This window comes from Sander lucioperca, chromosome 12, assembly GCF_008315115.2.
Source record: "Sander lucioperca isolate FBNREF2018 chromosome 12, SLUC_FBN_1.2, whole genome shotgun sequence".
Taxonomy (NCBI): domain Eukaryota; kingdom Metazoa; phylum Chordata; class Actinopteri; order Perciformes; family Percidae; genus Sander; species Sander lucioperca.
In genome coordinates, this window is record NC_050184.1 from 37895565 (window position 1) to 37967299 (window position 71735).

General features: G+C 41.5%; 4 protein-coding genes across 4 annotated transcripts; 2 read left to right on the forward strand and 2 right to left on the reverse strand.

Annotated features, from left to right (window-relative positions):
- Positions 1-3816: 3816 nt before the first annotated feature.
- b4galnt1a (beta-1,4-N-acetyl-galactosaminyl transferase 1a) lies at positions 3817-20949 on the reverse strand. Its single transcript, XM_031283760.2, has 11 exons — positions 20842-20949; positions 12077-12288; positions 11800-11982; positions 8972-9078; positions 8778-8815; positions 8482-8662; positions 7996-8088; positions 7700-7887; positions 7452-7592; positions 4394-4631; positions 3817-4212 (listed from the first exon to the last, which is right to left on the reverse strand). The coding sequence occupies exons 2-11, from the start codon at positions 12286-12288 to the stop codon at positions 4001-4003; spliced, it is 1593 nt and encodes a 530-aa protein (XP_031139620.1). The 5' UTR covers positions 20842-20949; the 3' UTR covers positions 3817-4000.
- Positions 20950-22440: 1491 nt separating this feature from the next.
- Positions 22441-29598, forward strand: c1galt1a (core 1 synthase, glycoprotein-N-acetylgalactosamine 3-beta-galactosyltransferase, 1a). Its single transcript, XM_031283771.2, has 4 exons — positions 22441-22684; positions 24555-24809; positions 25434-26098; positions 28281-29598. The coding sequence occupies exons 2-4, from the start codon at positions 24566-24568 to the stop codon at positions 28629-28631; spliced, it is 1260 nt and encodes a 419-aa protein (XP_031139631.1). The 5' UTR covers positions 22441-22684; positions 24555-24565; the 3' UTR covers positions 28632-29598.
- Positions 29572-31699, reverse strand: tac3a (tachykinin precursor 3a). The gene is made up of 7 exons (XM_031283782.2): positions 31483-31699; positions 30987-31102; positions 30801-30900; positions 30546-30575; positions 30393-30446; positions 30202-30268; positions 29572-29868 (listed from the first exon to the last, which is right to left on the reverse strand). Exons 2-7 carry the CDS (start codon positions 31086-31088, stop codon positions 29850-29852), a joined length of 372 nt encoding a protein of 123 aa, XP_031139642.1. The 5' UTR covers positions 31089-31102; positions 31483-31699; the 3' UTR covers positions 29572-29849.
- A 19650-nt stretch (positions 31700-51349) lies between these two features.
- On the forward strand, positions 51350-53452 carry LOC118496498. The gene is made up of 2 exons (XM_036008390.1): positions 51350-52343; positions 52386-53452. Exons 1-2 carry the CDS (start codon positions 51350-51352, stop codon positions 53450-53452), a joined length of 2061 nt encoding a protein of 686 aa, XP_035864283.1.
- Positions 53453-71735: the final 18283 nt, after the last annotated feature.

Below are 71735 nucleotides of genomic sequence, written 5' to 3' on the forward strand. Positions count from 1 at the left end.
CAGTGAGAAACGTGAAAAGTTGTATTAAAAATAAATACAAACAAACACTCCACAGATCTCTCGAAGCAAGAATCCAACAAAAGACTAAATACACAGGGTAACGAACACTAACAAGGGACAGCTGACACAACAGGTGAAACACATCAGGGCGGGGCAGAACAATCAAAACAGGCGGGGAAAACAAGACAGGAAGTAAAACAAGACAAGACAGGGAGCAAAACAGACTACTACAAAATAAAACAGGAAACAGACACTAACAAACGTGACATCCGTGGTATACAGTGTTCAGTGCATGTAAACTTTGAGATGAAGCATGCATGTATCATCTATTACAATATGTTCAAAACATGTAAACATAAATGTTACCTGGGCCATGTTTGTTTATGGGGACAACAGAGTTTGAATTTGATTAGAGTAATAAATCTCAATCGAGGAGAATTAGGATTAAGCAGTACAATTTAACAACAGTGCCACCTCAACTCTGAGGATTACAGCCTTTCCAATGAGTATTTAAAGCTGCAGTGGGTAGAATGCAAACAATCCCGTCACGGAAGATCTATCATTCTAAAGCCTGGAAACTGAGCCAAAAGGGGGTGCTGAAGTCTAATTTTCTCTCAATCAAGATCACTTAAATAACAATATGCTGAAAGATGATTATGGTACTTTTGCCCAATGATGCCAAAAATAAACGTAACTGTATACCAAATATGAGCTTTCTCTAACCTTCAATGGAAACAAATGTATTACTGGCACCGTAAACACATGCGTACCTAAACCATGAACCCAAACACCTCAGCATAGATTGAAAACATTGTCGGCCTGACCATACTGCAGGAGAGCCTATCCTTACTGTAGGTGTGTGCGTTTATTAAACTGTCTTCCCTGTGTGTGGGGAGCGTTATCTAATTCTGGGAACCTTGGGAGACGGAGACACACAATCAAGCCTTTATTATACAGCTGGACTTTAACCTGTGACTTGACCTAGAGTACTACTAATCTCAATTTAGAGTGTGTAAGTTGGAAATTCTTACACCACTTATGTATATATATATATATATAGTTTTTTTTATTGCTGCTTTTAAATGTCTATGTATCCCTGTACGGTGTCCTTGAGTGCCGAGAAAGGTGCCTTTAAATAAAATGTATTATTATTATTATATATATATATATGTCAAAGGAAATAAGTCATTGAACTACCAGTTGCTTATGAAAATAAGTATAATACCAAAATAAATTAAAGCTGCAAGCAGCGATGGACGGGCCCTCGCTCCTCTGCGTGTGTTGGGGTTACCGGCGGTCGCCGCTCTTTGCGACCGTGCATTTGCGCGGCACTCAGACACCGCAAATCGTCACCAATGAAAAGGGAACTCCATGCTGAGTTCAATGATACCTCACACAAGATGCTACGTCATACAGTTTATTAGCTGTTAAAGGGGGCGTGGCTAAAGCATGGGGGTCAGGGCAAACCTTTACCAATAAAAAAGGAAGTCTCTGCTGAGTTCATTGATACCTCCATACCATAAGACTCGACCATAAACGGGTCACCATGTATGAAAGGGGGCGTGGCTAAGCACAGAGGGGCGGGCCAAACAATCACCAATGAATAAGGAACTCTCTGCTGAGTTCAATGATACCTCACACAAGGGTATACCTTAAACGGTGTAAATGCTATGAAAGGGGGCGTGGCTTGAACATAGGGGGCGGGCCAAACCATCACCAATGAAGAAGGAACTCTCTGCTGAGTTCATTGATACCTCACACAATGGTCAACCTTAAATCGTTCAAATTGTATGAAAGGGGGCGTGGCTTAAGCATAGGGGGCGGGCCAAACCATCACCAATGAAGAAGCAACTCTCTGCTGAGTTCAATGACACCTCACACAAGACTCTACGCCATACAGTTCATTAGCTGTGAAAGGGGGCGTGGCTTACGCATAGGGGGCGGGCCAAACCATCACCAATGAAGAAGCAACTCTCTGCTGAGTTCAATGACACCTCACACAAGACCCTACCTTAAACGGTTCAAATGTTATGAAAGGGGGCGTGGCTTAAGCATAGGGGGCGGGCCAAACGATCACCAATGAAGAAGGAACTCTCTGCTGAGTTCAATGACACCTCACACAAGACTCTACCTTAGATGGATCAGCATTCATTAAAGGGGGCGTGGCTTAAGCATAGGGGGCGGGCCAAACCATCACCAATGAAGAAGCAACTCTCTGCTGAGTTCAATGACACCTCACACAAGACTCTACCTTAAACAGTACAAATGTTATGAAAGGGGCGTGGCCTGAGTAAGTGGGCGTGGTTATATTATAGGGGCCGGCTCATTATCACATGTAGACCACACATTCTAAGTTTCATGTAAATCGGATGATGTTTGTCATATAAGGCGCATTTCCTGTTGCCAGCGGGGGGCGCTATGACCAAAAGTCAAATATGGCCTGTAGGTGTCCTCAGGCCTGGACCCTTGTCAATCTTGAGAATTTTCGGGCAGATACGACAACGTACACTCAAGTTACAACAATTTATTTGTTCATCGCTCAACACTCAAAATGGCCGCCACGCCACGCCCACACCATCAGACGAAAAGTTTTTCTTTTAATAACTTTTCATCTTTAAGGTGTTGGGATGATAGAGACCAAGTTTGAAGTACATCGGATGAAATCTCTAGGAGGAGTTCGTTAAAGTATAGCACCTTGACTTTTAGGCCTACTTCCTGTTGCCACTAGGGGGCGCTATGACTTTAAGTAAATATTGGCCTTTATTTGTCCTCAGGGTTGGACTCTTATGAATCCTGAAAAGTTTCGAGCCAATCGGACAATGTACACTCGAGTTACACCCACTTCCTGTTTCGGCGGCGAAAAGCACAAAATGGCCGCCCCGCCACGACCATGCCTATGACGAAAAGTTTTTCTTTTAACAACTTTTCATCTTTAATGTCTTAAGATGGCACAGACCGAATTTGAAGTTGATCGGATGAAATCTCTAGGAGGAGTTCGTTAAAGTACGACATGTGGAAATGGCCAAAATCGCACAAATTTCGAACTTTGAAATCAAAATGGCGGACTTCCTGTTGGGCTTAGGGTATGGCTTCAATGACGTTTTTTGTACATCTTGACATAATACATATGTGTACCAAGTTTCGTGAGTCTACGTTAAACGCACTGCAGGGGCTCAATTTTTTTTAACTTTGTAGGGGGCGCTAGCGAGCCATTTTTGCGCGCCTATTCCCGAAACCTTTAAAATACGTAAATTTTCACCAGACTTGATGCGACCGCCAAATTTGGTGAGTTTTTGAATATGTTAAGCCCCTCAAGAAAGCCAATTCATTTGCCGGGAAAAGAAAAATAATAATTCCTTCAGTTTCAATAGGGCCTTCGCCGCTGTCGGTGCTCGGGCCCTAATAAATACATTTTAATGTAACACTATGTTTGTCATTTAATGTTGCAACAAGGACTACAGATGCAACTGTAATTGGACTTTCTATTATCTGTTGTTTTATTATAAGGCGTTGGCGGGGTTTGATTTAATGTTTTAGATAAGATTATGGATTTACAGTACTTCAGCCCATCTGGTAGGGCTGTGGGTGTGTGTCCGATACAATATAAATTGTATTTAATTTATATAACATCATACTATGCTGGATTACTTTATTGTTAACTTTTAATCGTAAACGTTAATCTTGAATCTTGAATTAGTGAACGCTCTCTCTGAAGCATTTTCCTGTATACAAATCAAATCTTTTTAAAGTTACAGTACATATGGAAATCAGCAGTGCATACAAAAATGTCTGCTAGAGAAAAGAGGATAGCATACATTTGTCTGTAGTAAAGAACGTAATCTGTTCATAGAACAAAATATGTCCAAGCAATTTCTGTTTAACAGCAAGTGCTAAGGTAGTAAAAGCAAACATAAAAAAATGAATGAATAAATACAATCAGTTCCTATTGTTCCTCACATTAGGGCAGCAGACAGACATTTGGGAGCACATGTTACAAGTTTCAGTGACTGGTCATGCACTTGAACCTGTTCTTGAAGTAGAAGACTTCTTTATGAATGTCATTCTCAGCAGTGGAAGATGAATAGCGGAATTTGTCATAGGCCTTTTGTGAGTCTGTTTTACTCCAGGGTAGTTTGATCTTTGATGCATGGTTTACAATGACGTCACTACAGGAGCCAATGTGGAGGGAGCCCAGACCGTCGATGAAAAACTCTGCAGTGCCAAAAGAAAATTTTGTTTTGAACATCTTTGCTACAATTTCCCGTTTCTTTTTTTATTTATTATTTTTTACATCTTTCCAATCTGAAATAACTCAATAGTGTTATTACAGCTGTACTGCATAGAGAAAATAGCTAATATAAACTGCTATGTTAATATATCATAGTGGACTCACCCAGATGACCGTGCCGTGCCAAGCGAGGGTTAAAGCCCACCTCCTGGACCTTGTCTGTCCTCCCCATGAAGAAGTTGATGACGGCATCAGCTACCACACAGTTGGGAAATCCCTCGATGACATGGTAGTAGCCATTTCTAATATGTAAACAGTCGCCCTCCTCTCCCCCTTCTTCCACTGAAATGGTGTGACGATATGTTGCAGTGTAACCTGTGACCTCTCTCACTGCGCCACCGACCTGAAGTCATTAAGACAGACACTGTGTAACTGACTCAGAAAGGACGTTGATGATCCTTACAATACAGTCTGTGGGGGATTGTATGTTAAAATGGTAAACATTTTGATGAACTTATTATTTATATTGCACAACTTCCTGCTACTTAGGAAGTGTACTGAATACAATGCTGTCCATACGTAGCGGGATTCATTAATATTTCATTATTTGCCTCTATACTCCAGCACATGGGTTTGAAATGAAGAAATAAGATATACATTCTAACTTTCAGCATTAAGTATGTTGGAGCATGTTCTCAACATACTCTGTCATGAGGACTGTCTCATCTCTTTGTTGTTTTACCTGGTCTGGCTCTTTGCCCCTGTCTCCAGCTCCTGCTCACTGACTTCCCCCCTGGCCATGTTCACTCCTCTTACTCCCCAGATCTGCCATCCTCGAACCATCCACCAGATGCCCTTGGACTCTCTTGCCAGCCCCGCTCATCTAAAATCCCTTCCTGAATTCCCTACCTGCATACCTGGGGCACGTTTAATCTCAAAAGGGTGTGCACCGTTTTGCTGCGGTTTCCATGTAGAACTGCTCTCCTAACCCTGACACTAATGCTCCGTCATAACACTCTGACCTCTTGATAATTCCTGATATGCAGCTTGCGCTCGTTTATACAGGGCAGACACAACGGACTAATTCACCAGACCATAGTCTCGCATTGCCAGACCTTCCTTCAAAGCGCTGCAGAGGACGGTCTGGCTAGTCCACACAGCATTCTGGGATTGGAAAAAACATGCTCTGGTTTATTGGCATTTCTTTAAACCAATCACAATTGTCTTGGGCGGCACTAAGCGCCCGACGGAGCCGCTGCAAAATAGCCTCGGGAAGGAACTTGTTTTGGTGGAAAAGTTGTTTTTGTTGTGCAACAGAAAACTCAGATTGCACAGATTGTCTAGCTAGCTGTCTCGATTTACCCTGCAGAGATCTGAGGAGCAGTTGACCATAGTACTCATAAATCGACCGGAGTTTAAAATGCCAACACAAATAGAAGCGGAAGGTAACAGACACTCGGGCGAAAAGCCGCAGTATCGGAGCAATCCCGGACGTGGAACATTGTGGATATAGACTAACCAGACCATGACACCAAGGGGCCCTGACCAAGCGGGATAAGTTGGGAATGAGAATTGGTTAAATGCATACGTGAAAGTACATTGTAGCGGGGCTCAAGCACTTTGACGATGCTTTCATTTTTCTACAACAACCCATTAGCATTAGTTATTACTTTGGCATGATTCCTGCATCAATTATGACTTTTCTGCATCGAGACATAATCTTTCAAGAGAGAATCGCGATGCATCTAACAATTGACTTTTTCCACTACCTCTACTGTATAGCAGAAGTTCATTTTAGGTGAGACGTCAGCACAGATGAGTTCATTTGTAATTTAATCTTGTTGTTTATTTGTACATTAAAAATCATCCTATCAGCTCCTACATTCTTCCCTTCCTGCTATCAAGTTACAGAGTAAATAAATAACTACTTTCCTCTATGGGAAAGAAACCATCTCCTAATGCTCCATTTATTAATGGTGTTTGCATTATATGTTCATTATGTGTATTAGTACTGTAAGTGTCTCTTTTCAAATAAATTCCCATTAGTGGGTTAGTGTGGGCAAGAAAGCGCTTGTTAATGCATGGGTCAACATTGAATGAATACTGGAGAATAAAAAAAGAAAAGAATTCAGCACTTAGAATTCAGAAAGCGCCGATGATGGAAGTCTAATATCAACATGAACGTTGGGGACTTGATGTTTGAATTATTGAACAGGTTAGAAGGATTTAAAAGCCAAATCCACACATAGGAAGAAACAATGAAACAAAAGTTTGATGATGCCTTCACGAATATCGAACAGTTAATACAGCTAAGTACAGAGAAAACTACAAGCTACCAAAATAAGAAATATGTATATATTAATTAAGAGTTGTTTATTATTAAGCTCAGGCCAGAAAAAGATTTAGTATGTCCCAGTATAACAAATGCAGTATTCCAGGATGAAAAATGCCAGGATTTCCTGCTCCATCTGGCCGGATTTTGCAGTGTGCAAGCCAGCATGCTTTTCTGGCTATTCATACAATCCTTTGCAGCACATATGAGCAAGAGGGTCAACATTCAAAGGCACAATGTTATGAAGAAATAGTAGTGAAAGGAAAAAAAAAAACTACGTGATTTGGAACACAGCCACAGCCTCTCAGCTGAGTACACACACACACACACACACACACACACACACACACACACACACACACACACACATATACATATATATGTCTGAAAATGTATAAGGCTTGTTTCTATTTATCATGCTTGCATTGTTTTAAAGCAGAGGCTAGTTGTTGTAAAATGTACATGCATAGCGAATCGCAATTTTTTTAATCAAATATATATTTTTTCGAATAAAGAATGATTATGATAAAGTAGCCGGCTGGACTGCTAATGAGTAGTCAGCAGTTTGGCTGGCAGACAATGCTTATGGAAAGCTATGCTAATATAAATTATGAAACCTTAATAAAAAGTGCATGTGCACATGAGGAAATATGAAAGACTGAAATGAAAGTCAGACAAATTTAGGCACCACTTCTTTAAAAAAAGAAGTTTGGTGTAGTAAAGGGATGCTGTTGTACTCTTACTTCCAACATCTGGTTGGGAGAGAGTAGAGCTGAATAATTGTTTACTTTTAAGTTAGCCAAGTATTTGTAGGTAAAATAATATGCAGTCACTATTATTGCAGCAGATATTTGCCACACACATTGTACTGTCTCTGGGCATACAACTCACGAGATCCAGAGTGGTCTTTTCTAAGATGTCCACCATCCTCTCCAGCTTGGTGTTTGCAGTGAAGATGAAATCATCATCCACCCAGAGCACATACTTGGTGGTCACTTGAGACACTGCCAGGTTTCTTCCTGCAAACCAACCCTATATACAGTACAGTAGATGAAGGTTGATCAACACATACATTCATAAACTGTGCTGGTTAATAATCACAATGCATGATACTTCATAGAGACATAACACTTATTTACCTTTCCAAATGGCATGATGTAATGATCAATGTGAGGCCCGGTCACTGGCTGAGGGTGTTCATTATCATCAGCTATCACTATTGTAACGGTGGGATAATATTGCCGTATGCTGTCAATGAGATCTTTGAGTTTGTCATAGCGTAGAAAGGTCTTGGTGGCGATGGTAACAAGTGCACTAATATTGTACTCTAAGTAGAAACAAAAAAGAAAAACCACATAAACAACTAAAACATTCCGATGTGGTATTCAAACACTTTGTAACAAAATAAATAATAATGTTATAACTGCTCACGAACCTCTTTGATATCCAGAGTTGTAAAGTTTAGGTATGGTTCCATGTCCAACTTTAATGGTGAAAAATGATTTGTGACCTTCAGTTCCAAACTGAACTGCAGAACAAAATTGTGATAAAGAGATGAAGCAGTTCATACTCATGCCAAGCTGTAATTGCTTATGCACTGCAGTCTTTGTCAATTCTTTAGGTAATTATGTTTTGGTATTTATCAACCATCAAATAGTAATTATGAGATTGTATCTGCCTGTATTTTACAGATAGAAATAACCCTGTACTGTTTAACCCCAGAGATGCTCACAAGTCTCTGAGCTAGAGTCCAAGTCAAGTGTGACTTAAGAGTGACTCGAGTCCGAGTCCAAGTCATTACTTATTGATCCAAATTTGTGTGTATTACCTCTGAGCATTAAGATGAATCTCTATAAGGTTGAATAGGTAAACATGACATTCTACTTTTAGTATCAAGATAGTATCCACATGATAACTTTACCTATATCTGCTGTCATGGGATGGAAAACAGTGTTTGTATAGGTGACAAACTGCAGCTGCTTGTTCAGAGTGGAGAGAAGAGGACTAGACAGTATAATGTGCTTCTCTCCCTCTCCTTTAACAGAGACCCCATCCACTGTAGCAGCAACATCAAAAGTCCCCAGTGATGCTGTCAAATATACCTGTTACACCATTGCATGGTGGTTTTGGTGAAAAAAATTAACAAAAAAGTTTAACATTTAGACAGAAAAAAGTGGGTATGTCACCACAACGAAAAGCACAAAATGAAGAAATTACCATATGGCTGGATCTTGTTTCTTCTTTAAGACCCAAACCTATGGAAAGTAAACAAATACTACTGGGGATATCAAGATGGGATGATGGTGAAGCATTTAAACTAACAGACTTCATTAGCAATTAAAGCAACTAGGTAATGACATAATGTTCAAGCATTGATATCATGTGTAGTTTATGGTTAGATATGCTGTTACCAGGAATGATGATCGTTTTGAGGGGTCGCACCTCCACGCCCTGGGTAGGATACTGAAGAGGACTGTTGGCCTCAGCTACAATAGGCACATCTGCAGGATTGTAGGTCCTTTACATACAGAACATATTATTAAATAATACAAGCAGCAGTCAAGGAGGGATGCTGTTTGGCTGCGGTGAGTGCAAAGACGATGGCAGGCTAATAACAATCAAGTGTCTGATAATGAGCTGTAGATGCTTCTCTTTTGAAAGATTATGTCTTGATGCTGAAAAATCCCCACTCCCCCCAAACAAAAACAGACTGCAAGGCGAGTCCTCCCCACTGCGTTCAGGCAGCCTCTAGCTGCAGATTCAGACCTTGCCAAAAGTGTTTATCGCTGCATACCGCAAATGGAACCACACTTGCATATTATTTAATACCGTTACACCATGGAGAATACCAAATTAAAGCATATGGTCAAAGTGCTTAAAGTGAAATGCCAGTGCCTGGAGCTCCTCACTCACCTGAAAAAAGTCCACCGGATGACGGTTAAAGTTAAAGTTTCACTTTAAGCCCTGCTACAACGTGCCTTTACATGTGCATTTTAATGAGTCTGTTGTCCAGTGCTTATTATTTATTTTTTTGTTTATATATATATATATATATATATATATATATATATATATATATATATATATATATTACACACACATGTTTATTTTCTGCATGTAGATCCCTAATGCAAGTTGTGTCTAACTAAACTAAAAGATAATGGAAGTAAATTATGAATGATTACAAATATGCTATGAACAAGTAGTCCCACAGTGAGAGAAAAATGAATCATGTATAGCAGGGGTTCTCAACCTTTTGCAAGCTGGGCCCCCCCAAAGCTGGTTCATTGCAGTTGGGCCCCCCCTTCCCGGCGCCACCCCCACTACACCACCTTGCATAGATAGATAGATAGATAGCCCTAGGCTAGGCTATTATTTTTAGGCCCACACTATTATTATTATTATTATTATTATTATTATTATTATTGTCATCAGTAGCAGTAGATATTGTTATAATTGGCAGTAGCACCAGACTTCTAATGTGAGCTTGCAGGCATTATTATTATTATTATTATTATTATTATTATTATTATTATTATCATCATCATCAGTAGGCCTATTATCATTACTAGGCTATTGCTATAATTGGGAATTGGCACCAGACCTCTGATATGAATTCATGCTTTATTACTGTTATTATTACTAGGCCTAACAGTAGGCATATCATCTGCATTTTTGACAGAAGCTTGCAGGTAGGCGATGTTAATGTGAGACCTGAGCCAGGTATGCTTCAGTGTACCTTCAAAGCTTTTTTGCAGCTGGTGGTGTGTCGGTTGCCTTGTTGGTCCTCACTAGAAATCTCTCCATTTGTTTGGTTTTGAAATAATTTGGATGTGGATTAGTTATGTTTTCAATAAGTTGAGGCTATGATGTAACGATGTGTGCGTGTGTGCAGCCTGGACGCGGAGTGGTGTGTGTCTCCTCTCTGCAGGCTGGGACTGCTGCGTGAGGCTACTGAGAGACTGACCGGCTGTGAGGGCTTTTGGACAGGGGAGGGGCTCACGGCAGCACCCGCTGCTCGTTAAGCACATAACTGCAGAGTGATACGTGTTTTCGAGTCTCCAAACACCACAAAAGTCTCCAATAACACCAGTAAAAGTCGCTAGATTTGTTGCTAGTCACTTTTGACAAAAAAAGTCGCCAGGAGGATGACTTGTTTTACAGTTGTGCGGAGGCTCCACACAGAGCTTTCTCCGTAGCCTACGTAAGTGGCCTGATGTTTATACTTGTGCACTGGTATGTGCGTGAGCCGGCATATGTGTGTGTGTGTGTGTGTGGTAGAGGGAGAAGTGAGAGAGTGACGGTGTTTAGCTTTAGAGCGAGTATCGACTCTAGAGTCATAGTGAGAGAAACAAAGTGTCTCCTCTGTTCTTTCTGACCACGGTGTGAAATCTGGAGCAGGAAAAGTTAATTATCTCCTTGAGTTCATGTTGTTTATGGAGAAGGAGAACCAGGAAATGAGTCGGGGAGGAAATGCAACGCTACCTAGCCACGACCGAGGACGTGTAGTTACATTACATTACGTGATTTTTATTTATTTTTTTCCTCCCATCCTGTAGCCTACTCGCGCCCCCCCAGGAGAGTGTCCGCGCCCCCCCAGGGGGGCGGGCCCCACCGGTTGAGAACCACTGAGTATAGAAATCAAACATTTTGATGCATAATAATCATTTTATCATCACATTGTAGCCTTTTGAATCTGAATCAAATCAAATCATGAGGTGCCTAGAGTTTCCCACATCTGATATATAATCTAATATATACTGTATGTCCAAAAAGTGAAGCCCACTCATTATGCTAACTCCCACAGTTTATAATACCCCTGACCATGCAATTCCCGGACACACACACACACACACACACACATATATATATATATATATGACAACCCCTTAGTACAAATTAACTTACAAATATAGACCACCAAAGGTGCAGGCAAACAGAGCTAAAGTAAGTGGAGACTGGGGTGAAGGCCAGTAACAACAGCCAAGCATATTTCAGTGTACAGCCAGGATGTGAGCAAGGCCTTTAAATAGTCTGTAATGCCAGTGTACTGAGATGTTAACGGTGTGGTAGGTTAGCTGTCAACTGATCCATTACAGCATGACTCAAAGGTCTTATCTTACAAAGTAGTTATTGTCTTTGCAATAAATTTGAATCATTTACATAGCCATATCTAAGAGATATGAGTAGACAAGGGTGTGTTCACTGACAGTCATATGGGTCATCAGTTGAACTTTACCTCTTCTGAAAGTTGCTGTACTCCTCAGCTCTGTGACGCTTCATGCCCTCGGGGTCAGGATGGGACTCTAAGAACGCAAGATCCAAATTGTGGGCCCACACGCGTGGGAACAGCAGTTTGGAGAATGGCAGTTGAAAGGCCCCTTCATCAGCCAGACAAACACATGTATTTTGAGCCAAATGACTGTGTCAGAAAAATAAAATGGCACTGAGTCAGTTAATACGGAAACAAATAAAAATTCAAAGCAGAATTTAGACTTGCTGACTGATTAACACACCATGCCACATCATCCTTTATATGGTAGGCAATGTCATCATTGCCACTGATGGGATCTCGAAATTTCCCTTCGAGGAGTTCCTTTATTAGACCTTCCTGTCTTGGCCTTATGTCAACTCCTGAGCTGGATCCAGGGCCCCAAGCATAAAACAGGGCTAGCAGTAGTCCACTGACCAAAATCACTCCCACACACTTCTTATAGTTGGCATGCATCTAGAATGAAGATTAAAAGGATGTCAAAAGGGTATGCATGTACAGTAGAATAAAGAAAACAAAGGGGGCATGTAAAAGACAGATGTTCTATGTTTCACTTTGGAATAATTGACTTTGATTGGACTGTGGGAAATTTTGACATGAGCCTGGATTTTTCAGTTCTTCAAAGCTGGCTTCAAATTTATCTGGAGCTGTTGTCAAAGCAACAAGTCCTTAAAACTGCTGAGGCAACAGGCTCGTTCCAAGTTAGCTAGATCGTGTATTGTACAATATAAACATCACTCAACTATAAAATTTGATTTTAATCTTTTGACAACCGCAGAAATTTATACTTGGACGTGTGGCTTACAAAGTAGTAAGTAAGCAAATATTTCTGTTAACCACAACGCTTGGATTTTCACATTCAAATAGTGCTACTACTACTACTACTTGGCAGTACAGATCTATGGTGGGGGTTAATGAAGTATAGGCACTGAGAGGAAGTCCTTCCACTTCTTGGGCTCCATCATCACCCAGGATCTCAGTTGGGAGCTAAACATAAAAAAGCCCAGCAGAGGATGTACTTCCTGTCACGGCTGGTGCGAAGGCAGGCAAGGTTGGGACCCAAATGCAGTTTAAAGAGCTTTATTCAAAGAAAAGCAAAACTTACTTGGAGCAATAATCCAATACATAAAGGAAATCCACGACAGGGAATGCAGAAACAAAACAGAACGCACAGCAAACAAGACGAGACGATCCGACAAGGGACAAGGGAAAACAGAGAGGCTAAATACACAAGGTAACGAGGGAACGAGAGGCAGGTGACACAACAGGTGGAACAAATCAAAAAAGGCGGGAAACAAACAAAGACAGGAAGAAAGCTAGACAAGACAAGGGAGACAAGACAGACTACAAAATAAAACAGGAAACAAGCACAATACAGAACAGAAACCGACTACAAAAATAATACACACCACAAAATACCAAAACCCTGACAGTACCCCAAGGGACAGATCCCAGATGGCCCAAAAACAGAACAAAAAGACAACCCAGGGAGGGCGGAGGGGGACCGGAGGAGGGCCAAACAGGTCAGCAAACAAGTCAAGTGGGGCCAGGAAATGGAGAGACCACTCGGGACAGGGAACAGGAAGGCCCCGGGACAGGGACAGAGAGGCCTCGGCAACAGGGAACAGAGAGGCCTCGGCAACAAGGAGCAGAGAGGCCTCGGCAACAAGGAGCAGAGAGGCCTCGGCAACAAGGAGCAGAGAGTCACTGGCAACAGGGGGCAGAGAGGCCTCGGCAACAAGGAGCAGAGAGGCCTCGGCAACAAGGAGCAGAGTCACTGGCAACAGGGGGCAGAGAGGCCTCGGCAACAGGGGGCAGAGAGGCCTCGGCAACAGGGGACTGGGAGCAGAATCGAAGGCAGAAACCTTCAGGCGGCCTGTGACGAAGGCAGAACCCTTCTGGCACCGGCGACGAAGGCAGAATCTCTCTGGTGGCCGTACAGGATGTCGAGGGCACCGAGATGACTGGCGGCGAAGGCGAAGCCTCTCTGAAGGACGGCGACAAAGGCGAAACCCCTCTGGAGGGCGACAGCGAAAGCAGAATCCTTCTGGAGGCCGGCGGCGAAGGCGAAACCCCTCAGGAGGCCGTCTGCGGGGGCGAATCCCTTCTGAAGACCGGCGACGAAGGCGAAACCCCTCTGGAGGGCGACAGCGAAAGCAGAATCCTTCTGGAGGCCGTCTGCGAGGGCAAATTCCTTCTGAAGACCGGCGGCGAAGGCGAATCCCCTCTGGTGGCCAGACAGGCTCAGCAGATGAAGGGGCAGCTGGGCTGGAGACAGGCGACGGGTCAGCTGGGCTGGAGACAGGCGACGGGTCAGCGTCTGCCAACAAGGTAACAGGATCAGTAACAGACAACAAGGTCAGGAGTCGGCAACTCCGCCGACAGGGTAACTGGCGCATTAGTCGGCCGGACCACCGACAACACACGGGGAGCAGGAGTCGGCCGAACCGCCGACAACACACGGGGAGCAGGAGTCGGCCTGCCCGCCGAGAGGACACGAGGGGCAGGAGTCGGCCTGACCGCCGACAGGACACGAGGGGCAGGAGTCGGCCTGACCGCCGACAGGACACGAGGGGCAGGAGTCGGCCTGACCGCCGACAGGACACGAGGGGCAGGAGTCGGCCTGACCGCCGACAGGACACGAGGGGCAGGAGTCGGCCTGACCGCCGACAGGACACGAGGGGCAGGAGTCGACCTGACCGCCACAGGCAAAGTCTCATGGGGGCAGAACAAAGGCAAAGTCACTAGGGAGGTCTCTGGGACTCCAGAGACCAACAAAGTCTCAGGGGCAGTCTCTTGGACGCCGGAGACCGGCAAGGCCTCTGGCTTGCCCGTAGACGTGGACTCTGGGAGAGCTGTCGACATGGACTCTGGAAGAGCTGTCGACGTAGACTCTGGGAGAGTGGTCATCGAAGACTCTGGACGACTGGAAGACTCTAGCAGAGCGGTCATCGAAGAGTCTGGACGACTGGAAGACTCTAGCAGAGCGGTCATCGGAGACTCTGGACGACTGGAAGACTCTAGCAGAGCGGTCATCAAAGACTCTAGACGACTGGAAGACTCTAGCAGAGCGGTCATCGTAGATTCTTGAAGAGCGGTCATCGACGACTCTTGAAGACTGCACGTCAGCGGCGGTTCTGGGCGGCTGCACGTCAGCGGAGGTTCTGGAAGGCTGCACGTCAGCGGCGGTTCTGGAAGGCTGCGCAGTGCTGGGAAACTGGGCAGCTTGGGGACACTAGGAAACTCGGAAACATTAGGAAACTCGGGAACTCTAGGAAACTCGGGAACACTAGGAAGCTCGGGAACACTAGGAAGGCTGCTAGCAAGCCTGGGATCTGGGAGAGTGCTAACTAGCCTGGACTCAGGAGGGCTGCTAGCTAGCTTGGGCTTAAGGGGGCTGCTAGCCAGCCGGGGCTCAAGAAGGCTGCTAGCTAGCCTGGATTCAGAAGAGCTGCCAACTAGCCTGGGCTCAGGAAGGCTACTAGCTAGCCGGGGCTCAGAGAGGCTGCTAGCTAGCCTTGTTTCAGGGGGGTTGCTAGCTAGCCTGAATTTAGGGGGCCTGCTAGCTAGCCTGGGCTCAGGAAGGCTACTAGCTAGCCGGGACTCAAGAAAGTTGCTAGTTAGCCTGGATTCAGGGGGTTTGCTAGCTAGCCTGGATTTAGGAAGGTTACTAGCTAGCCGGGGCTCAGGGAGGTTGCTAGCTAGCTTGAATTCAGGAGAGCTGCACGTCAGCCCGGAGTCAGGAGAGCTGCACGTCCACCCGGAATCAGGAGAGCTGCACGTCAACCCAGGGTCAGGAGAGCTGCACGCCAGCCCGGAGTCAGGAGAGCTGCACGTCCACCCGGAATCAGGAGAGCTGCACGTCAACCCAGGGTCAGGAGAGCTGCACGTCAGCTCGGGAACAGAAACACAGGTCAACTCAGGCTCAGGTACACAGGTCAGCTCAGGCTCAGGTACACAGGTCAGCTCAGGCTCAGGTACACAGGTCAGCTCAGGCTCAGGTACACAGGTCAGCTCAGGCTCAGGTACACAGGTCAGCTCAGGCTCAGGTACACAGGTCAGCTCAGGCATACAGGTCAGCTCAGGCTCAGGAACACAGGTCAGCTCAGGCTCAGGAACACAGGTCAGCTCAGGCTCAGGAACACAGGTCAGCTCAGGCTCAGGAACACAGGTCAGCTCAGGCTCAGGAACACAGGTCAGCTCAGGCACACAGGTCAGCTCAGGCTCAGGAAGACAGGTCAGCTCAGGCTCTGGGTTGCTGGACAGCACGGGCTCGAGGCCGCTGGACAGCGAGGACTCTGAGCTGAAGAGAGGGTGAAGCAGGGCATGGCGTCGGGAACCATGTTGTCTTCTACCCCGTCTCCGGCCTCCACGGTTCCCAGGGAATATGGCTAGGCGAGTTCCCTCAAAGGATTGCTTGCAGTTGAGGGTGCCCGCAGAGTGGGTTGCCGTAGAGCCGATAGTAAAGCTTTCAGGGGAGCTGCTAGTAGGTGAACTGGACTGTTGTCTTTCAGCTTGAAGGCTGGCAGCTTTGGCCTCCTCAGTCTTTTTAACAGACATGGCAAAATATTGAAGCAAAGTCATATGAATTTCTGGCTCTCCTCCAGGTAGGGAGACAGGACTGGGCGAAGTGGGCAAAGGAGCAAGCGGGGTCAAAAACAGAGACCCTGTAGCCAGGATTCTAGCAGACCGAGAAGCAGGCAGGCTCGTCGGTGCTAGCTGGCTCGGAATCTGATGAGGCGCAGGTACTTGAGTGAGTGAAGCCTTTGTGGAGCTAACTGGCTTAGCTGAACACAATTTTTCAGTAAGCAGAGGAGCTGGAGCAAAAATGAAGCTGCTAATCCAGTTTGGAACAGAGTCCTTTAACCAAGGTTTTTCCGAAACTTTCACACGTGCTGCTGCCAAAATTGCCTCCTTTAAGCAATTACTGCTAGCTTCCTTCCACCTGGCTTTGAGCTCCACCAGGTCACACATAAGGTCACACAGTTCATCAGAAATCTCTGCTGGGTCCATTATTATGGTCGGATCGTACTGTCACGGCTGGTGCGAAGGCAGGCAAGGTTGGGACCCAAATGCAGTTTAAAGAGCTTTATTCAAAGAAAAGCAAAACTTACTTGGAGCAATAATCCAATACATAAAGGAAATCCACGACAGGGAATGCAGAAACAAAACAGAACGCACAGCAAACAAGACGAGACGATCCGACAAGGGACAAGGGAAAACAGAGAGGCTAAATACACAAGGTAACGAGGGAACGAGAGGCAGGTGACACAACAGGTGGAACAAATCAAAAAAGGCGGGAAACAAACAAAGACAGGAAGAAAGCTAGACAAGACAAGGGAGACAAGACAGACTACAAAATAAAACAGGAAACAAGCACAATACAGAACAGAAACCGACTACAAAAATAATACACACCACAAAATACCAAAACCCTGACACTTCCTGCAGCAGCTGAACTTGCCCAGGACAATGATAGGGCACTTTATATGGAGCTAAAAGAGTCTCAATAAAGATCAGTGCACACACTACATTCACATATGCACACACAGGATTCATACATGCACACACAGGATACACAAATGCGCACAAAATTCACAAATACACACACAAAATTTAAAAAGCACAGAAGATTCACAAATGCATACAAAATTCAGAAATGCACACACAATTCATAAATGCACACAAAATTCAGAAATGCAAACAACATTTACAAATGCACACAAGATTCAGAAATGCACAGGACAAGATTCAGAAATGTTTTTCTGATGCACACACAAATATATCTTGATTTACAAATTGCTTGCGGTCTGTGAACTTCACTGCATTTGTGTGTGAATTTTGAGACTCCCCTGATTTGGCTCAACACACAAATGCCTTTTTTTAAACAGGGAATGTTCTGCAACCAATCAGATATCTCCCTTGTTTTAGCCAATCACAAGAACGCACCCCACGTGGGGGATTCAGAGTGATAGAGAAAAACTAGTCTGTCAAGGTGTACTTGATTGGTCGAACTTATAAGTCACGCCCACTGCCAACTCGGAACTTGCAGACGGAGCAACAACCAACAACGGGACATTTTTAACAATTTTCACCATCTTATTCATTATTAAATTCACTTCTGACAACATTTTAGGCGAGAAATCAACTATGTAGAGGTCAAATATGGGCCGTTTTACGAAAATTGATGGCTACTTGCAAATTTTGTCCGACTGTGTGTCGGGAGTTCAGCGGCCGGTGCTGCCTGTGTTGCTGCCTCGCCGCCCGGCCTGCCTTCCTTCACAGACCCCGGCCTGCTGGGAGGTATATGGAGCTCCGTCACGGCTGGCAGCCCACGGTACTCCATACCCGCGCAAAGTCACCATTTCTTGGGTTAATGGACTACCAAACGCCGCTGCCCTGACAGAGCTCCAGGGCCTGCAGCTCCCCTCTTCCTGCTAAATGGCCGCTGTGTGTGAGTGAGAGCGCGGTCAGCGAGCTTGTTACGCCCGCAATCTCTTACCACAGGTTCCAGTTAATCTTATAATGGATATGTGTGTTGAGTTATTTAAACAAACGATCATGGAAATACACGCCTCTTGTCCGCGATTCTCATTGATAGAGCCTGCGGCTGGATGGAGCTCTATCAATGAGAGCTAGCTAGCCTCCTCTTAGACCTCTGAAACGAAACCCCTAATGTTCACAAAAAAAGCATTACATTGAAATCGGACACCATAGTTAACTTTATAAGACATTGGGGTAGATGTTCTATAAGTGGCATAACGACATTCAAACTGTAAATATACGAAAATTATGCCGAAAGTGTAGCAACGATCTTTCCCATAGGATTAAATGGGACACATAGCTAGACTAGCTAGCAGCTCTTCCTAAGGAGACCCCGAATGTTCACAAAAATGCATTAAATTGAAATTGGACACCATAGTTAGCTTTATAAGACTTAGGGGTAGCTATTTTATAAATGACGTGACGAAATTCAAACTGTAAATATACGAAAGTTATGCCGGCAGCTGGCAGGCAGCCAGCCAGCTCCGGAGCTCCGCGGAGCCCTGAGCCTCGTTCGTCCAATAACTGAAACTATAACAGTGACTTTCACTGGGTATGGAGTTTGCCGCTTTCTCGTCAGGCTGTGTGGAGCTCCTAAAGTTGAGCAAAACATTACGTGAATAACTACGAGAATGAATGACTCCACCCACATTCATATAGCGCTGTGTGAACGCGTTCATGTGATTGGCTTATAAGTAAACAATCCCCCACGTGGGGTGCGTTCTTGTGATTGGCTAAAACAAGGGAGATATCTGATTGGTTGCAGAACATTCCCTGTTTAAAAAAAGGCATTTGTGTGTCGAGCCAAGTCAGGGGAGTCTCAAAATTCACACACAAATGCAGTGAAGTTCACAGACCGCAAGCAATTTGTAAATCAAGATATATTTGTGTGTGCGTCAAAAAAACATTTCTGAATCTTGTCCTGTGCATTTCTGAATCTTGTGTGCATTTGTAAATGTTGTTTGCATTTCTGAATTTTGTGTGCATTTATGAATTGTGTGTGCATTTCTGAATTTTGTATGCATTTGTGAATCTTCTGTGCTTTTTAAATTTGTATTTGTATGTAGTGTATGCATTTGTGAATTTTGTGCGCATTTGTGTATCCTGTGTGTGTATTTATGAATCATGTGTGTGCATGTATGAATCCTGTGTGTGCATATGTGAATGTAGTGTGTGCATTTATCTTTATTAAGACTCTTTTAGCTCCATACTTTTACACTGCCATCACTGAGTCAATCCCCACCTCCTCCATCACCATCTGGTACGATGCTGCCACTGCCAAGGACAAGGCAGACTGCATTGTATCATTTGCTCTGTGGAGAAGGCGATTGGCTGCAACCTGCTGTCCCTCCAGAACCTGTATACCTCCAGGACCCTGAGATGGGCAGGGGAGATTCTAGCCGACCCCTCCGACCCTGGACACAAACTTCTTGAATCACTCCTCTCTGGCAGAAGGCTGCTTAGTTGAGAGGGTGGCACTCTCTGAGAGGATTTCTACAGACTCTGCAATGCTGATTTACATCATAGAGCAAGATAGGTGCTTTCCTTTACAAATATGCAGATGTGGCAAGGCTTCTTTAAATAAAAATAAATAAAAAAAATAGCATTTCTGATTGTTGTGGTGCTCAACCCATTTTTATGTGAAGTTAAGTTGCTGATAAGTGACGTTGTTGCTAAGTTCCTGTTAAAGAGTTCCTGTTAACTGGTGCAATTGCTATTTTCCTGTCTACACACTCTGCTCCAATGAAAAATAAGATTTAATCTCACCACAAGCTTTGGAATGTTTACCAGAGAGTAACAGCCAAAATATGTTATAACCACTCAAATGTAGAAGCCTTATCACTCTCCCTATATATTACATAAGTACATAACTGAGGTCATCAAAGGCACATGTTTAACATGAATTTAAATCAAAGTATATGCAAAAATACTGTACAAGTATGTGATTCCCAGATCGAGAAATAGTCACAAGGAGTAGCTTTTAGCATACTGTACTTCTAAAGTTTTAAACAAGTATTCAAGTTCATTATCATTTTTAAGAAACAGGTTACACAACTTGCAGCAGGCAGGCAGCAGCATGGCTGTGAGCATTTATGAACGTGTAGCCTATGCATGAAACAAAACAATGGTAGGCTACTTTTATTTATTTTGACTAAATAAATATTTTGACTCATAAACTCATTGCCTGACTTATGAAACCCCAAACGTTAGCCCTTAACTTTTTAAGGAAAACTTGCTTGAGTGTTATCCTATTTTAAAGCTGTGAAATGTAGGTTATACACTTCAAGCCCTTGACCTTCTTCCAAAATATCAGACGTTAGCCAATTTGTCAAGAATATTAGGACAAAAAAGCGAACCAGTCTATTTCAACGCGATATGCAAAACAGTCCCAACATGTATTTTCATAGTAGCCTAACGTTAGCCAGACAAAAACACAGAAAGAAGAGAAATGGACATATTTCTTACTGTTGGTGTTTCCGTGGGATAAATTATTCCTTCGGGATCACGTCTGTCAAATTTGAGAATCTGGGTTCTGCGACCGGTGACCTGCGGCGGACGGCGACTCGCTCGGAGCCACTCCCCTGGTGCTTCGCGTTAGTCACTCTGAGCCAACCAAATGATTTGCATTGGCGGCATACAGGTACAGTATATAACAATAGTATATTGTGCATTAAGTTACTTCCTTGAAATTCCAAACTGTCAAATGACCACACCTATGAGCCAGTTTGTGAAACACAGCCATCATGTGTGCAAACACAGTGTTATGCACACTACTGTAGTAGCATGACAACTGGGACATGTTTTGTTATGATTCTCCATGTTGACATGTTGACTGATTCGGGTATATGGAGAGAAATATATTATATTTTCCTCAGTCTGCAGCATTGGTCTTGTGTAGTGTTTGGTGAATGTATTGTATATTTGCACTTTCTCTGTGTAGTTAATTTACAGTACTCTAATCACTGAGAAGTAGAATTGCTAAAAGTGTTTTAGGTTAGCAACAGCAGTGTGTAACTGGTTCAAACTGAATTAAGTCGTACGTTTCGTGTGTGTTTCATATGGTAACAAAATATGTTTTTTATAAATTAGTGTACAGTTTTTGCAAGACATCATTTTGCAAAGGGTCTGAGGTGTTCTGCTAACTGTGTGTGTTGCGCTAATTGTGTGTAGTGTTTTGAAAAAACGGTCCCTGTTTTCAAAATAGTGCTTAAGCAATCGAAAAAACATTTTGAAATTCACCTGCTCTTCTTTGCTCAACTGTCAAACTGCCACACATGATTTTGTGCTATCACAACTAGTTTGAACGCTACGATCATATGCAACTCAAAGTGATTGTGAAACCCCCAGTGCAGATACACTTAGGATGCACTTTTTTAATGAAGAGTAGCTGTTTTAACCTATGTGTATGTAGCCTACATAATAGTAAATGTTTAATAATGTTTATTATAATGCTTATCTTTACCTATGTTTGTTCACCTTTATTGTTTTATCTCAAGTCTATTTCTATCTGCCTGTAAATTGTTCTTGGATCTGTGCTTTGTAGCAAGTTAAAACCTGAGTTAAATCCCTTGCGTGTGTGTACACCTTCTATATTTATTATACATCCATGAGTACATATCTGATTGGTGCGTTGTGTTTGCTTAGTGCCTTACAGCTGCTCAGACAGAGCAGATGCTTCAAATTAACTCTGCAGTCTATGATTGCCTTACGCCTCCTCATGTGCATGCATGTAAAATCTATATAACTGTAGGAGTGAGTGAGGATGTGTAAGTGTATAGGTTGCATTCATTTGGTAGGCTTTGTTAGGGTGACCGATAGACATAAAACTAGGGTGACACCTAGTGGACAAGATTAACAAATCAACAGCTTTATTACTATTACTATTACTATTATTATTACTATTAAAAATAAAATTGTTTCGCTCTATATCTCAGCATCTTCAAATTATACATTTCAACAATAATTGATAGGTTACATGTAGTAAAAATCAGTTAATTGCCATTAATGCATTTCTGGACGTGAAATGCGGCTTCCTCAACACGTCACCGGCAGCCAGCCAATGAGAGGCCGTATTTTCAGAAGACTGTAAATCTGATCAGTGGCTTTGCACTCTAATCGTCTTATTTGGCGATGCAAAACAGGGACGACTTGAATCAAAAACAATACATCAGATGAATGTGACCAGCATGCGACTATATGACTGACAGGTGTAGCAGGCTGGTGCCTTTTTTTCAGAAACAGGAAATATTTCGCTGCCTTAGGGGTTGCAAGCAGATCGTGCCCACAAATGGCTGATGTCCCAGCAAAGGTAAATAATACACACACACGGGTGTATATCTTAGACATACGTGTGCTTACTGGAAATATAAACACAGCTGCTGTATAATGGTGACAACATTTAAGCAGATTTATAGTCAACATCTGGATTCCACATGCTCCTTATTCGCTGTCGCAGCAGTCATGTATTTTTGGTATATAAACCAGTGGCGTCTCTAGGACTTGATGAGGTTCGGGGCTTAGCCCGGACCCATTAAATAAACTGAACAGTGCACACAGAACAGATCACAAAAACGCCATTTGGCTTGCCCAGTTTGTTAATAACCGTGTATCTTCATTTCAGCATCCCAGTTTGTGGATGTTAAACACTTAATTTCCTCCATTTGATGACCTTTTGAATTTTATGCACCTATTTCTACCTTTTCGGCTATGCTGGGAAACATAGGTGACAATTCAAAATATAAAATTATAGTTGTATATAATGCAGTGAGGCTCTTAGGCAATATGTATTGGTTCAACTATTTATTCTCCTGTAGGCATAATGTACTCTTTCCTCCTCTTTTGCATCTTTTGTTGGAGAAGTAACCCTCAAACAAAATGTAGCAATATTATTGCGCACCTAAACTTAAACTAAAGTTACATCCGGGGCTAAAGTCAAAACTTCCAGGGCTTCAGACCTGGTGAGGACGATGGTATTGTAATGTCTCGATTAGAGGGACTGAATCGTCCCCTCTTTAATCTATCATCAGGATAATGAAGGGAAACATGTGAAACATATGTGGAGAGTACATTTTTGCCCAAAACAACTCTTCACATGCTAATCGTTAACATCTGTACCAGGTTTGGGGTCTTTAACCTCATCTGTGAGACAAGAGATGACATGTGGCAGTGACACACTGACACTGTAGCTGCATTTCATGACGCTTAAATTGCATTCCCGACACCTCCACTTGCCTCTCTTGCGTCTAAAGGCCCTGGCACACCAAGCCGACGATCGGTAGTTCCTACCACCGAGGAAGCACAGAAGAGACACAAGGAAATCATGGGAGGGGAGAGAAAACGAGCACATGTGTTTTAGAGGGATGAGACGTCCTTTCCTCTGATGTGTCACATGAATTTGTCAGCTGTTTGGGGGAGTTAGCAACCCTTTCAGCTGCACGGCTTCCAAATAAGGGACATGGGATCTACCCTGTGTAAAGTGTAAAGTCCATGTTCACAAAGGACTTTTCAAGTCATCATGCCAAAATGACTACTGACACTAGTTATATTATAACTTATTTTAATTGTATCTACTTAAATCAGTTTGCCTTAAATATGATAATTATAAGGGGGACAAATCACTGTGACAGCACCATTCTACTGGAGCCGGTTTCTGATTTACTGTAGGTTCTACACTCAAGTTAAAATAATTTAGATTGGAAACAAAAATTCTACATGTTCACAGTCAGTCACTAGTTCAATGTCTGTGTACAAACTCCAATAACTCTCAAGTGAGATGCTTTTCCAGCTTAGACAGACAGTTGTCTGTGGTTTTAGATTTTCCTGTTCAAATGTATTGCAAAAACACACACCTTTTTAAAGTTTGTTTTAAGGCAACATCCCTGTGAATGTGAGAGGGGGAGATTAGGCTCCAGGGGGGCAATACTTAAAATGTGTTGTAGTCTGGGTCTGAAAAGTGCATCCAATATGATATAAAGCTATCAGAGTGTACTCAAACCACATCATATCTTTTTATTTTTAATGCACACATCACAAACCTGTCTTGCATTGCAAATACCATTCGAGTGTATTGCGTTTTCTGATACAATGATTTGCAAAATAATATTGAAGTTACTTGAGGAGACACATGTCAGGTTTGTCAGTCCATCAAATCAATCCTGGTGTGTTGTGTTCCCATGTAGACTTGCTGTAAATGGGACATTACGGTGCTGGGGAGGGTCTCACCATGAAGGGCTCCAGCTACAGATGGGCCTTCTCCCTGGGCTTCTTGGTGGGGGCCTGCAGCATCTACTTCTTCCTGCACCAGGTGTGGTTTGAGAGGAGCTACCCTGTGCTGTCAGAGGCTCAGGAAAGAGCCACAGCGGTGTCGGAGAAACCAATCAGCTGGAGGAAGGAGGGAGCAGCTCTCATCAACCTGCTCCATCCTCACCATGCAGGTGCTTTACACTCTTTTGCACTGGTCCTTTATACTACAGAAAAAATAATTTCACGTATGGGTTAACAAAGAGTTTAGTATTTCTATATATTTCTATATACTGTATATACATGATTCTATATATAGCCATTTCTAAGATAGATAGATAGATAGATAGATATATTATGGCACAATTATAGACACTGACAGAGCAGATAGGGTGTATAATATTTGGCATGGATGCTTTGATGGATTTGGAAGTAGTCTTGGTAAAAGATGAATGAACACGGAGGCCAAAATAAAAAAAAAACTGACTGATCCTGTCCACCCTTACTCTTTAACTGTTAACTGTCTTCGATGACTTTCTTCTCTGATGAGGCATTTAGACTTGTAGGAACTACTGCATGAACGTTGTCCAAGGTTATCTTAGTTCTTACTCAAAGGTCGTTTACGTAAGAAAATGCAATGAAAGGAGCATAAAAAACACAGAAGGAATGTGGAGTACACTGATTAGATATTGAGAAGTTATGCTCATGTGTGGAGTGCCAGAGTAGTGGGGCATTCCTGATATAACTATGCATACAATTGCTCCACTGCACACTAGTTAACATTGTTATGTGTTGTATTGTTTGCCGTTTCCCTCTAGATGAAGACAGCCGGGTGGCAGATGTGTTGTACCAGAAGGTACGTGTTCTATGTTGGGTGATGACGGGGCCGTATAACCTGCAGAGCAGGGCCCGCCATGTCAGGGCCACCTGGAGTCGCCACTGCAACGTGGTGGTGTTCATGAGCTCTGAAGAGGACCCAGACTTCCCCACTGTGGGCCTGGGCACCAAGGAGGGCCGTGACCAGCTGTACTGGAAGACCATTCGAGCCTTCCATTACGTCTACGAGCACCATGCAAGTGAAGCCGATTGGTTCTTAAAAGCAGATGATGACACCTATGTGGTGGTGGACAACCTACGCTGGATTCTGTCCAACCACACCCCTGAAGAGCCCATCTACTTCGGCAAACGCTTCAAGCCTTACACCAAGCAAGGCTACATGAGCGGAGGGGCAGGCTATGTTCTAAGCAAAGAGGCCCTCAAGAGATTTGTGGAAGGTTTTCGGACCAAAGTTTGCTCACACACCACACCTGTAGAGGACTTGGCGCTGGGGCAGTGTTTGGAGAAGATGGGCGTGCTGGCGGGGGACTCCAGAGATACTTTGCATCGTGAAACTTTCCACCCGTTTGTGCCAGAGCACCATCTAACTGGCAAGTTCTCCAAGAGCTTCTGGTACTGGAGCTATTGCTACTACCCAATTGTTGAGGCAAGTCACCACTCATGTTTTATTTGTGATATAGTGCTGTAAAATGGTACTACAGTATTTGTTGGTAGAGATGGTAAAAACAAACAAATATAAAATCATACCTCTGCTTAAAATGCTTTAGAATGGGACATCCAGTGGATTAATGGTTAAGATGCATACCATATAACCCCAACATTCCCAGTTTGGTTCTAGTCAATAATCTTTGCTGCATGTCATACCACCCTCTCGCACCATATTTCTTGTCTATATCTACTATGTAAGCTGTCCAAAAGTGCCTAAAATGGCACCATTAAAGCACAAGTTAGATAGCTCTGTGATAAGCGAGACATCCTGTGGAGTGATTCACTGTAACCTTATTAGAAAGGGGCAACTCGGGGCAGAAAGACATGCTATTGAGGGGGTGTACCAATATCATTAGTGTACATCTGCGCTTCAAGTGATAGAATTATTCTTTTATTTTGAAATGTACAGTAGGGATTTTTTCTCTAACTGAAAGTGAGTAGTGTGCATATTAGTTTATTTTTTCTTTCTTTCTGTTGCTATAAATGACTCAGAGAGATAAATAAATAAATATGTGATTATCTGGCATATTTGAATGCCGTACCTGACTCCTGCATAGAACCCCTGCATTTTTTTTAATCAGACTGTACAAATGGAAATGTATGGTTTCAGAACTGTCACCGTTAACACTAAGGCTGGTGATAGTCTATATTCTTATTGTGATCAAAAACAAAAAGACCAAAACCAAGAATTGTTCCCACTAATAACAATTTGGTTTGTAACCAAACCTTGATAGGTTATAACTCTGTGCTAAAAAGAAAAACACAAAAATGAGTTACACTGTAGCACTGGGTAGCAGCCTTCATCAAGATGAACGTGGGAACTTTACCTTGAGTCAAACTTAGGCTACATATTGTACATGGTCATGCTTCTGCCATGTGTCATGACCTGGCTCAGATGGTCATAACAAAGAGGGAGACAACACCATGTTGAATGTTTAAACAATACTTAAAACAAATGGAACCAAATTAGACCAAATTAACAATATACAGAATAAGATGTAGAAGTCAGTGGACACAGTGGTGTAGGGTGTGCATGAGTGAGTGGGTGTTGGTGTTGTCAAGTGTAAACTCAGCAAAAGGCAAACCTAGGAGAACATAACCTAACCAAGCCAAACCTGAGTGTGTCTGTGGAGACAGAGGATACTGCAGCTTAAGAGGCCTCAGCACACCAGACCCAGGTGAGCTGAGTTACTCTAATTAGTAACCTGCAAACAGGAGACACAAGTCAAAACACACTTCAATGTAGACAGCAAAAACACTCAAATGACACCAAAGAGCGTCACACATGTGTATTCATCTGAAAATGAAAATAGAAAATAACAAATGCGCGATTTACTCCTCTTTGCGTAACGTTTGCTAACACCATCAGTGCCCAGCTGCTGAAATTATTATTATTATTTTTTTTTTAAGAAAATAAAACTATATATTTGTTAAACATACTGCAGATGTACTGAAGCATTGGGGCTCAGTGCTACAGACCACATATGGTTGGTTTCAGCCTATTCATGGGATTTGTAGGATAATACCAGCCTTATCCTTTAAACAGATTATAATGACAAATGCAAAGCTTGATGGTGTTTTAAGCCCCCAACGTCACCGCAAACACATGAGAGGTGCTGCATGTCGCATTTTTATACAAGAATGGATAGATAGAATTGTCAGTTAGTAGTTCACAAAATGGAGACCATATTTTATTACTCATAATCCTGTTTGCATACAAAATGTTCCTACTTAAATACATCCCTGACATCACAAGTAAAAGAAAATCTCTTTATTTATTAGATAAAGTTGTTGGAAGAAAGTGAGTATTTTAAAGACTTTTTATAGTTGTGTAATTAGTAGTCAATTTCTCTTTTGTGCTGTAAAGGGATGTCACAGTAAAATCTGTGAAATATGATTGCAGTTTGATGGATGATAGAGACTGACACTTTTTGACAATTGGTTTTGCTTTTTTATACACCTCATAATTTTAAATGCTAAAATGCCACATGTACAGTATTTCAAGTGTGTTCTGTTGTTGAAATATATGTTTTTTAAATCTTTGTTCTAACTTTTGGTATGTTTTTGTGCAACACTTTGTGCTGCTAACATGTATATTTGTGTGTGTTATTCTTCCCCAGGGTCCGCAGTGCTGCTCTGACCTGGCAGTATCTTTCCATTATGTAGAAGCAGAGCTGATGTACACACTGGAGTACTACACCTATCACCTGAGAGCGTATGGCTACAGGCCACGCTACCGACCCTCCTTACGCCTGGGTCTGAGCCATGGCCCACTCTCACAGACAGCCGGGACGGCGGGACTTAAAGGGGTTCAGGAGGTGACAGATGGAAGGAGTCACACAACGTCAGCCTTCCTTGCTAGTGTAAACCAAACTAAAGCAGAGACAGAGCCAGAGAAAAGGAAGGAAGACAATCTAATCTCTCGCGCTACTGAGAACAAGACTGCAGTCGCTCAAGGCAGGCACCTCTGATTCTGTGTTTCAGCTGGGGTTGATTTCCCTGCGCCGTATATCGACTAATATTTTCTTGTGAGATGTCTTCCTTGATCCGATCGCAGTATAATTCCAGCCAGTATGTCACTATAAACACCCACGGTGAGAGTGATTAAAATTTGAATGTGATTTTGTAGTGGCAGCTCTGTATGGCTTGGCTATTTTTAACCAAGATAAACCTTTGGTTTAATTACGTTCAACATGATCAGCATTTCAATTTATGTACTTATAACGCTACACAGTCAGTTACGTGCTTGGGGTGCTGCAGGAAGAGGCACATAGAATATTATTTTGATGTATATTACAACCTGATCTGAGCCAATAATACAGCAGCAGATGTATTGCAGTATGTGTGTGTTCAGGCCATTGATGTGTTACAACTTATTATTTTGCCTCTTTTCTGGTATTAAATCTGATGTTCTGACTTTACTTTTCTGAAGTTAAATTTAAATAATTTAAAATATGTTAGTTTTTTGGCTTTCTGAAACAACATGCAATATTTAAAATTACAAAAATAACATTAGCTTAATGTGTTTGCATTTTTCCATTTTGATTTCCTTTTGAACCCTCTTTGATAAGTTAGCAGACGCCTAATCCACAGCCACAGTGTTTCAGTAAGAAAAGCAACAACTGTGCTGTTAAAAATGTATTTTCTTGATATCTATAAGTGATATAAGATGCTCTGAAAAGTGTGTACTTGAAACCCGCTGTACTTCTTTCTGAGAACACTGTAGCTTCTGATAAACAGTATTATAAAAAGAAATCCAATAAATCCCTCTTGTCAAGTCATTTTATATAACCCAACAATAAACATTGTAGCAGGTGTGATTGAACATTACTTTCTGCACTGGAGACAAGCTTGAAGAATCACTTATGAACAGCTGCAGGAAAATGCACAGACGTTTTGAATTAATAAATGATGTGTACAAAATGATTTTTATTTTGAGCTTTTGAAGAAAAAGGTATAACGTGATAAAGGAATAGAATGTATTGGCTGGTACTACTAATCATGTTTTGTCTTCAGATACAACAAATGCAATCTATGTAGTTTATGGTCCCTTTCATAAGCCAGCTGGCAGGTCTACAGTGTGAATCACGCCATTTAGTTGTTTCCATCAGACAGTTAGTTCATTGGTTGTGTTCTCTGTGATCTTCTGTCATTGTTGCCAGATTAGAGAGTTGCTTCGGAATGAATGTCTACAGGCCCTGAAGAAACCTGCAACAAAACACATAATATATAAGTATTATTCCTACCCTCATGCATTTAAAATGTGCAAAATAAATTATTTAATACACCACAAAAATAAGGTAAACTAGCGGTTTACTTTTTAGAAAAATGGAAAGCATACAGAGGAAATATAAAAAAAAAAAAAAGTAATTTGAGTCAGCAGTGCTTTTGACTTTAAAGTTTGATCAGCATAAATCTTCAAAACCTCCTCTGTTCCATAATGTTTTATACTTGTATTAGCCAGGTTAAGTGTTAACTTTATTTTTCCAAGTGGAGATGTTTCATGTTCCATCTACTGAGTGAAAAAGAAGAGGCACTCACCTCAGCCTGCACTTGTTGAGAAAAATGCCTTTCCTCTCTGGATACTCTCTCCTCCAGGGACCATTATCTGTGAGGGCAGACATCACAATATAGTCCCCATGTATATTATATTCTCTGCATGATCAACACCAAAAAACAAAAGCCAACAGGGCTATTGTGGATATGTGACACATGTGAAGTGCCACACTCACCAGGCTCTGAGTTTCTCCTTCCCATAAGACCAACAAAAATGTCATTCATTTCCCCTAAAAAAAGAAGAATGAGAAGCATTACATTTTGTGTTTCATGAAATAATTTAAAGAAAGAAAACACTTTATATCATTACTAACTCACAATGATCTTACTTTTTTGTGGTGCCTGTACAGCGTTAGCATCTGATAAAATAAAAGGAAATTTAAAAGGAAAAAAACGTCTTTGTGAAATAGAAGTGAGCATATGAGAAAATAAAATCCAGATCAAATGATCATACATAAATTACCAAATCTCAGAAAGGGACACCATTTACAACACATATTGCCATTTTTTTTTAATGTTTTTTCACTTTATCATTAACAATAGTATTATTATAAACTTATGAATGTAATCAGCGGGAGACTCACCAGCATTTCTTCTCCCCATCAGACCCACAAAGCTGTCATAATCCAAATCGCTATACCTCTTCAGAATGTTCCGCTTGAGGTTGTCCAAGCCTGTGGTCTGCTGCAGTTATGAGGAAAAAAAAATTAAGTTTAACATTTTCTGTTTAAAGATGGTCTGTAAATCAGCTTACGCGCCAGGAAACCTACATCTGAAGTTGATGTGCGCGATCCGGGCTCCTCGCATCTGGACTGGCTGTATCGAAGTTTCATGATAAGGAACAGAGTCGCTAGCAGCAAGCCTCTCCTCATTTTCTCAGCACCGCCTGTGCGAAAAAATGTTACAGTTATCCCGTTGTTTCCTTATAGGTAAAACTATCGCTGAATATCAGGAACCATTTGTTGCGCATACCCCGCTGCGTAATTGGTGCGTAAAAGCGCGCGGTGTCAGATTTACAAATATATAGCCAAGTTCATGAAACGTATTTTTTTTTATGAATCTAATTAGTAATTTTGTGGTTTTGTTTCTCTTGGAAATGTCCATCCAATACAGAATAAGACATGACGACAGTAATGACACGCAGTCCCCTTTTGTTTCCTTTCCAAAAGTTCCACTTTTTCATGACAGAAAAAGGCAACTGTTGAAAATAGAATAAATATGTTAACATTTTACTTTAAACATTTGAAAGTAATCTTTTTTCTTTACCTGTTTTCTGTCGAGCAGATAGTTTGTTCAAAGAGTCAGCTGCGTGCGCACTGGTGCAAAGTGGGAACAGATAGATCGTGCAGTGAGATCCGGTCAAGATAAATGAGACGTCCAAGCTGTGGGCTAATAAATAATAGCTGGATACCTGCGTAACGCCAATCAGCAACTGGAGCGTAGGAGGAGTATTCTATTACGTTGTGCTGAAGGCTACGTAGAATACTCATTGATGGCCATGATGCTGCTGAGAGCTGCTGCCCCCCCATCAAACACGCACGCACACATATCATTTTAAAATAACGTGTAGGCAACGTCACGAGGACAAAGATGTGTGAACTGAAGCCCATCGATGAACATACTGTGTAAGAAGAGAACAAATAAACATAACACAGTTTAATTGCAGCTGATCATATTGTTGGAGATAAAACTGAACGTGTGTGTTTAAAGTGCAGCAGTCTCATTTATCCACCTCTTTGCCACCATCCTCACATGCTCCTCTAGGAGCGAACAGTGGACATCACTGTCAAGACACTAATTTTTTAGGAAGTCATTATATAGACAGCAGCTGCCTCTGCATGTCACTAGAGAAGATAGTGATGTATGTGACTTGATAGGCTACACAGCTGTGTGTTTGTAATTGACTGCCCAATACCCATTCATACAGAAAATGTGAAATGAAAACAAACATTTTTGTCCATCCATCTGGGTGGGTTTTGGTTAGTTAATGGAATGACAGGTTAATTTCCAACCATACTATATGAACTTAAATATTACCTAAAATATATAGTTTGACAATGTTCAAGAGCACAACTTAATATGTGATGTATTTTTAAATTTCAAACTTCAATATGAGCTAAGAACACACATCAAGAAGGGAATATTATCAGTACAGACAGACAGGCTGAGTTGTCATAACTAAAATCCCACCGTGTTGATCTGGAAAGACACATCATCATCATGCTAGCATTGACACAAGTAACAGAGGTCACTTAGAATTCTTTTCATGGCTGCTAAAGTCTCTCTTAAACGGCTCTGACAGGTGGTGAGATGAAATGTTTGTCTTGTATAAGCACCGACTGTGTGACATTTTTGTTTTTATACATTTACCTCCAAGCAGCACTGCATGATTTAGTTGCTCTGGCGTTGTAGACCCTGTATCATTTCCTATAAAATAAACATAGGCTGGAGAATAACATAGTATTCATATAAATCCTGAAAAGATATGTGAATCATGAAAAAAGGTATTTTTATAATTAGCTGCTGAAAACAACTCCAATTAATGCTCATTCCAAACCTATCATTTTTCTTGCAATTAAACAGGCAATTACATTTGTGTTGGTGTTCAGGAACACATTCAGAATGCAACGAAGCATGAATATTTCAGCAAAGCAAAGTTTGAGATCATAGCTATAAAAGGTATCAATGGCTGTGGGCTCTGGAGACTGAGGGCTGATAGAAGAGGTTATGACAACAACAACAAAGCGTCAGGCAAGAATCTAAATAGTGCATTTCACAAAAGGTTAACACTGCTATGTTTTAGTTATGACTTCCCATTTCCATATTTGTCCTGTTCCTGTATTGTGGGGGATTGCAGCAGCACAGGAGTTCGGGATGGGAGATCTGACAGAGGTGGGGAAGTCATTAATTGCATTTTTAAATTATTGATGAGTGTTCTTTTATCCCCCTTGGTAATCAAAGCAAACCTGTTTTTGGGCCACCAGAGAGCACAGGGAAAGAGTGCCAGGGGCTGTTTATCCACAACATGCCATGGCAGGGGAAGCTTCTCTTCTAACTGAAAGGCAGATGGATATTGGGGCAGATGTGCTGCAGGGCTAGATGGACATCCTGCAATATATTACAGGTAGCCACATGCCCTGCGTACTGCTGAACAATATGACATGCACCATTTATTGCATTTGGATGTCGTTTTTTACCGACACACGTCACAAAGAAAACTCTCACTTAGTATGGGCTCCCCTCAGAGCTGCAGACAGCGGTGTAGGTGCTGACAGGTCAGCAGGACGTTCACAGTTGGCCTATTACTCACAGCAGGTAGCCAATAGTAGCTATAGGTTAGCCAGTATAAGAGAAGACAAAAATAAAAAAGACACAGCTCAGCTTCATGCTAACATCATTCAATATGCGTATGGAGTGTGTCTCTTTGCAGGCAGAATTTGTCTTGTGGTCTAATACTCATCAGTGAGACGAGCAGTCAGTTGGTTACTTGAAAACATTAAAATCTTTCTTTGCAATGGTTAAATGTTGTCAAAAGCTCATTAATGTTGTCTGGCTTCCTCATTCTCCTATTCAGATGTATCTTAAACATGTATCTGCATGTGTGTAAAGAGCAGGCTGTCTGAATGTCAGCATCATATAACATTTCCTCTGGTCCCCTAGCTACTAGTTTCATTGTAATCATTTTGCCCATTGATCTGCTTTTCCTGTACTTGTTTATTGAATTAACAGGCTGAATAGATTGAGATAACCTTGTCATGGTAGAACACATATGAATAGACATATAAAGAGGGAAAATATTTTTAAATGATTCAGACTGAGACAGAAGAATATATTTTCTGTGTGTGTGTGTGTGTGTGTGTGTGTCTTTGTGGACACATCATATGTTTTGTTATCTAACATTATATAATCAACTCCAACATGGCTATAACTGTAGAAGGCCGCAAAAGAATTGGCAGTGCCGGACAGAAAACACAGTCTGGCAATTCAGTTTGTTTGGAGGTTTATGTAAGTACATGAGAATCCAGATTCAGATACAGATCCATTATTGCGTGTAGTTGTGTGTCCAGTTGGAGGAGAGCAGCACATAGAGCCAAGGGTACAGTCACACTGTTATTCCTCTCATGTCTAATGGAGCTGCTAATCATCCATTTGTGCAGGCTTTCATGGCCTGAGAGGGAGAAGATAAAGTAAGTTCGAACCTGAAGTTGAGAGGGGACAGTGACGTGACAGCCCTTATATGGGAGAAATGTTATGAAAGAACAAACGCCCAGAGGGAGACAGAAAAGAAGAGTGTGCGAGAGTGAGAAGATATAGTGAGAGTGCAATGATGTGTGAGAAATTACAGGGTGCAGATTTGGCTATATTTGTATACAGGCTGGGGTTTGGATGCACAGCTTGCAATCTCTGGCCAATAAGTCCAAAGGGGATTCTGCATGTGTAAACACAGTAACAGGAAAAGAGTCACACACTCAGCAGCCATCCTTGCTCGCTCTTGCTTGTGGCGACATGAAGACTAAAATAATCAGATCTAGACAATTCCAGGCCTCTTCACAGTAGATCATAAGATGCACCTGTCAATAATTGAGTTAATAGGGGAATTTAACTCAGAGTCCACTTTGTACTTCTCCTTGGGGCATGCAAAATGACTTTGATGGATGCAGTTTTTTTATTCCACCCACTCCTCCCTGATCTCTGACTCGCAAGGTCTGAAGTGTCACTTCCATCTAAATGTTAATTTGAAGACTGTTTCTTTAAGACATGCTTTTAAAGTCTGTTTGTATTAGACCACATTGAGTATGTGAAACTGTGAGCTCTGGTGTCGCTAAACCAAAACAGATTCGTTTTTTTCCTTCAGTGATTTTCAAAGAGCTCCAGTGTTTTTCTGCTCCCTCCTTGTCAAAAGCTTTTTGTCCCCTTTAATCTTCTCCCGGGGACAATGATTGGCACTGAGGCCTATGGTAGAAAATAAGACTGATGCTGTTTAGGCTTTTGAATCTCTGTTCTGTTCTGTCTTGTTACAGTATTGCCTATTTTTTACTAAACATGCAGTAAGAATACTTTAGAAGATACATAGCAACCTGTTCATCACAATGGCAATCAGAGTACATATTTCTTTGCACTGTAGTTGATAAAAATGGGTGCAATCAGATGCTGTTCAACCCTAGACATGTGTTTCTCTATCCTAAAGAGGTGCCATTGGAAGCTTGTTAAAGATTGTTTGTTTGTGGCTAAAGAGTTTTGCTTTTTATTTTGACAATTTATCATGTTATTGTCAAAGATTTTCTTTTGCAGACAGGTGTTGAATGCTGCCATTTTTCTGCTGTGGTAAGATGTGACGGCCGTTTTGTGCTAAATTTATTTCCTCTGCCACTAAGAGATTTGTTTTTTGCATACAGTTTGAATATTGTATTTAACCCACTGTATTCCTGCAGAAACTCAATGAATATGTAATATTTGCGTACATATTGTTTGATTGCGGACACAAATGAGTGAACAAAATGCAGATGCATTTTTAAAGTGGCAGTGGTGCCAAGGAGTGAAGCAGCATTCACTTTTATAACATCTGAATCCAACACTAACAATCAATGCTTAATATTCAGTTCTCCCACTTACTTGTGTTTCATAGCCAACAAAATAAATATTTGTTTGTAGAGGCGTTCAGTACATGTACGAACAAATCTTTTACACAGAATCTTCAAACTGATCTGACTCTACTAAACCACCATTGTCACTCAAAAAATCAGTAGCTCTTAGTCATCACGCTCCCCTCACTGGTGACATTTGTTTATTGAATGTACCTTCTGAAGTGTATTTTCAACGGTGATGCTATTGCTTAGCTTGAAAGAAAAGTGAACCAATTACATAATCAGTTGAAAACAAGTCTTTGAGCTGAACCAAACAAAACAATTTCAAACAAAAGTGGATTGTAATTTCCATCTCTGTTTTGTTGGTCTGTTTTGCAATAGCTGCAAACTTGTAACTTGACCATCTGTGTGTTCACTGAGCTGCCTAACCAATCAGAAGCTTTGTTTTCACATTTGAGAAGTTGCAGTAGAAGTCATTGAAAATATGTGCTGCTTGAGGAGTCATAACTGTCTTGAGAGCAGGAGACCAGGCTCTTATTAATTGATATTTTGGGTTGAGTCCATTAGAGGCTTCTGTTTTTTGGAGCTCTGGACGGATGATGGAGATGTAACATGGGGTTTATAGCTCATTACTGTGGTGTCAATGAGAGCTGGCAATATTGCAATTGAGCTTCCATCACACCTGGATATTGCACTGACTAACTGTGCCTGGATCTGACCTCTCTCTGCTGCTTATGACATTCTGTCCAGCCTGCTCATAAAATTGTGTCAAGGGAAATTATGGAATCATGAGATCAAAGTGTGCAACATAGGGAGTAAGAAATTGGAAAACACAAAACACTTCACCGTCTTCACAGTCTAATTGAATATGAGCATTCGATATTAGGAATTTTGTGATTTGTCTCTTCCTGCTGTGTAAGTGTTTTTCTGTTTCTGCATGAGTATGTATCCATGAGAGCATACTATACCTTTATAGATGCAGTAATGAGAACATGAAAATTTAAAGAGAGAGCACAGACACACATAAACACACAGACCAAACCAACAAATTGCACATGATTAATTTAGCTGTGATAGATACCCATGAGACAATGTGGAACATTTCCCATGACAGTGCTGAAAATACCATGGGCCACATTGATCTTAGCTCTTTTCAATTTTAATAGTGTCAGTCATTTCCAGAGGGGGTTGGATTAGTCCTTTTTTATTTGCTTCTTATTTATTTTATCTTATTTGCTAATATGGTCAGTAAGACACGATACATAATGAGCTTTTATAGGTCTAAGTGTATGATCCACCACTGGCTGATGCACACTCTACGCTCGTGATTGCCATATTCCAAAACAGAATACATATTATAAATTGCCGAAATGATAACACTGGAGCAAAGGTGAGTCCTGCTTAAAGGATATTTCGAAAACAATAAAATGACCGCTGGCATTTGTGTGCTCCACTTTATCTTTTTTCACAGGAGACCAAGTCGATAAAACACATTATTCATGGAGCGATCACCTAATTTACTGGTCACAGTACCTTCAAGAAACAGCTGTTATTGCTTTCATGGTATGAGGGGTAAACTATTGATACACTCTGACACATTAAGACATATGTGTTTATTCTTCAGAGGTTGCTCCTGTGGTGTAAAATTGTGTTTTATATTTTACATATAGGAAACATTGTTCCACCTCCATGTTGGCTTAATCACTCAACTGTGATGGTTTCTTCTTGGTTTTGACTTGTGTTTGGCATAACCATACTATGTCACTGTTGTTACCTACCGACAGATCCTTTTTGAAACGCTGTTGTTTTATGCTTTGCAAACTCACACATCAAATTTCTTTATAGTTGTCAAATTCTGCTAACTAATATTCATATATGACCCATACTTTTACAAGTGTTGGTGATTGTGATTAAGTTATTCAACAATCTTTTTTTATGAGGTGTTTACATTATTTTGTAATGACCCTGTATCTGTCGTGGTGTACATGTATAAGTGGTGATGTCCGGCCTGTGAATTCATATTCAAATGAACAGCAATGAGATCACAGTTGTGTGTAAAATTGAGTATTTTACAGTAGGTTTGAAAGTGCTGCAGCCAGTCATAACTGAGTTTTGTGTATGTTTCGTATATAATCGACCATTCATGTGCTTGTCTGTGTAATTGTGCGTGCTCCCATTACAGCATTTTTTCAGTTCAGTGATTATCCTATACAGTATGTGAGGAGCTTTTACTGTGTTGTCTTACATGGAGCCTAAGACAGATAAAAGCCTCACCAACCCCACACCCCCAACATAAAGATGACTGATGGCCCGGGGCTCTCCTCTGTAAATGACAAGTGCCATCCATAACAGGCAGGCAGGGGCTGGTAAAGTGATTATGTTCATAACACACGGTGTCTTGGTAAACACAACTGGCACCCATGCAGAATTATGGATTGTGTTTTAGGTCTAGCAGACGGTTGTCATTGACATGACAGATGGATGGACTACCCCTTTATTCCACCTCACTTACTGTAGAAACTGTGAAAGTCTGAGCCAGAGGATGTCAGAGACGGCCAAGCATGATAAAACTGATAAGATACTAGGAGGAGGACTATTATGAGCATAGGGAGCACATTATAAACTCGTTATACAGCACTATCTGATATGCATGATAATTCATTATAAATCTGGAATGACTCTATAATGAGATTCTTATCTGACAGTGCCATGTCCTGATTATACAGAATGTTGATTTGCTTATAATAATCCAGTATCTAGAAATATAGAGTCAAAGGCAACTGCACTCTCTGTTTAAAACTGATGAATCATTTTGGATGACTGGCAAATATATATATTTAACTTATCGCAGTAGGAAAATTGCAATTAATAACATATTAGCTACTTCTTTGCCTTCCTGCTGTCACAGGTCAAAATGTCTGCTGTGAGAAAGGTCCTTTGTCTTTAACATTATAAACCTCTACACACCCATGGTACACCCACACAGGTGATTTCACTAATTTTGCCTGTTTAGACCTCTTCTCAGGATTGTGTCCTTAATCTTTTAAAATTTACAAGAAATTATGCAATATGTCAGCCAACTTTGATACGTCACAGCCAATTCAATATCACAAGGAGAAAGTAAAATGTTTTTCCAGAGATTTTGTTTTACAAGATTTTTTCTCAGCTGTTTTAGCACTGTCTTAAACCTGTATTCTTTGTAATGGCCAACAGGGGGCCTGGTTGCGAAAGAAGTACAGAAGCTTAAAGGGGTGATAGAATGCAAAACCGATTTTACCTTGTCATAGTTGAATAACGACAGTTTGGTGGGTAAATAGGACATACATAGAACCTCAAAATCCCATTGACATCCCTTTCCTCTGCATATCTCACAATTTGAAACTGCCTCTGAAAATGGGAAAATCTCAACGAAGCTAATAGTTGACGTCAACTCGGTGGCTCCTTATTTGGCTCTAGTCTATCTTTGTCACGCCCTAACATTTACATAGGTTACACCACTGATCTCAGATCAGGTAGTCTTCTGAATAGGTCGCGCAGATCTCAGAAATTGTATACATTGTTCATCTGCTATTTTATCACTAAATTCACTTCTGAGACTTTTTTATGCGAGAAATCAACTATGTAGAGGTCAAATATGTGCCGTTTTAGGAAAATTGATGGCTAATTGCAAATTTAGTCCGACTGTGTGTCGTAATTCAGCGGCCGGTGCTGCCTGGGTTGCTGCCTCGCCGCCGGCCTGTCCTCCTTCACAGACCCCGGCCCGCTGCCTCGGTGCTCCATACCCGCGCAAAGTCGCCGTTTCTGGGTTACTGGACTATCAAACGCTGCTGCCCTGACAGAGCTCCAGGGCCTGCAGCTCCCCTCTTCCTACTAAATGGCCGGTGTGCGTGAGTGAGAGCGCGGTCAGCGAGCTTGTTACGCCCGCAATCTCTTACCACAGGTTCCAGTTAATCTTATAATGGATATGTGTGTTGAGTTATTTAAACAAACGATTGGGGAAATACACGCCTCTTGTCCGTGAGTGAGCTGGGGAGCTCTATCAATGAGAGCTAGCTTGCCTCCTCCTAACGAGACCTCTGAAATTCACAAAAATGCATTAAATTGAAATCCGATAAAAGTGTTAGCTAAGCTTTTTAAGACCTTAGGGTAGCTGTGATATACATGCCATGATGAAATTCAAAGTGTAAATATACTATAGTTATGCCGAAAGTGTAGCGGCAATCTTTTCCCATAGGAATGAATGGGACACATAGCCTACCTAGCAGCTCTTCCTAATGAGACCCCTCAAATTCACAAAAATGCCTTAAATTGAAATCAGACAAAAGTGTTAGCTTTGTAAGACCTTAGGGTAGCTGTGATACACATGCTGTGATGAAATTCAAACTGCTGGCAGCTGGCAGCCAGTCAGCTCCAAGCCCCAGTAGTAGTAACACAGAAACGGTGTCTTTGTCCTGGGTATGGAGCCCAGCAGGCTGCCGCTTTCTCGTCAGACTGTGTGGAGCTCCTGTAATCCGACACATCTTACCAAATTTGCAATTAGCCATCAATTTTCGTAAAACGGCCCATATTTTAGCTTTATTTAGTTGATTTCTCGCATAAAAAAGTCTCATAAGTGAATTTAATAACGAAATAGCAGACAAACAATGTATAACGTTGCAGTGTCTGAAATATGAGACCTGCTGTTTCGTTTCTAATGTATGTGTATGTGGGTCGCTCAACCAATCAGCGCGCAGCTCATCTAAATATTCATGAGCATACCATATTTGGAAGAAAAGCTCTTGTTCCAAATAGAGCCATATTCACAGAGTAGTTAAGGGCCCATAGAATAGCACTTGGGCCATTTTCAGCCCAACCAATGTTACATACCCTATTAGGAGACCTTAAGGAACAGTGTGAAATACCCTATATAATCATTCCATCACCCCTTTAACAACGCCTATCAATGGCACTGTGTACATTTAAATAGCCGTGAACGTGTCTTTTGGTGTTGTCTATGTTTTCATCTTAGGACTTTTCACTTCTGAATGTAACATTTTGGTCACCTAAAATGTCTTGTTCAGTGCTCAGGTATACAAAAATACACTCTAAAGAGCTGGCTGTTAATTTTTTTAATTTTGTTTTGAGCCTGTTTTTCGCCAAAATTAGCATCCCTATTAATATCCCAGTTAACATGAATTATGGATGCACGATCACCTAATTTACTGGTCACAGTACCTTCAAGAAACAGCTGTTATTGCTTTCATGATATGAGGGGTAAACTATTGATACACTCTGACACATTAAGACATATGTGTTTATTTTTTAGAGGTTGCTCCTGTGGTGTAAAATTGTGTTTTATATATTACATGCAGGAAACATTGTTCCACCTCCATGTTGGCTTAATCCAGGGGTGGCCAACCAGTTAGGTATAAAGAGCCACAAAAAAAAAACGCACCATAGCAAAAAGCCACACAACACATGCACGTCCACACTACAACAGCAACAGTGTCTTCCAGATCTGATGACAGTCATAATACATAGCAGTTTTCATAGTTTTTTTTCTCACTTAGATTGACTCAGTGAGAAACCTGACAGTCTTTGTTATCCACAGTCCTTTTCAGGTCTTGCTTGAACTCGGTTGTGGCCACTCGAAGCAACTCTCTCACTCATTTGTCACTAAAGGGGCTTTCAAACAATCGGATTCAGCAGTGAAAGGGTTAACGAGGAAGGTGATCTGTGGCCGCTGTTTTTCCTCAGGTTGCAGAATCTGTCCTCAAAACTCTGCTGCATTATTTTCCATTTTAAAATTATTGGCAAATGTATTGGCAGTATTGGCAGATGTATTCAAATGTGTTTTTTTTTTTTTACTTATCTGAAATACTGTATGTTTCAGAAAAGTTAAAAACAACAATCAACCAATGACACAGCCCCCAGCCACACAGTAAGAGCCTCACAGGAGCAGGCAAAGAGCCGCATACGGCTCAAGAGCCACAGGTTCGCCACCCATGGTTTAATCACTCAACTGTGATGGTTTCTTCTTGGTTTTGACTTGTGTTTGGCATAACCATACTATGTCACTGTTGTTACCTACCGACAGATCCTTTTTGAAACGCTGTTGTTTTATGCTTTGCAAACTCACACATCAAATTTCTTTATAGTTGTCAAATTCTGCTAACTAATATTCATATATGACCCATACTTTTACAAGTGTTGGTGATTGTGATTAAGTTATTCAACAATCTTTTTTTATGAGGTGTTTACATTATTTTGTAATGACCCTGTATCTGTCGTGGTGTACATGTATAAGTGGTGATGTCCGGCCTGTGAATTCATATTCAAATGAACAGCAATGAGATCACAGTTGTGTGTAAAATTGAGTATTTTACAGTAGGTTTGAAAGTGCTGCAGCCAGTCATAACTGAGTTTTGTGTATGTTTCGTATATAATCGACCATTCATGTGCTTGTCTGTGTATTTGTGCATGCTCCCATTACAGCATTTTTTAATTTTTTTCTGTTCAGTGATTATCCTATATCTGAGGAGCTCTTACTGTGTTGTCTTACATGGAGTGACCAATGGGTGACGTCACTGTGGCTACGTCCACATACAGTCTATGATGCTGATATGCATACTGAGTTAGTATATGATGTGTAATAAGACACAACATTCAAGGCGCCCATTTTGATCTAAAAGCACAAAAACAGGTGCAATTAATAACGTTAAATTCAGGGATTTGGTGTAGTGCATGCTGGTCTACTAGAATAAGTAATGGAATGTTCATCATAATGATAGCTCAGTTCCATTAAGTGTAATTTTCCTTCCATGACAAGACAAAATTGCTGTGAAAAAGGTCTATTCCCAACATAGCTCTGCCCACCTTCAGCCTGCGCAGAGTTCTAATCAGCCAGAATAACTGAAAACACCTGTGTGAGTGTGTTAATTGAACAGAATGGAAAATATAAGACATTCACAAAGACACAGCTGTGATGATTATATCAAAAACTCTGAAAAGTTAAACACTGATTAGGTAGAATTTGTTTTAGCTGGGAGTAACATGTCTGATACTATGAATACAAAGGAAGTGACTTTGAGGAATCTATATATATCAACAAAATATTATTCTTCTCTCTCACATTTTGTTTCCTCTTGCATTTTTAGGCACTTCCTGTTAACCTTCTTGTCCTTGATCTCTTAAACACTTGTTCATAAAAGTCTGTATTTTGAGTCTTCATCAAGATTACATTATTTACCTCAAGTAGGATATTTAGTATTACATTTGATTACAGAGTGTGAAAGTGAAATATTACTTAAGAGGGGGAGACTCAGGCATCAGAGGGAAGACAGATTTGTGAGTGGCTGTCACAACAGGACACTATTGAATGACAATGTTGTTTCCTTCCGCCAATAACTCATCGTCTAATTAAAGGTGGCATCCTATCTTTCACATTACATCCAGTGTCGGACTAGCAAGTCTCAGTGACACTGTTTCCTGAAATGCTCCAGGGTTTACATTGCATGTATTGTGGATTTAAATAGAACATTCTTGGGAGGACATCTGTGACTCACTGTGCCTTTTGGGTAACAACATTAGCAAGGAGCTGTACAGTAGGGACAGAATTCGATCAGCTGGGCAGGAGCCAGAGGATTGGTGTGTTAAAGTGATACTTTGTTTTTTGTTAAATGTAGATAAGAATGATTTACCTATCAATATTACAATATTATAACATTGTTGAACTATAAGAGGTAGTTTAATCCTCAAGTTTACTCAATTTGCCCTACAGTCTGTGTTGCATTCATGTCAAATCTGCCACTCAAATCATCCAGTCTGAAGATTGCTAAAAACATCTGACTGCTGCTTATCACCTGATCTGGCACTTTGCCCCATACCTGATCTCTATTTGTCATTAGTATCTGTGTATATTCAGCATTCCAGTATAGCCCAGGGTATTTGTTTGCTTTATCTAATTACCTTCAGGTTACTGATTTTAGGTCTGCTGGAAAGCCTTTCTTACAGAACAGGTTACATTTTAATATGTCACAGAAAGCACAAGTGTAAATAATAAATGTAATGATGTCTGAATTCCATTTAGCTGCCTCATCTGTCAAGGTTCTGGTATTGTGCATGCTGTCATGGCTTTCTGGGACACTTAAATAGAACAGAAGCATTGTTAATGTTATAACATGTTAATAATTAACACCTGTGCAAGTCAAACTGTTAAAAAGTAATTGGCCCAACAAAGACAGTTTCATACCCACACTGTAAAACCTGATGCAGGAATTTAGTGGAACTAATTAATCTTTTGTTAAACGTTAACAGACATTATCAGCACATAGTTTAATCAGACTTTCCAGCATGCACTATTTGATCCTTCTTTTTTTGCAGTTCGAAGAAAACACACAATTGACAAATCTGCTGAGTGGCTTTAATGTAGAATTTGTAATGCCTCCACCATGGCATCTTATTGTGTCAGATATCTATAGGGTTAGGGTATTTTATCAGAACAAGATGAAAGAAGACAGAAAGAGCACTCACACTGCTTAGTCTGCTATTTAGCACGTCAGTGTGTTTTTTCTCCATTTCTAGGCCTACGTCACGATTGCTGAAAGCAAAAACATAATGGCATGGACTAAGTTTTGCACTATACAGCAGCTCTCTTGAGAGCTCCATGCATTGTGATGTGGCAATAACAGTGAGATGGTCAGATAGGGATCTTCAAATGAAATCTGAAGAGGTAGAGATACGTACCTGCACTTTTCTCTAAATGGAATTCTGCACCTGAGAGGACCGGAGAGGAGAAGACATGTGCTGTGACCTCCTTTTCTATCTTCCCCACTGGCTCCGTCTCACTTTACAGAGTTTTGCTCGCACATGTTGTGTGCAAAGGGAAAGATATGAGACCAATTTTTGATGTGAAGGCAAGAATCTTTCTTTTTGGTAAAATATGATAAGCTTTCTACAGTGTTGCCAACTGAATCTGGGCAAATTCATTCTGTAGCCACAAAGGAAAAAAAAAAAATTAAACAAAATGTTATAATTGTTGCGGACACATTTCAAATCTAAATTTGGATAACACATTGTTTTCAGGATGGGATAAGCTCAGAAAATATGAGATCTGAGACATTCATTCTCTTCGTGTTTACCACACATTCACATTGACGTACTAACTGTTAAAGAATATTTAATATAAAACATCTGAATATTAACTGAATATTCCATTGTAGGTGTTTAACTAAAAAAAGAGATTGACTCTGACAACACAAAACCTTGTTTGCAAGAAGAATGAATCCTCTACAGGATAACAGCCTATAATCTGAATGCAGAAAATGACAGAAGGGTAAGTGTTAAAATGGAAGAGGTGAGTTGTACTCTTCAAAGACTCTTCATTTAAATAGAAACTGTCAGGGATCTCTCACGGAAATAACGAGGCTTGGACACAAATGCAGATAGAAGGAATTTATTAAAGGTAGGCAGAAACTTACTCGGAAAATTATCCACACGGCAAGAATACCAGGAAGCAAGACAACTGGGGCAAGACAAGGAAGACAAGCCACGGCACGAAAGTACACGACAGGGAACATACAGAGAAACTAACAAACCACAATCCAAGACAGCATAGAACAGAACAATGATCCTACAAGACACAAAGAAAACACAGAGACTAAATACACAGGATAACGAGGTAAAACAAGGGCAGGAGACACAAGGAATAGGAACAGGTGTAACGCATCAGGGTGGGGCAGACAATCACAAAGGCGGGAAAACACAAGGCAGGTTGTAAAACTCCACGCGTCATTTCCGGGTTAGCACTCCACCAATCAGATTGGTCATGGAGTCCAACTGCCCACCCTCCGACGCAACATTCAGTTGGCCAAAATGAAGGCCGACAGCTCCTCGGACAGATGACGGCACGGAACACACTGAACAGACTCGAGTCACTGACCTCGTCAGACTGTCCGACCGATTATCGGGGTGGTGTGTCACTGCCTTAAAGTGAACGAGAGCAGGCGGCAGCAGCAGGGGGCTTCCAGGTTTCCAGCCGATTCTAGCAGCCTTCAGGCTGAACAGGAAGTCACAGAAACACTGTGGTCCAATTCCGATTTAATAAAATGTTATCAGACCCATATATCAGCTTGTACACAGTCTCCAGTTGTTATAATTATGACAGAGTAGCTCTCAAAATGCTCTACTTGCGATCTGTTGCTGATTTTAATTAACAACACACTGTAGATGATCTGTAATCTGAACAGATTTAGTCTCTCTGACTTCGAAACGTAACTACCAGCCACACAACGTGGTTTGTACAGAATAAGCCTTTAAATTAGACAAATAGCAGTTAAAATCCCTCCAATTCAAAATAAAAGAAAGTTTATATAAAACGCCATCATGTTGAGTCGATTCTGAACCAATCAGCTGTTCGATCAGCTGATAGGCCGGCGTTTCCCAGCATGCCCTGGATCCGCCTGGGTCTTGCAGTCGGTGAAAAGCAACTGTGCTACCTGCATCTCAGAACTGCGGCCGCCTTGATCTCGTGAGGTTATCGTTGCCCACGTGTGCATGACGTCAGAGCAAGTTGGGATCAAGTCGGACACAAATCTAACCAGCATGCATTGGGTGGCGATTGCCAGTGATCAATTCTGCGCAGACCTGGCTCATCTCAAACGAGCCTAATTAGTCCAGGCCCCACAGACAGTCTGGGAGGAAAGAGAGAGGAGACGCAGCAAAGTAAACAACTCTATTATCTCATTTCCTTAACTAGTCGCAAATTTGTGTTGAGACCAACTGTAGCGCTTGTTCTTTTCAGTTCAGCTTGTTGGATGTTATTAACAGTGTTTGTGCAGCTACTTGGGGGGTTACACCTGTGTATGTTCTCCAAAATTACACAACAGTGTAAGATCATCATCTTAGAAGAAAACAGCTGCTTTTTATTAGCATCTCAGATATGACTTCCCTCACGACTTAATTCTGTCCAACTGAATCACGCCTGCTGCATTTAGTTTCATTCATGGTCTTTGGACTAATGGCAACATCATGTGACAGACATTTATCAATGCTCCCTTGAAAGAGTATAATATAAAATACAGGGATCTGTCTTATGACTAATATCCTGTCCTCTTCAGGGAAATTAAGTCAATCCATGCAATAACCCAACTCCCACTCAAGGGTCACACAAACTAGCCACATACCCTCAGGATACAAGGGGACCATGTCATACAATATTTATTTAAGTGAATGATAGTAAACCTTGAGCCTATTATGCTCGTCATTAAGGGCTCTAAAGTGACTGTTGCCAAATATGTTGCTCTCACAAGGCATCTTAGAGAACTGAGCTGGCAGTAGCTGGGTAGCTCACTTGTGTTGGCATGGCAGCAGCCCGAGACAAAAGCCACAATTGTGAGAGAAGGGTCTGTAGTCCTTCATGCCGGAGTAGGCGGTCAAGGCAAATCGCCCTTCTGCTCTGTCGCAGCACAGGCCATGGCTGCAGTGAATCTAATTAACTGTTCTCAAGCAGTGAATGGAGACTCTTCAAATGTGCAGAATGAAAATCTACGCAGTGTGCTTAAAATTTTTTTGTCCTGGAGCGAGAAAATGAGAGATAACAGAAAAGTATTGGAATGTACTCTAAATTAGGACGTTTATTAAATAACTGTCAGATGATCAGATTTCAAGCATATACATACAGTACAGGTAGTGTAAAACACTTAATTCACTTCAATACAGTAAGAATGTTAGAAAGATCTGTCACGTTAGAATAAAAGCAGTGACATTTGAAAACTTGCAACCATGATATTCATATTCAGAACAAATTTGGACAAGTTCCTAACAGGCCATATCATCTGTGCTTGAATTGCAGGTGCATCAGTCAAAATGCTGCAACATCATTTATTATTTAGGAGAAATGTGTATAAAACTATGATAGCACATACCAAACACGGACTAACTGCATCAACAAAGAGGAAGAGCAATCAGAAGATATTAAACAATGTATAGAGGGTGGTGATGTGTGGTGTTAAATCATCTTATATTTAGTTATAGTCTTAGTCCTGAGGTCAAAAGTCCACATAAATTTTAGTTAGTATCTAGTCAACCCTATCCTCGATGATCATTCACTGTAAACCAAGATATAGTTGTAATTAAACTTTTTAGTGGTTTATCTACTACTTATTTACTTATTCTTTCATGTTTGGTTAAAAAACTTATTCATTACTAAATCACATTAGTTCTTGTAATAATCTGCTTAAGTATGCAGTGCACAGATCATATTGAGCAGAGAGAAATAAGGATGTTAAGTTTCTGTATGGGAGGGGCGGGTCATTTGAACTGTTCTGCACTGAAGCGATGCAAAGGCTCATGGTAAAATATATATATGTTCTGAACGGTTTCTGTCCACAGTGACACTTAAGTTAAAGTGTGTTTTAATAATGTTCACATAATGTTCATGTTAACGTTTTGGGTGTGCATTTATGTTATCTGAGTTTTAGTTTTGTATGGTTGATTTAGTGTTCATGTTTATCTACATTTATTGTTGCACCATGACCTGGGTGGGGATCGATAGCATCTGGGCTGTGAGCCAGTGTTGAACGGCATATACACAGATTGGAAATTAGTAACCCTGTCTCCTGATAGAAACCTTCCATGCTATATGTTGGAAAATTATGATGTTGTACATGTATTATTTTCTTTTTTCTTTATTGCAACAAATGATCAGAATACATTATTCTTAGTACTGTTAAAGGGAATTTATATGAAGAAATTAGAGGTTATTAGAGAATATTAGTGATAAGTAGCCTAATGTTTCTTTGCATGTTTAAAGCTATAGTGTGTAGTTTCTGTCTCCACCATGAGGAATTCTAAGTAATAACAACAAAACTGTCGGTGCATCCACGTGATACAAGCCTTCCATGATCCGTTTTGACTAGTAGCCAAGGAGGAGTAGCCAGACTCTCCTTCAGTGCGCTTTGGAGGAGGGTCTGGCAAAGCGAGACTAGCTTTGTATCAACTCATTTGGAAATGTCTTGAATGTAACGGAAGTTCATTAATATAAAAAATGTACACACTAAAGCTTTAACTTAATATGCTTATTTTAGACAACATGACTCCAGAAAAAAATGATATATGTTTACCAATGATTTTTAGTAATGACTACTAATGTAAACTCGGTACTATGGATCTGTACCGTAAAGTCGCTGAAGCCACTGCTGTTTCAATCCTGTTGGCTCTCTGCAGCGAGCGGGGCTGCTGCTCCATTTCTCCCGCGACTGACGCGCGCTCACATGCACGCACACGCACACGCACACACACACACACACACACACACACACACACACACACGTACGGTGGATGCAGGAAAAACCGGAGATGAGACGACACGATGACCTAAATTGAGGACAGCTACGCTCGTTATTGTAAGTGCAATGATAAGAATAAGTACTTTATCAAACCGTATAAATGTGTGTCCCAGCCCAGGCCAGGATAGGAAATTAACTAACAATGTAAAGGTCAACAAGCCACTGACAGTGACATATATGTTCATATTTGATTCATTCAATAAATTATAATTTTTTGTTTTAAATCCACCAGCATTTTTCATATTATACCAACATTTGCAGCATCCTGAGCCTTTTTGGTAAGGTTCCTATGAAATCTCAGCGCAGAGTAATTAATTAATAGTAATAATTATTATTCTCCCCAAAACAAGTTTCCTTTTTATTTTTAAAGAACTATACAAAAAAATGGCAACTTTTTTTGCAACTTTCACTGTCTTCCACAACTTCATTGCAACAAACATACAAAAGACATTGCAACTTTTATCGCAATTTTTTACAAAAGCGCCCCATGAAATCAGGCATTTTGGGCCGCAACAATCTCAAAAAAAGTCAGCAAAATCCTGGAGGGACTGCCCTGTGCCACTGTGTTTTTTCATGTGTTATGGTGCGCATTCACCAGTGTTTTGTTGTTGTTGTGGTGGTGCGCGTAGGCTACTCCTGATCATCTCAGCTCTTATATGCTGTGTCTCTATGATCCTATCCTGTCCTAGTCATGGTAGCCTACTCGTGGACATTGCGCCGTCATCACGTGCTGTAGTAGGGGGGCCTGCCTTGATAATCCTGCATAGGGGCCCGGTATTGGCTCGTTACGCCACTGGTCCCTAAATGTTAACTGAAGCATTGAGAACTTTGTAAGTGTACAGAGTTTATTGAAAAGATAGATTATAAAGACACTTGCGTTCATGTTTACATGCCACCGTCTTGAAAACCAGTCATGATTTACAGCTGGCGATGCAAACTAAAATCAAAAGCAATTTGCTCAATATATCTGAAATAATCGCACCGATGTAAAACATAACTTGTCTAGTGTACTTACTCAGTGGATAACTGTCCATCTGGGTCGCCGTCTCCAATTTATTTTCGGGACATGGAAAAAAGTTTCAAGTACAGCCCTGTTTATCAGAGAGGGGAACTCTTCAGACTGTACAAAACACTGCGTCTCTTGGGTGTCGCGACGCAACAGGTCCCACTCCGTGCAACACAGACACTCCTGTTCGGTGGCCATAGCTTCACAATGTCCGCAGGTACACCACCAGTTTCCCGAAGTACGAGGCTGTGTTGCGGCATTGACTACCGGTAGCTCTCTCTCTCTCTCTCTCTCTCTCTCTCTCTCTCTCTCTCTCTCTCTCTCGTAGCCCTTTGGCTGACAGGTGGCGGTAACACGCAATGCACCAGCAAAGACATGGAAGAAGAAGACTGCAAGCTAATTGTTACGTGCCGTGTTTTGTTTTGTTTGCTGTGTTGTCTGCCTGTGTGTGTGATTCTCCTCAGGTGTGTGCTGGTGATGTCACTCCTGCAGCTCATCAGCTGATCAGGGAAGGTGTTAAATGGTTGTGCCAAGCCAGAGTGAGGGTGTTGCTTCAGTGGAAGCCAGCAGAGTGTGAGCAGAGAAGTGCTGCCGTGAGAAGCTGTGTAAACCTGAATCGAGCCAGTGACAAAGAGCCAGTAATTGTCTTCCTTTTGGAGATTTCTTTCAGTTTTGTGTTGAGTTTGTCCAATAAATTACCTTATTTACCGTTTGTCTAGACCTCCCGGGTTTATTATTTTAAATTGTTTGCATCATCCACCCCTAGACAAATTAGGGATGTAACAGTTTTTCATTGTCTGTTGCGGTAAGTTATTCTGTTTGATATTTTTATATTGCCCTGTGTGCTGCCTCCGTAACCTTGCTAGTGTGTGATTGTGAAACTGCTTCCTCAGTCTAGATAGGCTAGTGTCCAGCTGGACCTAATCAGCCTTTCCTTCGGACACTAGTTTATTGTTTTGCCTTTTTTCGTTTTCGGAGTCAATCCTGGGCGGAGACGGCGTTCTCCAAAGGGGGCTGGCGTTTCAGGGTTTCGGCCGCTGATGTGTTGCCTCGAGCCCGGCACGGCTTCAGAAGATAAACAGAGATTAGTGGTGGTTAGGCAGGTTCTGAGGAACATTTGTTTCCTTGAGGCGAGGCTGGAGGCCTATTGTGTGGGCTTATTAATAACGAACATTAAACTTAGCGTGTTCAGTGTGACTGTGCTTGTGTTATGGGTGATGGCGGCTTTTGAGTTAAGTATGTTTGTGTCAGACCCGACCTCAAGTAAGTTTGATAAATGTACAAAGAAAGATCTGCGTGAGATAGCAGAATATTACGGCATTTCTGTGTCAGTTTCCCTCCGAAAAGCTGAGCTAAAGGCTTTTGTGTTTCCTGGTCTCGTTAGTCAGGGAGTTTTCTCTTTGTCTGCACCTGCGAGCAGCCTTGATCTAGAGGTGAGTGCACCTGATGTGACAGATCAGCCAGTTACTCCGGTTGTTCGACATGAGGGAGCCGAACGACAGCCGGTCACTTTGCTGCAGTTTGAACCAATGTCTGTTGATTCATCTTCGGGGTCTAAGCTGGATGCCAGGTTAAAGGTGCGGTTACTTCGTCTTCAGGTAGATTGGGAGGAGAAAGAGAGAGATTTTCAGCTCCGCAGAGAGTTAGAGTTGAAGAAGTTGGAGGTGGAGACTGCTTTAAAAATGCATCAGATGGAAATACAGGTGGGTTTGGGAGTTGCCCGTAGTATTACCACTGCTGGTGCGCATTCTCCCAGTTCTGTCAGTTTTGACGTGAGTAAGCACATTTCGTTGGTGCCTTTTTTCCGCGAGTCAGAGGTAGAAGCTTACTTTGGTGCATTTGAGCGTATTGCTGCTGCTTTACAGTGGCCTAAAGACGTGTGGGCTATCTTGTTGCAGTGTAAGTTGGTGGGTAAGGCTCAAGGGGCCTGCTCCTCTTTGTCTGTGGAGGATGGGCTCACTTATGATAAAGTTAAAGGTGCCATTTTGCAGGCATATGAGTTAGTGCCTGAGGCCTACAGACAGCGTTTCCGCGGTCTTAGGAAAGCACAGAGCCAGTCATATGTTGACTTTGCGCGGGAGAAAGGGATCCTTTTTGACAGGTGGTGTGCAGCGTGTAAGGTTGCCGATATGTCTTCTTTGCGTGAGCTGATGTTGTTGGAAGAGTTTAAAAACTGCATACCTGAGCGTACTACTGTGTATTTAAACGAACAGAAAGTTTCCAACTTGCAGCAAGCTGCCACTTTTGCTGATGAGTTTACGCTCACGCATAAGGCCGTTTTTAATAAACGTGATACTTCTCCACGTGAAGCTCCCCAAAAATCAGATCTTTCGGTGCGTTACGACAGCGCTCCCTCACGTCCTAGGTCTGATAAACTATGCTTCTTCTGCCGTAAGTCCGGTCACTTGGTGGCTAATTGTGACGCTTGGAAGCGGAAGCAGCAGGGGTCGTTTCAGAAACCACCTAAGGGTGTGGGATTGATTAAAACTTTTCCCAGAGTCCAGTCCTTAGAGTCTCTAACTCCTGAAGTGCCTGATGACTGTTTTAAACCATTTATCTTTAATGGTTTTGTGTCTCTTTCAGGTAAATCTGAGGATCAGCGTCCAGTGAGAATACCGCGAGACACGGCTTGTTCGCAGTCACTGATCCTGTCTGACGTTCTGCCGCTAGGTCTCAGCTCAAGTGTGAGTGCAGTGGTAAGGGGCATTGAAATGGGTTTTGTGCCGGCACCGTTGTATCAGATTCATGTACAGTCTTGCCTAGTGACAGGGTTCTTTACAGTAGGCGCCCGGTCCGGATTCCCTGTTGATGGCGTTGACTTTATCATGGGGAATGATATTGCAGGAGGGAAAGTGCGTCCTGTTCCTGAAGTTGTGTGCACCCCCATTCCTAAGTCGGAAAGCGATGAGCTAGCCATAAAACATCCTCATGTGTTTGTAGCTAGTGTGAATACTAGAGCGCAGGGTTGTAAGCAGGCCCGAGAGGTTAACTTGTCTGACTTGTCTTGTTTTTGTAAAACTTGCAGTTCTTGCCAGATGGTAGGTAAGCCTAATCAGCCTGTACCCCTTGCTCCGCTGCGGCCTGTCCCCGCAGTTGGTGAGCTCTTTGAGCACGTTCTGGTCGACTGTGTGGGTCCATTGCCCACAGCCAAGTCTGGGAATCAGTTTTCAGGTTGTGTAGTCCTGTGGTTCCTTTTGGGTGGAATGCTGAGTGCGACCATGCCTTTTAACTCTAAGTCTCTCCTCTGTAGTGCTCCTGTGCTGGCTGCGCCTGACATTGCTCAACCTTTCCAGCTTGAGGTGGATACCAGTGCCACTTGAGCTGGTGCGGTGTTGTTGCAGGACGGTGATGGGGATGTGTGTCATCCTGTTTGTTTCATTTCCACCAAGTTCAAATGTCATCAGCTGAACTACTCCACCATCGAGAAAGAGACCTTAGCCATGCTCCTTGCCCTACAGCACTTTGAAGTGTATGTAGGATGCAGTTAATTTCCAGTCACTGTATACACAGACCATAACCCGCTTGTCTTTTTAGCCCAGATGTACAACAGCAATCAGCGCTTGATGCGCTGGGCATTCCTGGCCCAGGGTTACAACATCTACATTAAACACAAGAAGGGAGCCGACAACATTGTGGCTGATGCGCTGTCCCGTGGGTGAGACTTCTTAAGAAAAATTAAAAGACGTGATCATTTGATTTCTGAGGAGGAAGAAGAAAGGCTTGATCCAATGAAGATTAAGCAAAAGATTTAATAAAGCAGAATTGGTCCAATTGAAAGAATTAACAAAAGGTTTAATAAACAACATGATGAAAATGGCATTACATAACAATACATCATCAACCAAGCAGTGGACTGCAAAAACATGCCTCCCCTTCGGGAGTCACATTCAAACAGTCTCGACTCTTTCTCAGTATTCCAAATTTATCCTAAAGAAATTGAGGGTGATTCCTCCAATGACATCTCTCCCTATTGGTCAGATGTTTTCTCACTTTAAGGTCCCACCTCTGAATTGTCAGGTTACTCCAGGTCAAGACAAAGGTCATTTATCATGGTAGTGCCAATTCTATTCAAGTTTACAGAGATATGCATTTTCTTTGTTCTAATAAAGTCTGGCCCAAACTTGGGTGGCTCTCAAACGGCTGGGGAGCAGTTACCTTTCCTGTGGGGACAATGAGTCTCCTCTAGTATGCAAATTGACGGTCATGACTTAATCATTCTTTAGAAGCTTGGGTTGGAATGAGGCATGTCAAATGTTAATTAAGGCTAGTCAGTTAATTCAATCTGGCTGTAGGGTACATATGGTACATTTAGACCAAAAGTATATTGTTTTCATAACATAAGCATTGTTTTAACTTTTTTAAACCCAACAGTACCTCCTTTTTCACACCTTTGGTGTGAAAACACTGTTACTGAAAACAATGTCATTACATAAACATAAAAATATAAACAAAATGTAAACATCAGCAAACAATACATATTTATACAAGAAATTCATTTCCTTCTCTGACCTCATCTGACTCCTTATCTTGTATCAAAAAGTGTTATTTCTCTAACACAAAACTGTTTTAGCTGATTTTACTCACAGTGATCAATGTCTAGGATTCCATTGAAACAAAAGCAGACACACTTAAAATCATTCAACAGGAAAGGAAAAAATCTTAAAAATCAAAGAAAACTGATTTAAACTAAATTCAACATTCTACACCAATTACTGCTCAATTCTGTAATACAATTGAAATCTAGTCAGTGGCCAATATATCCAGTCAATTTGAATGGAGAGAGCAGAGAAAAACAGCTGTTATCAATTTTCATTGTTTCAAAAGACACAGACTGTGGAATGGTCTGAAGTCCAGATTTTGAAAAGTTCCTTGTTCAGTGTTGTCCAATGTGGAAAAAAAATCTCAGATTGCTGAAAATTCTGGCATCAGCAATCCATTTACTAGCTGGATGGAAGGTGACAGATCAGAGGGGAGCCCAGGTGATAGATTGTATTGATTGTTGGTTTAGTTTTCCTCGCTCTTTTTTGTTCTCGTTGGTGATCCTCTAAGGGCCACATCACCAAAACCCATGCCTGACACCTGTGGATGTCATCACCATCATATCTCTCTCCCTTCTTATCCCTCCATTTCTGAAACAGACTCAAGATGGACCGGCTGCTTGTTGCTCTTTTGTAGGAAAAGATTATCTTTAGCAGTGCCTGTAAATACACCAGTCCAATTAAATAAGGCCACACATCATACAGATGTCCTTTGATCATTTATTTCCACCTTTTCGTCGTAAGACACTGTGAAAACTACAAGAAAAATAAACACATAAAATACAATGAGTCAAATATACTTCTTTCAGTCGTTTTACAGTCTCTTAAGCACATTTCCTTAAGTGGACGGGCCCCACAATGTTAGCGTCACAACAGTACAGAAAGAGCATTAAATGCAAAGAAATTACAACAAATATTAAACACAAATATGACAAGGCTGAAATACAAAAAGCACAATTACCGTGTGCGCCTCTTGGACCGTGTAAAATCTTTGTTTGAGGCCGTACATTTTTTCTCTGCAGCCACGTTGGCGCTCTCTCTGTATTCCTCTCACCCACAATGCAACAGGTGAGGCCTTCGCTAAACTCTGGTCATTTGACCTCAACATCAAAAATGACATTTGTAATAAAGCAACAATTTAAACAAAAAATATTTTTAAGGTAAAATATTTTAGTACAGTTTTAAATCCAACATCCCTTTTTAAACTCATTACATTTTTAATGTTTTTAATTACTGTATGAATTCAAACACTAATGAAATTAGCAAAATATAGACTTAAACATGAAAACTCAGTAACACTGTCCCTCAGACAGTTACACTCCCATCAAATTACTATGAATTATGACACATTTATGGAAACATTTAAATAAATCTAGTAATTTCCAAATATAAACAACTGGCATTTTATACCTCTCAGGTCAACACTGCCACTTTAAACTCTCCTTACTTGTAGGTTCTTAGAGATTAGTTCCATTACAACACATTTTAGTGGTTTTCTGCAAGTACAACTAACTTATGAACAGGTCGTTCAAGAATGGATGAACTAGTAAGTCTTTGACCCTCTTTCCTGAGCTTTCTGTTTCCCATTTCCGCACCAACCCATCTTCGTCTTTACAAACATCTAGTACCCCTGCATGTTCCGACACCTGATTGTGGATGTCATCGCAGGTGTAACTGGGGAAACACCAAGATGGACCGGCTGGGTGTGCCAGCCACTGCAGCACCTATAGGAAAAAGCCATTCTTAGCTCTTTTCTGCTGTGGTGTTTCCAGGGCCAGGAAAAGGGACTTCTGTTTTAAGTCCTTAAGACAATGGGCAAAAAGCTTCAGTCCAAAACAAAATAAATGATCCCAAAAATCATCCGTCCATTGAAATTAGACATACATATCACCAATTACAAAAGCATATATTCAAGAAACACAATAATTGAGTTATCTGGTAATTTCCAAAGTCTCTCAAAGGGTGAAGGATGGGCTGTGTGATTCATCTTTACTGGGTTTGGTCAACTTTGGTCAATTTTGGTCAACAAATTGCTATTTTTGGAACAAATCAATGTCTTATATCAGTCACCATCCTTCTTTTGCACGTGTCTTACAGGAAGGAAGGGAAGGAGTGGTAGGAGGGAAAGAGTGGTAGCCACTCACGCATTCACTGTGCAATAAATTAATAATCTACAATAAATTAATAAACTCACATACATACCTGGACACGCTAACTGCTCTTAACTGCTAATTTATGCTAAATGTCATTTATTTATTAACTGTATAATAAAACAATACCATACACAGTCCTATATATCTATATATTTATCTTTATCTGTAGTTTGTTGTTTACTGTTTGTTTACTTTTTGTAAAAAATATTTAGCTAAAGGTTTATTGTTATTCTTATACTGTATTTTTTTATACCTCTTTATTTAAAGAGTGTTTTGTAAGCTGCTAAAATCTGCTGCTGGATATCTAATTTCCTTGCGGGAGTCATCCCAAAAGGATCAATAAAGAGAAGTCTAAGTCTAAGTCTAAGTGTCACTCTATGTGCCACATTCAATACCCTGAGAAGAAGTATTTGTGTAACACTTCTGTGTGGCCAGCACAGAAGTTCCACAAATCCTCAAATCTCCCCCCATTTTTTTAAAAATTTTTTTTTTTTTAAACAAAATATTTACAATCTAGGGAATACAAATAATAAATAAAGAACAAACACATTTGAAAAGAAACATCAGTGGCTACTGCCTCGACTGTATTAACCCCATGACTTCTCAGAATCATCATCAGAAGCACTGGTGACATGTTCTCTAATAAAAATATGTATCTTCACCTTTACTTCTTCAGATAAGTCTGTAGTCAAATAATCAGATATGCAATGAACTCAAAAATGTAGAAACCTCTTATTTATCATTTCAAGTCAAAAACAAACCCATTTTTTTATTTATTTTTTTAGTCAAGGATGAACAAAAATGCCAAATATGCATTTACTAAATTATCCACTGAAAAACCCCTAAGAATCTTAAATTCTTTTTGGTACAATTTTAGCTAATGTTAAATTGCTTAAAGCAACTCAATTTATTTCTCCATACTGCTAAATTTATCTCCACCCCCCATTGGGCTCTCTTCACAGGTAGGATGGGGGAGTTGCATTGGTGAGAGTAGGCTTTGATGGCTGTCAGTTTCATGAGTGTGACTTAAAGACTATGTGTGAAAAAGTTCTAACAGCTGCTGTTTTGACTTGTGATGGGCTTATCACACAGGCACAATCCTACTCAAGGCAAAAACCAAAAAGAAAATAAAATAAAAAACAACAGATGATTCAAAATAAAATGCACTTATCTTCAAAAATAAATGCACTTATCTCAACTACCTGAAACATTGAGCAACAAACATTCATTCACAAAAACAGTAAATTTACATAGATTCAATCTGTCTGCTTGTGTTTAAATGAGGTGTGAAAACCCCCATTGTCTCCTAGACAGTCCTTCATTAACACAGGAGACAATACTGTAAAAGCTTGTTTGTTGAAAGAATAGCTGAAACTTAGTCAAGGAACAGGAAAAATGGATTTAAAGTTTAAAGAAATCTAAGACTAAGGTATTCCCAATGTTGTCCCTATAAAACAACACTAAACATAAACAGAAAATGTAATCAAATGAAACCAATCATTTTAAATATTCAACGTTTAGCAGGCATCTTTGCCCCCTCAAAGCAGATGGACTGAATGTTCAAAGCCGACACATTTTCATACATTTTCAACTGCTAGCTGCTCATTCATGCATTCACTGAGAAACTCCATTCAAACTTTAAAACGTTCCACATCTTTCATACGTTCAGGGTCGGTGCTCAACTCTTCAAAAACACTCATACCGATTAACCAATTTCCACTTTTTCAACCGTTCAATTTCTCACTGCTTCACCCTTTTCCACAAAAATCACAAAAGTTATAAATCACAAAACACAGACAATGTGCAATCGCTGCCGCGGACTCAAATTCCAACACCACAATTCTTATTTAAAATATATTTACAGTAGGTCTCTGTATAATCCTAAGTGTGTATTTTCACACAATTCGACTATACCTATATTAAATTGAATACTCTGTTGCCGTCCCTTATCGGTCTTTTTAAATTTAAAATGTTTCGAGGTCTAAACCCGGCCGACACAATCTGGACTTTTAATGTTTATTCAAGGTATAATCTAAACCTGGCCAAGTCAAATGGACTTCTGTTTGTACACACGACTCACACGCTTTCAACCTATGTTGGTGCACCTTAAATTTAACAATTTTTCTTGGATCTAACCTGGCCAACTCAAATGGACTTCTAATCAATGCACGCGACTCAAACGCTCACCTCGGGTCTCCCGTCCCGGTCGGCTACTGTGCACTATAAAATACCATGGACCCTCTTTCAGGCTTTTTAAGCTTTATATATACAAACACATACAATCATACAAACAATCACACACAATTGCTTTTGACTTATCATTTTCAACATAGTTTTCAATTGGTTATTACTTTTAAATTACTTTTCAGATTTTAAAAGACTTACATTTGATGGCTGCTGGATTTTCACATCTAAAGGCGTTTCCTATATAAGCTCTGCAGTGTTTTGATAAAAACAGGTTTTCTGCTCACCTCTCAGCTGTCTGGGCCCATTCAGAAAATTCAGCAAGTCACCATAACCCCGTCTTTTGAATTTGTCTTTTCTCCTTTCATCCTCAAAAAATCCACGTTGAGTTAAATGTTAAGAAAAACTAAAAGACGTGATCGTTTGATTTCTGAGGAGGAAGAAGAAAGGCTTGGTCCAATGAAGATTAAGCAAAAGATTTAATAAAACATAATTGGTCCAATTGAAAGAATTAACAAAAGGTTTAATAAACAACATGATGAAAATGACATGACAAAACAATACATCAATAAAACACTGCCAGCAGTGGACTGCAAAAACATGTCTCCCCTTCGGGAGTCACATTCAAACAGTCTTGAATCTTTCTCAGTATTCCAAATTTATCCCAAAGAAGTTGAGGGTGGTTCCTCAAATGACATCTCTCCCTATTGGTCAGATGTTTCTCACAATAAGGTCCCACCTCTGAATTGTCAGGTTACTCCAGGTCAAGACAAAGGTCATTTATCATGGTAGTGCCAATTCTATTCAAGTTTACAGAGATATGCATTTTCTTTGTTCTAATCAAGTCTGGCCCAACAGTGGGTGGCTCTCAAACGGCTGGGGAGCAGTTACCTTTCCTGCGGGGACAATGAGTCTCCTCTAGTATGCAAATTGACAGTCATGACTTAGGCCACGTCCACATGTACCAAAACAATCTTTTTTATACCCGTCTTCCCTGGATTCGTTTCAAGAATAGTTGCGTCCAAACGGATCCATCTGTAAAAGACTCAACACGCTACTTCATATTCCAGGCCTATAGGCGGCGCTGTTTCTACTACAGAAATTCACCAAAAATGGAGAAGAAGAGCATCGTCACTTACACTTCCCATCATAACATGACTAGAATATAACGTTCTCTTAATACATCCATGGACTATAATAACTTTCACCACTGCTCATTTTTATAAAGGCCGCCGCAAGAAAACGTGTCTTTGTTTACATTGTATAATATGCTGTTGGATTGCTTTTTATTTTGCAATCCTGTCTGCCATCGGACATGATTGCAGCGCGCTAGCCAGCACAGCTAACGTTAGCGCGCTTACGCTGCTAGCTAACATCGGCAGTCAAACAAACATCAATGAGCCAATGTCTTTTTGATAATCTACACGTTTTTCTTGCAGTAGCCTTTCTACAATAAGCCGTGGTAAAAGTTACTATAATCCGTTCAAGGAGTTGATAAGCAGACAGATTAGCTAGGTAGTTGATAAGTTGTCTACTTCCACTTTATAAACAGGTAACCATAGCAGCTAACGTTAACGTTAGCTACGTCGCTGCTGTAGCGGTCAGCTACTTTAGAGATGTTTAACGTTAACTACATAACATTAGCAATATATCTGGTGTACAATCCAGGACCGGCAGAACAGAGGGAAGTGTCAGGGAGCAGAGACAAAGTATTTATATGAAGTGAGCTGGTTTGACCATGGAGATGGGATATGCTTGCTTAGCTTCACCGCAGTCGTGTGTGGCCGTGCACTAGTGCGGGACTGCGGGTAAGAGGTCGAGGGGTGTGGCGATGACATCATCGATACGGACGTATTCGTCGTCCAAACGAAGCCAAAAGAGAGCCGTTTTCGAATTTTTTCACCCTGAGACTAGGTTTAAAAAAAATATTCAGGCAGTGCGTTTACAGAATTTGTTTGGACGGTCGGCCCGAACGATGCTAAACGTGCGTTTGCATCAAAAAGCGTCTCTCTGCTTGTTAGGTTGTTAGTGATGTATTCATTTGTGATGACATGCATATAGAGGACGGGTTTCCTCTTATGGAAGGGTGTGTTACGTGCCATGTTTTGTTTTGTTTGCTGTGTTGTCTGCCTGTGTGTGTGATTCTCCTCAGGTGTGTGCTGGTGATGTCACTCCTGCAGCTGCAGCTCATCAGCTGATCAGGGAAGGTGTTAAATGGTTGTGCCAAGCCAGAGTGAGGGTGTTGCTTCAGTGGAAGCCAGCAGAGTGTGAGCAGAGTGAGCAGAGAAGTGCTGCCGTGAGAAGCTGTGTAAATCTGAATCGAGCCAGTGACAAAGAGCCAGTAATTGTCTTCCTTTTGGAGATTGCTTTCAGTTGTTTTGTGTTGAGTTTGTCCAATAAATTACCTTATTTACAGTTTGTCTAGACCTCCCGGGTTTATTATTTTAAATTGTTTGCGTCCTCCACCCTTAGACAAATTAGGGACGTAACACTAATAAACATGGATGTAAACAATACTAGATTTAAAATACTTAAACATTTTTGCAAATGTTTCATGTTTTACATAACTGTTTAAAACTTGTTTACACTTGTTAAAAAAACTTCAGAGTCCCTTTAGGTTAAATCAACAACTACTCAATCACATTGACAATCAGTTATGCTTTACATGCCATGTTACATGTGTACGGGGATAGGGACTGAATTCGATGCTAACCATCGTGGTTAGCATTGTTTTCTTGCTTATGAAAAGAAATGTTTAAGACTTATCTTAACATGTAGCCTATTAAAGTGTTACGAAATACGAAATAGTCTGAATACAATGCCATTCTCCCACTACATAAATAAAAATTAGGTTTAACAACATGGTTAGGTTCACAATTTTCCCAGCAACTATATGTACATAAAAGACTGGCCTTTGAATACTGTACTGTACTGTACTGTGTACTGTGTGTTGTCAAAATGTTTGTCAGAGGAGCTCTTGTTTCATGGCTTGGCTTTTTCTGCTTGACACAGCTACAAGTTTTAGTCACATAATGCTCGATGTCAGATTGCATATATGGCCAAAAGAAGCGGTCACGTACTAGTGATACAGTGCGGTCAGTACCTTGGTGTCCCATGTTATTGTGCAACTCTTCCATCACCTTACTTTTGTATTGCTCTGGTAGAACTAACTGCTTGCGGGCTGTAGTGGTTCTGTACAGAATGCCATCACTGTCTATTGTCAATTTGTCCCATTCTCTGAATAGGCATTTTGTCTTTGGACTGAATTCCATTTGTTCTTTGACTGGCAGTTTGAAACCAGACAGTTTGGAATCAAGCACAGGACGGATGACCGGATCAGATTCTTGTGCTTCTCTTATCTCATATTTTGGAATCGAGCTGATTGCTGCAGTGGCTGTCTCACCTTCAGCTAATATTAACATAGATGCAGCTGAAAACGACCAAGGTGCAACAGACTCTTTCTGTACCTCAACTGCTTGTATCATGGCAGCAATGGTGTCTGGTGGAAGCTCCTCAGAACATTCTCTCATCAGTGACTCTACATCCAGTGGCATCCTTGACAAAGCATCTGCATCACTGTTCTCTCTGCCTGGCCTGTACTTTATTGTAAAGTGGAAATCAGCCAATTCTGCAACCCACCTGGAAGTGGTTGCGTTCAGTTTTGCAGTAGACAGAATGTAGCTGAGCGGGTTGTTATCGCTGTACACAGTGAAGGTCGGAGCATAGTACAAATAATCATGGAACTTATCAGTGATTGCCCATTTTAGAGCTAGAAATTCTAGCTTGCCAGAGTGGTAGTGATAGTTCTTCTCAGCCGCTGTTAAGGTTCGAGAGCCATAAGCAATAACTCTAAGCTTCCCATCCTGCTTTTGATAAAGAACTGCTCCCAAGCCTTGATGTGACGCATCAGTGTGTACAACAAACGGCTGAGTGAAATCAGGGAAAACTAACACTGGTGGGTGAAGCAAACAGTCAATCAGCTGTTCAAGTACCTGTTGATGCTGGCCAGTCCACAGGATTGTCTTGTTTGAGGGCACCACATGACTTGCTTTCTTTGTTTTTGTTTTTCGTGGGTGGTCAGGTACTTTCTCTGAATCTGCTTTCAGGAGGTCATACAGACAGCTGGCCTTCCTAGAAAAGTCTTTGATGTACTGTCTGTAGTAAGTGAGTAAACCAAGCATTTTCCTGAGCTGGCCCACCGTCTCTGGTCTGATTTCTTTCAATGCTCTTACTGCTTCAAAATCGGCTGGGTCAACTCTGCTGCCCTCTGCAGACACGATTCTACCCAAATAACGGACCTGGGGTTTAAAGAGATCACACTTACTTGGCTTGAGTTTGATGCCATACTCTCTGAGACGCTGCAAAACTTTTCGCACATCATTGACATGGCTGTCAAAAGTTTTACTGAAAACTAGTGTGTCGTCCAGATAAGGAATACAGATGTTATCCCGGAGCCCTTCCAAACATTCCTCCATACAACGCTGAAAAGCTGCAGGTGCGTTCATGAGGCCGAATGGCATACGTAGCCACTCATAGAGTCCCCACGGGGTCACAAATGCTGTCAGTGGTCTGCTTTCTTCAGAGATGAACCCCTGGTGATACGCATTCCCCTGATCCAAAAGGGAGAACCAGGAATTACCACCTAAACTGTCCATGATGTCTTGGACCCGAGGGATGGGCTGGCGGTCGGGATGTGTCTTTCTGTTCAGGTCTCTGTAATCTATACACAACCGGAGGGTCCCGTCCTTCTTCCTAACGCACACAACAGGTGAAGAGTATGAAGAGTTTGACTTCCTAACCCAGCCCTGGGCTATGAGGTCATGAAGGTAACCTTTCATCTCCTGATACAGTGGCCTGAGCACTGACATGTATGTCCGATTGACTGGTTCAGAGTCCTTTAGAGAAATAGTCATTTTCAATCGTTCAATGCAACCAATGTCATTGTCTGATCTGGAGAAGGAGTGACATTCTTCCCTCAGCATTTGCCTAACTACCTCTCTCTGCTCTTCGGGTAGGTGACTTAAATCTACTGGTGGATCCCACTGTTCAGTAGCATCACATGGAGGTTGAACGCTGGTGTGATTTACTGTGGCTGGGGTGACAGCTTTTTCAAAGACTTGGGCAGGTAACACAGTCATAATGGTTTGTACTGCACCGATTATTGTGCGTCCTAGTAGGGCAATGTCGTGGTCGGTGGGGTTAGAGACATCAAGCATGATAACTGGAAAAACACCTTTCCTGACTCTGACTAGCGTGTCAAAGAACTCAAGTCCATCTGGCCACTGAGGGTTCAGGTCTGGCTGAAAAAGCATTGTCATGTCCTCTTTGAAAGGCTGGGAAGCTACACGGCACTCAATCTGAATACTACTGTGTTTTGGTACAGCAACCTTCTCTTTCTTGGTCTTCACCGCGTATTCATCTGTCTGTTCTGCGCTAACAGCCTGTATAAAAGCTCTCACCTTGTTTCTTTTGAGGCTTGGGAAAGCTTTTCTCACTGTACTGTACCATTTAGTCTTTTCGGTCATGGTCAGGATGTGCTCGATAACATTGAAACCTATGATGGGATGAGATAGGTGACAGCCTTTCATTACCAGCACTGGGATGATCAGTTCCTTTGTTTGGTCAGTTTCAGAGGCTAGCCGAAAAGTTGTTTCAATCCATCCCAGGTACGGCATTTCAGTCCCATTGGCCGCAGTCAATCTTAGATCATCAGGTGAGTCCAGAATTTCTGAAACATCCCTCAGCCTTGCGTTTGGGAGGGATTCCTCTTTCCATCGTTCATCAATGACCGACACCTGAGAACCTGTGTCCCATAGAGCTTGGAGGTGGTGGCGATTCAGGTGACACTCAACGAGGCACTGTCTGCCGACTAGCGAGGTTACCTTATGGGGGTGGCAAACTTGAGCTAGGGATGGTAAAGAGTGGGCATTTTCCTCTGTGCAGGAAAACTTTTCACTGGTAGAGTCAGTTTTCAGGTGAGTGCATTTTTCCTTATGTTTAGTCCAATGTTGTTTTTGACATGCTTTGGAACAGTACAGTGTCTCTTTACATGATGAACATTTTTTCAGATTCTCAAATAAATCTTCCCTGGTACAATTTGCACATGACTGGGACTTTTTGCTAGCTACGGTTAACACTCGTCCCTCAGCGGTAACTTTCCCGTTTAAAGGGGCCTCCCTTGATGGTGTGACTCCCCGGACTTTACATCCAGCTTGAAAATGTTCTCCACTCCCACATCGGAAGCAGTGTGTGCAGCGTCTATCTGTGCTGGCCTGCTGGCAGACAAGACACCTCCTTGGAGCTGGAGCAGAGCGGTTGGCATACAAGTTAGATGCATATTGATGCTGCACAGGGTCAGGTGCTTGGGGCTGACTGTAGTTGCTGTAATACTGCTGCTGGGAAACAGGTGGCTGGGGGTCCCTATCTGGCCTTTTAACTGGAGGTGGGGCATAGGCATAAGGTGGTGACTGAAATATAGGCTGCTGTAATGTCTCCTTAATCTGAGCTATCTCTGCACTGAGACCTTTTAGAGAAGCTACACCTGTCTTGAGTTCAGCTAACTCTGTTAACAGTTCTGCGGGTATCTTCGTTTTGGCTTCCTTCACAGGACATTTTACAGATGGCGTATCTTCTGACTGGACTACACTTACAGTTGTAGCAGGCTGTGGGGCATTAAACCGCTTTTTGTTTCGTCTTTCTATCTCATTGGCACAAGCAATGTTAAGCTTCTCCAGCAAAACCTCATCTGATGTTACGCTATCTAGCAGAAGTGGTTGCATGTCTATCCTGATACTGTCGCTCTGGAGACCTGTAAGGACTGTGTGTAAACACATGCGCTGGACTAGAGCCGGGTCATACTTAAGCCCTGATTCTGACTCCTGGGACGCAAACAGTACTTTCTGCCTCAAATCTAAGACGCGCATCAGGAAGCTTTGAGGGGTCTCCTTGCTGTGCTGGGCCTCTGAAGCTAGCTGTTTGTAAAGCTCTGTTGCGCTCTTTTCTTGGAAGTAGGAACGCAGGATGCATCTAAGAGCGGGAAGAGTTAGCTGGGGTTTACCTTCCAAGTAGCTGTGATCCTGGAGAAATAGCCCTGATTACTGCGTCTACTATTTCTACCTCAGGATAGCCTCTGTTAAGTCCATTTTCAATCTGATGGGCAAGGCTGGAAAAAGACAGTTTCTCTTTCTGGCCCAGTTCACCTATCTGGCCAGAAATTTTAAACTCTTTGCGCCAGTATGGGCTGGGCTGTGCACTGGGTGAGAGCTGCATGCTCCTCTGAAGATGGGCAGGGGGTTGGGGCTGGCGCAGAGGATCCCTGACTTCGGCTGCATTGACTGCAGGACTCCGCTCAGTTCCCAGTCCCTGTTGTGGGGTCACAGTTCTCAGTTCCTCTATTATGTGATGTGTTCCGGCTGTTTCAATATCATGGTCAGTTTGCCTTGTTTGGTTATCTATGCCACTGATCATCTCTGTCATTTTGTCTTTAAGTAGCAACAATTCCGACATGCCGCCATCTTCTAAAACTGTAACTTCTTCTCTTTCAAGGAACATCATAATGTGAGTCATCAATGATATGCAGGATTTGTCTTGAACATCTCTTCTCTGTTCGCCTGATATATCAAGGAAATCACATATCTCTAGTAACTTGTCTTTAGTCAGCGTGTGCAATTCTCCTACTACCTCTTCCTGTAGTTCTTCCAAGGCGGTTGTCATATTGGCAGAACAGGAGGCACTTTTACTGTGCAGGAATTGACTCTGAATTAGATGGTCTTTGCTGTCTCTGATGATCTCTTAATGGCCTCAGCTGACACGCGCTTAACCACCAACTTCCAGCTCCCCTTGAACAGCAACACTCGCCACACTGCAGCCTGCCTGGGTTGTTATGTGGGGATTTAGCTGGCTCGGAATTCAGCGACCAGGATATGGAAACCGGATATATGAACAGCTATCCCAGCGGTGCCTCCAAAAATGTTGCACCCCTGAAAAAGGGGAGAAATAATCACGAGAGTGATACATTGATGTTTCCTCACTGAGAACTTTAGTGTAATTCCATTTTACAACAGTACCACATTTTAACAGAACAACAGATCTACAGGAAACAGGTCATTTTGTAGAGTACCAGGCTTATTCAAATCACAACAGCATACACTGTAATTCACTAATTACTCACTATTACTAATTTTCAATATAACTGTTAAGCACAAAGTAGTTTTAGCTCAGTAACCCATAACTAAATTTATCACAAATGTCAAAGTGTTTGAAACACATTATACAAATAAACACCACAAAATATATTATTAACTGCATACATGTTAATTCACAATTGACATGAAATGGCGGTTATTCTCAGTACGAAACTATTCTTCTCTGTAACTGAGCGGGGGTTCTGCTCACACACACACGTTACGTTCTGCAAACTTAACTCTAACTTACTCAAAATGTTACTAACACACACCTTAAACACTCTTGACATGTTAGAAAGTAGCAAGTAATTAAATTAACTGTTTTATATCAATAACGTACCTGAAAAAGGGGAGAAATAATCACGAGAGTGATACAGCGATGTTTCCTCACTGATAACTTTAGTGTAATGAGGAAAAGACCGCGATTTCCCCGAGAACTTGGGTGGAGACCAAAGCAATCGATCTCAGGCTCATAGATTAAGAGCATTTAGTAGATCACAGATTAACACTTTTACCCTTAAAGTATGCACCACAAAATAAAGTAATAAATATGTTTACACATTCTTCTTACAATTTTTACCCTTTGTATGCGTGACAGATTTTAACTTTTTAACACAATTATATGAATTTTATCAATCTCTATGAACTAGTACTGAGTGCATGATCTTTTTAATCTGAGATATTTTAAGATCCTCACATACTATGAATTTACCAATACCTTTTAGTGTATAACAGGCTTTAATTATTTCTATTTCCTTTAACCTGTCACATACATATCTCAGCAGAGTTACAATTTCTAAATTCCTGAGACTGCAGCACTTTAGATAATGACACACCATCTGAAGATCCATCTCTGAGCATTTAGTTTTATAATGTCTTCTACAAGCATGGCACTAAAGAAAGTATAAATAGCAACCATCTGCTCATCTTTTCTCTGCCATATACAGTCCCTCCAGGATTTCGCGGCCTTTTTTTGAGATTGTTGCGGCCCAAAATGCCTGATTTCGCAGGAGCTTTTGTAAAAAATTGCGATAAAAGTTATGATGCCTTTTGTATGTTTGTTGCAATGAAGTTGCGGGAGACAATGAAAGTTGCAAAAAAGTTTTGATTTTTTTTTTTTATAGTTCTTTAAAAATAAAAAGGAAACTTGTTTTGGGGAGAATAAAATTACTCTGGGCTGAGATTTCCTAGTAACCTTACCAAAAAGGCTCAGGATGCTGCAAATGTTGGTATAACATGAAAATGGCTGGTGGATTTAAGACAAAAAATAATAATGTATTGAATGAATCAAATTTGAACATATGTGTCAGTGGCTTGTTTATCTTTACCTTGTTAGTTAATTTCCTAACCTTGCCTAGGACACACATTCATACGGTTTGATAAAGTACTGACTTTAACTTATCATTGCACTTACAATAACGAGCGCAGCTGTCCTCAATTTAGGTCATTGTGTCGTCTCATCTCCTTTTTTTCTTGCATTCACCGTGTGTGTTGTTTGTGTGTGTGTCTCTGTGTGTGTTTGTGTGTGTGTGTGCAAGCGTCAGTCGCGGGGGGAACGGAGCTGCAGCCCCGCCCGCTGCAGATAGCCGACAGGATTGAAACGGCAGCAACTTTAGAGTGAAAAATCGTTTCAGCGTACATTGATGTTAAAATGTATACAGGTCTTCATATCACAAACAAGGAAAGAAAATGATAAACCCGTTCTCACTCCCGCTTGGTCATTGGCTCTCAGAGTGCACGTGGGACTGCTGGGATTGGTTGAATTCGCGGGAAACTTCAGGTTATTGGTCAAATTTGCAGAAAAGTTGCGGTGATTGGTCAAAATTGTGAGTCGCACCAAATTCGCGGTGATTGGTTGAATTCGCGTGAATTGGTGCGATCGTGACATCGCGAGATCCTGGAGGGACTGCATATGGCCAAAGAATTTCTAATAAGGGAAGAAGTTCCACTCTCTCGTTACTTCCGGCTTCTGAACTGGTTGCAGTTCCACCAGAGTTCCAAATAGGGGGCGCTCACAGGCCAGTGCAGAATGAATGGGACTCTATGGAGCTATACCCCTCAAAATCCACTTTTCTCAGGATATAATTTTTTGTCTAGTAATTTGAATGTTGCATTTGAAAGGGGAGGCTAAGAAAATACACACTGCTGGGTGTTAGATTTTTTTAAAGTGGCTTTTTTGTTCTAAAAAGCCTTTTAAAATGTCAATGACGTCATACACATATACGGCCAGAGATTCTGCTTTACGGCAAGCTCTGAGTCGCTTCCTTTTTTCTCTCGAGGCATCGACAACACAGCTAACAGGTAAGGCTCTCCCTGTCAATACACGTGCTAGAAAGAGGTTTGCTAATGTTTTAAAGACCACGCCGAAATATTCACTCTGGCATTTTGGTTCTGCTTCGGATGCCGTCAAGCGGGATCTCCGATCGTAATCTGTCCTTCACTGACCAATCAGCATTCATTAGCAGAATGCTAGCGTGTTATGGGCAACAATGACTCAACCTGTAACAAATCGAAAGGGCATAAGTACTCGTTCATTCAACTTTCGACCTATAATCCATGTTGAACTTGCAAAAACTACAATCAAATCTGAGATTTCTCATCGACAATCAGGCGAAAGAGACAAATTTAGCCGTCTAGCTCCATAGGGTCCCATTCATTTTGCACTGGACCGTGATCACCCCCAGTGGAACTCTGGTGGAACTGCAACCAAAGTAGGTACAATGGGGCTTAATAGGGAGTGGAACGGCTTTCCGTAGACGGGCTTTGATATGGCTATGAATTTTTCATTTATTCATGCTCATAGAGCTCAAGGGGCAGCTCTGTATAATATATTGTATACACCCATTGGCCACTTTATGAGATACAGCAAACCTTGCAAGTACCGGGTTGGACCCCCTTTTGTCTTCAGACCTGCCTTAATTCTTTGTGGCATAGATTCAACAAGGTGCTGGAAACATTCCCAAGAAATTTTGATCCATATTGATGTGATAGCATCACGGAGTTGCTGCAGATTTGCTGGCTGCACAGTTGAGATCTGGTGATTGTGGAGGCAATTTGAGCCAACAGTTAATGTCATGTTCAAAAAACCAGTTTGAGATGATTTCAGATTTATGACATGGTGCGTTATCCTTCTGGAAGTAGCCAATAGAAGATGTAGGTATGCTGTGGTAATAAAGGGATGGGCATGGTCAGCAACAATACTCAGCTAGTCTGTCGTGTTTAAAAAATGCTCAATTGGTACTAAGGGCCCCAAAGTGTGCCAAGAAAATACCCACCACACCATTACACCACTAACTGCCTGCACTGTTGAAACAAGGCAGAATGAATCCATACTTTCTTGTTGTTTACGTCAAATTCTGACCCTACCCTCTGATTGTCGCAGCAGAAATCAAGACTCATCAGACCAGGCAACGTTTTTCCAATCTTCCATTGTCTAATTTTGGAGAGCCCGTGCCAATTTTAGTCTCAATTTCCTGTTCTAGCTGACAGAAGAGGCACCTGCTGTAGTCTTCTGCTGCTGTAGCCCATCTGCTTCAAGGTTCGATGTGTTGTGCATTCAGAGATGCTCTTCTGCATAACTCGGTTGTAACAGGTGATTATTTGAGTTACTGTTGCCTTTCTATCAGCTCGAACCAGTCTGGCCATTCTCGTCTGACCTCTGCAATCAACACGGCATTTTCACCCAGGGAACTACCAATCACTAGATATTTTCTCTTTTTTGGACCGTTCTCTGTGAACCCTAGAGTTTGTTGTGCGTAAAACTACCAGTAGATCAGCAATTTCTGAAATACTGAAACCAGCCCGTCTGGCACCAACAACCATGCCACGTTAAACATGCGTAGAGTTGCTGGCATGTGATTGGCAGATTAGATGTTTTCATTAATATGCAGTTGAACAGGTGTAGCCTACCTTCAGAGCAATAGGTTCTTATGCATACTGTTCACATCAGTAGGCCTACTGAATGACCTTGAACATCAGTTTTCTCCATTGTTACATCCAAAGCAATGCAGAGTTACACAAGCTTCATGTGTGAATAATGCTTATACTATACAGAATGAGCAGCTCTGTTCAGCTATACTGCATTGTTTCAAGTGGACCTGCTTCCCAGTCATGACAGTAGGACCATCTAGTGGCTGAGTTGTGTAATGTTACAAGATACAGAGAACTGCTGGCAAACTGTCACTCTGTTTGGGAATGCTTGAAAAAAAAATCCCAGGGGAACGAAATGAGGGCCATCTATTACGGGAAATCAGCAACGCTCTTTAGACAGTACAATGATGCTCCTTATCAGACAGTACAATGCAGCACCAGTCAGCCACTGCTCCTGTTAGCTGCATCTGCTGCTCACAAAGGAGATTCGGCAATGTCTGATTGCAGCTGAGTCTCTTTTAAAGTTACAGCATTTAGCTAATGTTTCTGCTGGACCCATTGCAAAAGCATGTTGCACAGTCCTATACTCAAATGGAACAAATGCTCAATTTTCAAGTGTTTTAAATTGTAGTAAAGATCTCAAAGTTTCCATAGATACCAAATACACCCAGTATA

What these genes read in the sequence shown, in the direction of transcription:
- b4galnt1a (XM_031283760.2), bottom strand. Translation starts at nt 12,288, where the DNA reads ATGCATGCCAACTATAAGAAGTGTGTGGGAGTGATTTTGGTCAGTGGA. An exon ending in TACAGCAACTTTCAGAAGAG is followed by an intron (nt 9,079 to 11,799) that starts GTAAAGTTCAAC and finishes CTGTATGTAAAG; the next exon opens with GACCTACAATCCTGCAGATG. An exon ending in CAACTCTGGATATCAAAGAG is followed by an intron (nt 7,888 to 7,995) that starts GTTCGTGAGCAG and finishes GTTTCTACTTAG; the next exon opens with AGTACAATATTAGTGCACTT.
- c1galt1a (XM_031283771.2), top strand. Translation starts at nt 24,566, where the DNA reads ATGGGACATTACGGTGCTGGGGAGGGTCTCACCATGAAGGGCTCCAGC. An exon ending in GCTCCATCCTCACCATGCAG is followed by an intron (nt 24,810 to 25,433) that starts GTGCTTTACACT and finishes GTTTCCCTCTAG; the next exon opens with ATGAAGACAGCCGGGTGGCA. An exon ending in GCTACTACCCAATTGTTGAG is followed by an intron (nt 26,099 to 28,280) that starts GCAAGTCACCAC and finishes ATTCTTCCCCAG; the next exon opens with GGTCCGCAGTGCTGCTCTGA.
- tac3a (XM_031283782.2), bottom strand. Translation starts at nt 31,088, where the DNA reads ATGAGGAGAGGCTTGCTGCTAGCGACTCTGTTCCTTATCATGAAACTT. An exon ending in GATGGGGAGAAGAAATGCTG is followed by an intron (nt 30,576 to 30,800) that starts GTGAGTCTCCCG and finishes TTATTTTATCAG; the next exon opens with ATGCTAACGCTGTACAGGCA. An exon ending in AAGGAGAAACTCAGAGCCTG is followed by an intron (nt 30,269 to 30,392) that starts GTGAGTGTGGCA and finishes CTGCCCTCACAG; the next exon opens with ATAATGGTCCCTGGAGGAGA.
- LOC118496498 (XM_036008390.1), top strand. Translation starts at nt 51,350, where the DNA reads ATGGCGGCTTTTGAGTTAAGTATGTTTGTGTCAGACCCGACCTCAAGT. An exon ending in TACTGTGTATTTAAACGAAC is followed by an intron (nt 52,344 to 52,385) that starts AGAAAGTTTCCA and finishes CTTTTGCTGATG; the next exon opens with AGTTTACGCTCACGCATAAG.